The 70570-nt window shown below is 43.2% G+C and overlaps 6 protein-coding genes and 1 pseudogene across 12 annotated transcripts in view; 3 read left to right on the plus strand and 4 right to left on the minus strand.

The window, feature by feature from the left end:
- Nucleotides 1-16205: 16205 nt before the first annotated feature.
- On the plus strand, nt 16206-29051 carry LOC115532262 (NXPE family member 3-like). Of its 3 annotated transcripts, XM_030341923.1 has the most exons (6): nt 16206-16296; nt 23986-24214; nt 26619-27379; nt 27461-27531; nt 27637-27855; nt 27965-29051. In XM_030341923.1, the coding sequence occupies exons 2-6, from the start codon at nt 24065-24067 to the stop codon at nt 28507-28509; spliced, it is 1746 nt and encodes a 581-aa protein (XP_030197783.1). In that variant the 5' UTR covers nt 16206-16296; nt 23986-24064; the 3' UTR covers nt 28510-29051. The 3 variants fall into 3 exon arrangements, with proteins under 3 accessions (XP_030197783.1, XP_030197784.1, XP_030197785.1); XM_030341924.1 differs by lacking the exon at nt 16206-16296 and having other exon boundaries at nt 23983-24214; XM_030341925.1 differs by lacking the exon at nt 16206-16296 and having other exon boundaries at nt 26643-27379.
- LOC115532254 (zinc finger protein 862-like) lies at nt 17261-20483 on the minus strand. 2 transcript variants are annotated; one of them, XM_030341906.1, is made up of 6 exons: nt 19842-20483; nt 19501-19727; nt 18975-19342; nt 18470-18866; nt 18071-18379; nt 17261-17841 (listed from the first exon to the last, which is right to left on the minus strand). In XM_030341906.1, the coding sequence occupies exons 1-6, from the start codon at nt 20033-20035 to the stop codon at nt 17534-17536; spliced, it is 1803 nt and encodes a 600-aa protein (XP_030197766.1). In that variant the 5' UTR covers nt 20036-20483; the 3' UTR covers nt 17261-17533. The 2 variants fall into 2 exon arrangements, with proteins under 2 accessions (XP_030197766.1, XP_030197768.1); XM_030341908.1 differs by lacking the exon at nt 18071-18379.
- A 3741-nt stretch (nt 29052-32792) lies between the features above and the next one.
- On the plus strand, nt 32793-44536 carry LOC115532260 (NXPE family member 3-like). Of its 2 annotated transcripts, none has more exons than XM_030341919.1 (6): nt 32793-32892; nt 40077-40305; nt 41901-42637; nt 42718-42788; nt 42894-43112; nt 43222-44536. In XM_030341919.1, the coding sequence occupies exons 2-6, from the start codon at nt 40156-40158 to the stop codon at nt 43764-43766; spliced, it is 1722 nt and encodes a 573-aa protein (XP_030197779.1). In that variant the 5' UTR covers nt 32793-32892; nt 40077-40155; the 3' UTR covers nt 43767-44536. The 2 variants fall into 2 exon arrangements, with proteins under 2 accessions (XP_030197779.1, XP_030197778.1); XM_030341918.1 differs by having other exon boundaries at nt 32797-32892; nt 41865-42637; nt 43222-44535.
- On the minus strand, nt 33857-35110 carry LOC115532270 (zinc finger protein 862-like). The gene is made up of 3 exons (XM_030341936.1): nt 35060-35110; nt 34668-34951; nt 33857-34438 (listed from the first exon to the last, which is right to left on the minus strand). The coding sequence occupies exons 2-3, from the start codon at nt 34819-34821 to the stop codon at nt 34131-34133; spliced, it is 462 nt and encodes a 153-aa protein (XP_030197796.1). The 5' UTR covers nt 34822-34951; nt 35060-35110; the 3' UTR covers nt 33857-34130.
- LOC115532649 (zinc finger protein 862-like) lies at nt 35036-36569 on the minus strand. Its single transcript, XM_030342521.1, has 3 exons — nt 35928-36569; nt 35587-35813; nt 35036-35427 (listed from the first exon to the last, which is right to left on the minus strand). The coding sequence occupies exons 1-3, from the start codon at nt 36119-36121 to the stop codon at nt 35036-35038; spliced, it is 813 nt and encodes a 270-aa protein (XP_030198381.1). The 5' UTR covers nt 36122-36569.
- Nucleotides 44537-63671: 19135 nt separating the features above from the next.
- LOC115532271 (L-threonine dehydratase catabolic TdcB) overlaps nt 63672-70570 on the minus strand; it is a 59976-nt gene continuing 53077 nt past the window's right edge. The window contains exon 5 of one of the 3 annotated variants that reach the window (XM_030341939.1): nt 63672-63987. In XM_030341939.1, coding sequence (XP_030197799.1) covers nt 63925-63987 — 63 coding nt within the window. In that variant the 3' untranslated portion in view covers nt 63672-63924. Of the gene's footprint in view, nt 63988-66528; nt 66664-70570 lie in introns of those variants that run through there. The other 2 variants (XM_030341938.1, XM_030341941.1) reach the window with 2 other exon arrangements.
- Nucleotides 66134-70570, plus strand: part of LOC115532276 (mitochondrial tRNA-specific 2-thiouridylase 1-like) — an 8937-nt pseudogene continuing 4500 nt past the window's right edge.

A 70570-nucleotide genomic window follows, 5' to 3' on the forward strand; every position in this document is an offset into this window, starting at 1 on the left:
AACTAATCAATATGAAATGCCACTATGCATAACAAGAAAATTGGCTATGCAATGAGCGAAAAAGAAAACTGAATTAGAACTTCACAGCGCAAAAATAACCTGCCAACTAAACAGGAGACGGCAGCAAGAGTAACGCCTATAATGTCAATAAATTAATTCCTTTATTTTGTTAGCTAGGAAAACCAGTCTATCAACAGGATCCGGATCAGGTGCGGCTCTCTTTTTGTTAACGATGTTATCTGCCGTGGAGAACAAACGTTCGGAGCGCACAGACAGACATGACATGGTCACCCTAGACATGCCTGTCTAGGGTGACCAGATCAGAATCAGATCAGAATCAGAAATACTTTATTGATCCCCGGGGGGAAATTGTTGTTCCATTGTTGTTCCAGGTGCTCCATACAATATAAATATAATTACCCTACAAGCTAACTAAAGATTATAAATAACTAAATAAATAAATAAAATACAATAAAATAAAAATTAAACTAAGAAGTGGACATCTCTTAGTATAGTGGGTTATATTTACAATTCGATATTTACATTGCAAATAGCAATGAAAATTAAGAGTGAAAGAATAAATTATAGTTTGTTTATAGATTAAATTATAAATTATAAACAAATTAAAGATGACAAGACTATTAACTATTAATTAAGTCTATTAAGACTTAATTAATAGTTAATACAGGTAATATTACCACTTGTAGTTTTGCGTTGTATTCCATAAGAATAGACTATACTAATTCAGAGTAATAAGATGGAATGACTGTTCTTGTGCTACTGGCCCTCTACAGGGCCCCAATGGTGCCTTGGTTATTATCATTGTTACTCATATCCAATAACGGCTTTATTTACAGTAATTAGACAGTAATTAGGAGGTTATATTTGGTGAAATCTTAATTAATGTAGTTAGGGTAAAAGGTATTTTTACCCTAAAGGTATTAATATGTATCTAATAATGACTAAAAAGGGCCAGTATGTTACTAATGGGTAAGCACCTAGTTAATGGTGAATATGTGTATCTTAATATAAGGTGCTACCATAAATCTTGAAATCAAATAGGGAACTAAACAGGCTTTCCAACGGAATGAGATTTATTGCTAAAAAGTACTGCTACCACAGAGAAATAATCGACCAAACACAAATTTCCTTACGTTTGTGCAGAGTTTATATATATATATTGTTTTGTGCCTTAGTTATCAAGACAACTACCCAATGCCACAGTCAGCCTCACTTTAAACCGGACCTCCCTTCTCGCCCTCCTCAGAACCTGAGCTACAACACCGCGTCTATGCTTTTTCAGCCCCAGAACATCAGCCACCCTGCCTTAGCCCAGAAGGGGCCCCGCCCTCCGTACAAGAACCACACCATCTGCAGCCACCTGGAGCCCACCCCCGACGAAGCCCTGGAGGACCGCGCCCTCCTCGATGCCATCGCCTGGCCCAAGCCCCCCGCCCCCACGTCCCTCAACCAGACCAGTGACCCCGTCCACAGCCTGTTCGCCATTCTGCCCTCCAAGGGCGGGAGGGAGCGGCGTGTGGGGGACCAGCTTGAGGCCCTGGTCCAGATGCAGGACTTCCAGGGCCGTCCCAAGCGCTACGGGGGGGACTTCCTGGTGGCACGGCTGCACTCCCCGGAGCTGGGGGCAGGAGTGGCGGGCACGGTGGCGGACCACCTCAACGGCTCCTACTCTGCGCTGTTCCCCCTGCTGTGGGAGGGTCCGGCCCAGGTGACGATCACCATGGTGCACTCCAGCGAGGCGGTGGCCGTGCTGCAGCGGCTCCGGGAAAAGCGGGCCGACCGCTTCTTCTTCCAGAGTCTGTTTCGCTCGGGCAAGCTGTCTGAGACCACCGTGTGCAACATGTGCCTGCCGCACAATCGGCCGCAGGAGCCGCTGTGCAACTACACAGACCTCCACACCGGGGAGCCCTGGTACTGCTTGAAGCCCAAGCGGCTGAGCTGTGACACCAGGATCAACCATTTCAAGGGAGGCTACAAGAAGGACCTCGTCAGCCACAAAGAAGCGCTGCTCTTTCAGAGGTCAGGCGCTGAACCCTGCTTTATCCTTAATTTATAACTTTGGGAATGTTCTTTAACCTTGTTTGTTTTTATTACTCACAGCCGTGTTAACATCAAGGTTGTCATCCATGCGTCAGGACCTGATCGGATAGATGTGCTTCCAAAGAAGATAGGTACACAATCATTGCTACGCTTAATGGAGGAGGTTGCTTATGTGGTGGTGGTGCCCACTTGTATGTATTTCATCTTGTGACACTTGTTTCATTCTCATATCCTAGATGACCAAGCATTAAAAAACCGTAGCATCGAACCAGGGCCGGTCAAGTACAATCCTTCTGGGTATTACTACAAAGGCTCCTGGAGGTCATTCGATGGAACACCTGTTCGCCAGTTTGACGCCAAATTGATCACCCAGTGCCTGACTAGCAAGATGATCAACATGTACGGAGACTCCACGATGAGGCAGTGGTTTGAGTACCTCACAGCGTTTGTACCAGGTGAGCACCGACACCCTTCTCTCTGTGCCAACGATTCTGTGGCCATTCCTCATGTCCCATTGACCATTTCCAATGTGCTCGTTCATTCTGTCTCTCCTACAAACCAAAGAGTTCAACCTGCGCAGCCCATCAAAGGTAGGGCCCTTCATGGCGGTGGACGGTAAACACAACATCCTGTTGAAGTACCGCTGTCACGGCCCGCCCATCGGCTTCTCAACCGTCAGAGCCAGCGAGCTCCGCTATGTGGCCAACGAGCTGGACCGCTTGCCTGGAGGCCCCAACACCGTGGTGGTCCTCAGCCTCTGGGCCCACTTCAGCCCCTTCCCCGTGGAGGTCTACATACGCCGCATGCGGCACATCCGCCGGGCGCTTGAACGGCTCCTGGCCCGGGGCCCCGGCACCCTGGTGGTCATCCGCTCGGCTAACTTAAGGGCCCTGGACAAGGAGATGAGCCTGAACCACAGCGACTGGTTCTCGCTGCAGCTCGACAGGATTCTCAGGAACATGTTCATGGGCCTGGCTGTTGTGTTTGTGGACGCCTGGGAGATGACCCTAGCCCATCATAGCCCCCACAATATCCACCCGCACCCGGACATCATCAAGAACATGATCAGTCTCATCCTGACTCAGGTGTGTCCTGCAAAGAAGAAGAGCTAGTGGCAAAGAAAGAAGGAAAGTTGGAAGAGGCGTGCCGTCCTAGTGCTTGCAACATCGTTGGGTTATCCTGATTCTCTTGCCATCAACAAGTTACTTGTTACTCTTACTTTTTACAAAGGGGTATTTTTTTTTATACGAGGAGCTTTGCTTTATGTAAAGCCCCATGTGCTGGATTCAAATAGACCTGATTGTGGAGCAGGTAGGCGTTGAGCACAATCCTTAAGGATGCCTACAGGTAGGCTCAGGACATTGGAGATTGAACGCAGTATCATCGACACCCTCGCCACTATTATTCTTCACCCCAGTTGACAAACCGATTTGAGTCATCATGTGAAGGTGCCATTCCATTATCCACTTTCATCGTCATCCTGCCTCTACCAATTAGCTCATCCACATTATGAGTTCCCAGCAAGGGGAGGCCTTGCCCAACCGTTAAAAACGGTTTTCTTGGATCGCTGTCTCCCTTTGGTCTGCCGATGATAACCGGGCTTGTGTTTTGAATTGCTAGATCTTTAATACATACAAATACATATATATTTATATATTAGAGCTGCCAGTTAAACGCGTTATTAACGGCGTTAACGCAAACCAATTTTAACAGCGTTAATTTTTGTAACGCGCGATTAACGCAAATTATGATTTAAAAAAGAACTTTTTTTTGGCCTCAAAACATAGAAGAAGTAGCCTGACTACTATGTTCAAGGCATATCTTTTTATGTTCATCGTTAAATTGCATTATAGGCTTTGTCTTTGTACCGTCCTGTTTTGATCAGTATATGCCAATGTTGTTATCAATAAAAAAAACATTTGCACAAGGCAAGCCGATGCACTTCTCCATGTTGATAAGAGCATTTAAATGAGAAAAAAGAATAGGACGAAGAATTCAAGGGATATTTAGCATAGAAAAAAAGAAAAAGATTAATCGTGAGTTAACTATGGCATTAATGAGATTAATCGTGATTAAATATTTTAATCGCTTGAAAGCCCTAATATCTCTCTCCCTCTCCCTCTCCCTCTATCTATATCTATATCTATATCCCTCTCTCCCCTACCTGTGTCTATAGTGAACCGTGTCTTCCTGTTAGCCTGATCCTTTTGTCATTGCTTTGCTGCCACCTTGCGGACAGGTAAGACCGGACCTCTATATTTGAAACATGTAGTGCTGTTCTTTCTGTTTGAAAACATAGGTAAGGAGTGTCGTTGCCAACTGTACTTTTGGATTAGTTTAGGTTGGAGAAGGTAACTCCACGTATGGTCTACATAGCAGCTTTGCCTTCCTTTTTAGCTGTTTTGTATGGTTCTTTTCTTTGGCAATAGACGAGTTCCAAGACCCTGTTGCGTGTCTTGTGGTGTCGTACTTGTTTTGCATTTTATGTTCACCTGGGGCCCGTTTCAGAAAGCAGGTTTAGTGAAAACTCTGAGTTAGTTAACCCTGAGATGAGGGAAACTCTTGTTTTTCAGTTTCACAAAGCCAGTTCAGCTTTACTCTGAGTCAGTTACCCTGGTAACATACTCCGTGAACCTAACCTGCTCGCTGGCAGGTTTTCTTCAACTAACCCCGAGTTTCTCCTGCTCTTAAGTTGAAGCCTGCAGACTGAAGTCAGTGGCAGACATGGAGTGTCCTTTTATTGAAGAGCCAGTTGATGTCGAGGCGCAGATACTTGGATGTTTTATCATTCCCTGATGAGTAGCTACCTGTTTGAGCGTTTCCGTTTCTCTGCATCATCAATAATTAATATAAACAATATTCTCAGCCCTCACATCGCTCACATGACACATCGTGGACACGCTCAGTTCCAAGCAAATTCTTTGTATTACACTTCGTTTTTTTGCCAACGGTGATGCAGTGATGCAGAGCATGTGTCCAAGGAAACTGTCTGTCGGGCTCCCTTTAATGTGACACTTGCACTGAAACGGCTACTATGCACGTTTGTAGTGTTCCCAAGTCACAGACCCACCAGACTTCTCAAAGAAGAGTTCCACAGAATTGCAGGTATCAGTCTAAGCAGTAATTAATTCATGTCATAAAGCTTTGAGACTTGAAGCACTAATCAGTCAATTTGATATATTTTAGGGTTTCCAGGTGTGATTGGCTGCATAGATGGCACTCACATTCCTATCATAGCTCCTTCCATAAATGAAGGAGATTATGTGAATAGGAAATCTGTCCACAGCATTAATGTACAGGTAGGCCTAAATAGTAGCCTTTAACATTCCAAATGAAATATGCTTCACTATACAGCTAATTACTGTTCTCCACTGTGAAGATCATATGTGACGCAGCCCACATGATAAATAATGTGGAAGCGAAGTGGCCTGGGTCTGTGTATGACTCACGAATGTTTCGTGAGTCTACACTGAGATTTGCCCGTGGTGAGTTTATATATATAGTTTATATATCCAGTATATAGTTATATCCTATGATCAATATTTTGTTTCCTCCTATTATAACTGAAACAATAAAGTGTATCTTGTATTATCATAGGAGAGTTTGATGGTTATCTATTCGGAGACAGAGGGTACCCCTGTCAGGGCTATCTGCTGATCCCTTACCCTGACCCTGACCCCTGCCCACAGCAACACTACAACTTGGCTCACTGCAGGACACGAGCCAGAGTGGAGATGACCATCGGCATACTCAAGGCCCGGTTCCAGTGCCTTCGTAGGCTCAGGGTCACCCCGGAAAGGGCTTGTGACATTATAGTGGCATGTTTGGTTCTCCACAACATTGCCACTATTAGAGGAGAACAATGTCCTACTCTTTCCCCCAATGATCCAGATAATAATCCTGACCCCCCTGCTGATGCACGAGATGGAAGAGCTGTTAGAGACATGATATGCTTCAATCATTTCTAACTGACTCTGCCTTTTTTCTGTTGGCTATAATGGAGGTCAAAGTTTAAGATAACCAGAAAACACAAATTTGGAGACTTGTATGTATAAAAGGCATTTAGGTGTTGCTTTCATATAGACAATTTTAAATACTGGCAGTGTTGGGATTTTTCTTTGTTTAGCAGATTTCCCTAATTACTTAAATATATATCACATGTTCAATGCAGCCACTAAATGCTGTTAAATGAGGGCAGGCTAAACAACATCACAATTGCTTGTACTTAAATTATACCTTATTGATTTGAATTTTTATATTTCATTTTTAGTTGCAGCCAAGTCCGTTTGGGGCCTGTTGGGTTGCACCTGTGCGCACAAACACACATATGGAATATAATGGTTGAATAAGTGGAACATTCAAGAGAAAACATTTTCTTTTTCTCAAATAGGCTACTCTGACTCGGTCAGCTATTTTTTTTCCACGCGAGCTCCCGCTTTTTGGCTGCTGCCATAGTATTGCTTTTTAGTAAAAAGATATGCTCGCTTTCTGCATATGCAGTCATTAAGATTTGCAACTCCGCTGGGGAGAAGTAGGAGGATCGAGGCTTGTTAGTACTTGTTGCCATGGTGAATCATGTTATCTGTGTTCCATTGATGAGGGCTTTTTATATCCTCATGCACGAGCTTCACTCAGAAGCTGTGTTCGAAATCGTTCCCTATCATGGATGTAGTGCACTAAATAGGGCGCACGCCATTTTGTAGGGTGTTCGAATTCTCAGTGGTCCACTATATAGGGCACTATATAGTGGACTTCAAATAGGGTACATACGATGTTCCCTACATGTTACTCCCGTATACCACAATGCAATGCGGTTGTATTTTTCCAGGGGAGAAGAAGAAGCTGAATAACCGCGAAAACGAATGCATTTAATGTCTCCGGCTTGTGTTTAGAAATGTCAACAATTTATTTGGGATTTAACATAGAATATTTAACATTCAAAATTAATTTGAAAAAACTTGAACAAGGAAATGTAACATTCAACATCAATACAACCTCCAGTCCGGTTTGTTTAGATGATGTCGGCGCATCACGTCACACAAATACACGGCGCATTTACTGACGCAAATGACGTTTAGAAATGTTCAGCGTAGTGTCCGAATTCTCGTTCCCTATTCCCTATATAGTGCACTATATAATGTACACTATATAGGGAATAGGGAACGAGTGTATAGGGAACGATTTCGAACACAGCTAGAGTTACCTTGACTCAGAGTTGATTGAACTAAGCGTTATCACCTGTCTGAGTTTTACAGCTCAGAGTTGGTCAACCTAGAGTTAAGGTTTTAACTTAGAGTTTGTTGAACCTGCTTTCTGAAACGGGCCCCTGTTCTCTGATGGCTGAGTAAACACACTTTCACCATCATCTGTTGTTTCCAGTTCATTGTTATTCACCAACCACTTGCTCATCTACCTTCCATAACCCAGCCTTTTACATCCCTGACCTCCCCCACTATCCCCTTGACAGGTGGGTTGTAACAGTGTTGATGAAATATGTCAAACCCCCTCGGCCCCTGAGCTTGCTTTCGAGTCTAGAGGGGACTATGGTGTTAAATTCTGAACTATAATCCACAAACACCTTCTTCACACAGGGGTTCCTATTGTCAAGGTGATTTCTGTTATCCTGAACTGTTATTGATAGTTTACACTGATAATACCCTCTCTGATGAGAGGGCCTGCCAAGTCAGAAGGTTTATTCTTGTATTTTCTGAAAAAGCGCCTCTTGGGGCGGTATTAGTCAGAAGTGCTATGTAAAATGGCCAATAAAATTAAAAAATAATAATAAGGTCATATGTTTAAGCAGGAAAACCGGCATACATAGGTAAACAACTGTTACGTAGGTGGATTGGCTCATCATTATTATCGTATTCCGTTCAATGTTAACACCAGGTTGGTATAGGTAGTTATTTTGTATGAGGAATTTAATCCCTTTTCTTTTCCCCCCCCTCTGCTCAGTTACCCCCGCCCCTCCCTGTAGAGTATCCTGCAGGCCCAATGGTGACAACAGCTGACAGCAATTACAATCAAAAGGGGCGGGAGGATAAAGCCTGTGCTCTCCCACACCACTTGGCTCTAAGCCCACGGTTGATACTGGTTGTATCGTGTTTGGGCACTACGCCATTGATTTGGACACTACCGGTCGCATTTGTAGGCTTTCATGCCATTGTTTCTAGGCTCTTTAGCCTTCATTATGTTGTCTTGCTGGTCTTGCCCGGCAAGTTACATTTCCCTGGCGATAGTCATTTGCTTGTGTGGTACTAGTTTGTATTATCAAGCTGAGTGGGTTATTGTTATTGACCTATAGCAGAGGTGGGGGTAAGTCATTCATGTGCAAGTCACAGGCAAGTCTCAAGTCATAACCTTCAAGTCTCAAGCAAGTCCCAAGTCACTGTGGTGAGAATCAAGCAAGTCACAAGTCAAGTCATTGCTCAGGTCAAGCAAGTCACAAGTCAAGTCATACAAAAATCTGATGATCTAACCCAGTTTCCACATTTAAAAATCGGTAAAGAGAGTGGTTCATAAGTTGAGTTTTATTTCAACATTAACAATAACAATGTCTTAACAATAACAATAACTCAAACTATTCAAAACATTCCAAAACCATTATTTGCAAAGTTTGAAAATGTTTTTTATGATCATTACCTCCAACCTATGAACAGAATCAAATATAACCTCTAGGTAGCTGTATACGACAACAGTTCAAGTCAATCACTCAATCTCCCTACATGTAGAATATTATTTGGAACACATGGCATCAGACATGAAAAAAAATAATATTTTAAAAGTAATATCACATACACATACTGTAGGAAGGGGAAATAGTAATACACAAGAAAGCTGAAAGCTGGTAGCAATCCTGCTGCCTCGCAAAATACATCGACTTACAATGCATTGCATTTGCAAAAAAAATAATTTGACAGTACTTTTCACTGAGTTCTGAATGATGCGGTCACATTATCACCCCACCATGGCTGAACACACGTTCAACAGGTGCACTTGATGCAGGGACTGCTATAACTCGTACCTCCACCTTGACAAAAAGACACTTACAACCACTGAGTTAGAAGTAGCCTACTGACATGAAAATTAAACAAGTTAATCATCTGTGGAACGGGCAGGGCTCGAAAAACTCCTGCCAATGATTTTCAGAAACACCAAGTGGCATTGGACAGTAAGTACGTCAATCAAACGGTCGTACTGCACTCCCCCTCCCCCAGCGCGTGACCTCTTCGTGCACGTACTCAAAGCTCGTGACCCAGAGCAAGCTTCTGTTTGCTGTTATCCTGCGGTAGCTACTGGAGCTAGTTTACTAGCTAATCCACATTTGGACCTAGCGCTAGAATACAACCCTAAACTCCAACCTAGCTAGCCTGCCCTGGCCCACTCTCGCGCATCTGTGTTCGCGCTCTTGTGTGATTGCGCGTCCATGTACTTGGAATGGGTGGAGTCAGAGTCAGCGTTGAAGGAGAGGGGGTAGGACCATTTGAGTTGCGTCTTTTCAAAATCTGCTGGCGTATCGCAAATCACATATCCAACCTATAATCTAACTTTAGAAAAGTCATTTCGAGTCATCTGTCTCAAGTCTAATTCAAGTCTCAAGTCATGAAGACCAAGTCAAAGTCAAGTCGAGTCTTTTATCAGTGTTTGTCAAGCAAGTCTCAAGTCCTCAAATTTGCGACTCGAGTCTGACTCGAGTCAAGTCATGTGACTCGAGTCCCCCATGTCTGTTGTTTAGTGCTTGTTTGTCTTACTGTTGTTCCTGTTTTGTTCTCCCTTGCCCTTATCCCTTTCCAGTCAATAAATATTATTATTCACTTTACAAAACGTGTTTGCTTTGGATCCTTTCTACTACCGGGACCTGTGCTTTGGCACCTGCTGTACGGGCTGAGGTCACGCCATCCCTATTCAGTGTAGGCTGTGTACATTTATAGTTTAGTTAAATACATTTGTATGTGACATGGGGGCTCGTGCCTTTGGACGGTAGGTTTTAAATTCGTTTTCTATTTGTATTATTGTATTATGTTTTTTATTAATTGTGTCATGTTCTCTTTGGTCGCCGCATAGGTAAAGGGTGGATCGCCTGGTTGATTAGGGGAGGGGGGGGGGGCGACGCGCTGTGTACCCCGGTGGAGCGAGCAATGAAGCCGGTAAGCAGCTGAAGATGGAAGTGGCCCTCATCCCACTAGGGGAGTAGTTAGTGCTCTTTGGAAAGATCAGGATAACCAGGTGATCATAGTTAGTTGGTTAGGGACTAACTGTTTATTTATTTTGTTAGTTGTAGATGCGGTTGATTAGTTGTGGCTATGTCTAATTTTGATTTAGACGCGTTTGTGGCGGAGCCCACGTTAGAAAATGTTGAAAGCTGCAGAAAAGCAGACTTGCGCCTGATCGCCGGACATTATGACCTCTCTATTCCCAGTGCATTAGGGAAGGCTGAGTACAAGGCAGCTCTGCTGTCTGCGTTGATCAGACAGCAAATACTCAGCTTGCCTACGTCCCAGGGGCCTCATGTACTAAGACTTGCGTGGATTTCATACTGAAACTTGGCGTACGCCAAAACCCAGAAACTGTCTTACGCACAAAAATAAATTCAGATGTATCAAAGTGTGCGAACGCATGGATCCAAGCACGTTTCTTTTGTACATCTCAATCAACGTGGAATTGAGCGCATATGCCGAGCTGCCAAACTCCTCCCTGTCCACGCCCTCATTTAAATATGCAATTTCATTTAAATAGGCCTCTGGACCTGAGATTCACCTCTTAATCCGATCACCTGGCACCATGAACAGAGGCAAAAAACGAAACTTCACGGAGTCCGAGCTCGAGATTTTGCTCCACGAGATAGAAATGCGCAAGCATATGCTATTTGGAACCCTGTCAACAGGGATAAATGCAAAACAAAAGAGAAGTGAGTGGGAGCGTGTTTGCGAGGCCGTCAATGCAGTGGGGTCTCAGCAGCGCACACACTCTGAAATTAAAAAAAAGTGGTCAGACCTCAAGGTGGAGGTGAAGCGGAGGGTTTCTGCCCACCGCCGAAGCGTGACCGCAACAGGAGGGGGGACGGGAGTGGGGGAACTCTCCCCCTTCGATTTGAGAGTGGCCGCTTTGATCGGTGACAGCAGTGGCGTAGCCAGAAACTAGTGGTGTTCCTGTTTTTTTTTTCAAATTTATTAACTCCAAAATAATACATTAACCATGTATTTTAACAGAGAACAAATGCAACCGCTGCAAAACATAAAGGGACGCAGTGCCCAGAGATGAAGAACACATAGAACGTGTGCGCATACTCATGGAGCCATACTATTACGCATGGTTAACAAACCCATTTAATCAGTACCTGAACAACACCGCTGCTGGGTTAAGAATGTAACGTATTTGTTGCTATATTTGCGCTGCAACTGAATTCACAGGGCAAGGCGGCGTGGCTCGGCTTTGAATGCATTAATTATCTCATATTAATGCATTAATGCATATGAGGCCGGTCTGGACTCATATTAATCTCATATGATGATGATTCCGTCCCACACAGCTGGCATGGCTCGGCTCAGGGTGGACTGGCACACTCCTGACCGATCGGCCAGCTCCCGCTGGAAGGCCCCTGTTGCCAGGAACCCCAGCGTGGTCAGCACCTGTGTGGGCACGGACAACCCCTGGCTCCTGGCTGTGTGGCGCTCTAGGGCCGGCCGCAGCTCTGCGCACAGCTCCAGTAATACTGGCCTGGGGAAACGAAATCGGCTCATGAGCCAATCATCATCATTTGCGAGTAAGTTCTCGCGTTCCCTAAATATACGTTCCCTTCGGATTTGACCATTTGCGATGTCCTCTAACAACGCTAACGCAGCCATTTTTAAAACAATTTTCTTCATCCATTGCGCATGCTTTTATAGCCACCCATATAATTGCAAGGTGTGCTAATCGTTCATTAGTGTGTCTATGATGTGCAAATCACTCTGAGGAGTCATGGTTTTCACCTTTTTTCCCAGTTTCCCAGCGTCACCTCTAAGTGTCGCCAAAGGAACAATAGCTGTAGAAACGTGCGTACGACAGCTCTGGAGCTGGCGTGGGGACCACACATTTTTACGGTCATTTCACGTTTTGTACATCTGAACGTGAGCGTGGAAAAGGACGTACGCCACGTTTTTGTGCGTACGCAACCTTAGTACATGAGGCCCCAGGTGCTTCCGGAGGATGACGTCCCACTCTTCGGAGGAGCCGGTGACGGGGGTGAGGCTGGGGGCGACGCTGACAGTAAACATGGCAACGTGGGTCTCGACCCGAGGGGTGGAGCCATTTCCAGGACTGGTGGCACTGTCAAGCTTGGGGGTCCTGTGGTAGAGGACCCTGATAGTGATTGTTCGGTGGGTTCTGGAAGCGGTTCTGCTCCTCCGTCTAGTCCGACGTTACAGGCGTGCTTTAAGCTGCGTTTAGCCCGTCTTCGCCTAGAGGAGGCGGCGGCTATCCGTAGAGAGGTGAAGGAGGAAAGAGAGAGAGACAGGTCATTCCAGTTGTCGATGAAAAATCTAGAGGTAGAGTCAGCCTTTAGACTGCGCCAGCTGGAATTGCAGGGTAGTCACGCATTAGGTAACGTTTCATTGTCTTCCGACTCCAATGCCGCGTTCAATGTCAGTAAACATGTGTCGTTCCCATTTTCCGTGAGACTGAGGTAGAAACATATTTTACTGCCTTTGAGCGGATTGCCCGTGCCCTGCATTGGCCGGATGATAGGTGGGCTATTCTGTTGCAATGTAAGCTCACTGGTAAGGCTCAGGAGGCGTGCGCCGCTCTTTCAATCGAAGATAGTTTGGTTTACGAGAAAGTGAAAACCGCTGTCTTGCGTGTATATGAGCTTGTTCCCGAAGCGTACAGACAACGTTTTCGCAACTTAAAGAAAACCCAGACTCAGACATATGTCGATTTTTCTCGAGAGATGGGAATTATTTTTGATCGCTGGTGTTCAGCGTGTAAGGTCGATGAGTTAGCCTCCTTGCGTGAGTTAATTTTGATTGAACAATTTAAAGATTGCATGCCCGAACGCACCGTCATTAACTTAAACGAGCAAAAAGTGACTACACTTCAGCAAGCTGCAGTGCTTGCTGACGAATTGTCGTTGACGCATAAAAACATTGTTGTTGGTCCAGAGGCATATTCCAGAGGCGATTTTCCCTCACCTCGTGGGTCGGCGTCCAGGGTGGATGACCGACGGGCATTTCAGACACACCCGCTGCCATCTAAGGTGGCCGAGGTGTGTCGGTATTGCAAGAAACCTGGCCACGTCATGAGCCAATGTTTTTTGTTGAGGCGAAAGGAGGAGGCGAAAACTACGGCTCAGAGGACTAAAGGAGTGGGGTTGATTAAGACGGTGTCTTGTCATGACCAAAATGACTCTCTGAGGAGAGCGGATAAGTGCTTTAAGCTTTGTGTCCTTCTCTGGAGAGGTGTCTGATCAACGCCCAGTTAAGATAACACGGGGGGTTCTCAATCCTTTATCTTGTCTGATATATTGCCGTTGAACGATGTATCTGCCTGTAACTCGAGTGCTATTGTGAGGGGTATCGAAATGGGATTTGTGCCCGCGCCTTTGCATAAGGTGCATGTAAAATCAGGTCTAGTGACTGGTTTCTTCTCTGTGGCTGTTCGTCCAAGTTTCCCTGTTGACGGGGTTGATTTCATTATGGGGAATGATATTGCTGGTGGCAGAGTGTACCCAGTCCTAGAGGTTGTCAACACACCTGTGCCTGTATCTGTCTCTGAGGAATTGGTTAAAAGTCACCCAGATGTTTTTCCTGTGTGTGCTGTGAACAGGGCTCAGGGTTTGAAGAAGAAGGACCTGGAGCTGGGTGACTCTGTGTTTGGTGAGGCCTTAGCGGAGGATGTGTGGCCATCTAGTGGCGAGGGGTGTGATTCCACCAAAAAGTGTGTTCAGCGGAAGCTCGTAAATCCCAAGTTTGCTGACGTGCCGCTCCCATTGACACGTCAGGACCTGATTGCTGCTCAGCAGAGTGATTCCTCGTTAGCTAGTTGTTTTGCTGCTGTGAGCAGTGATGCTAGTGTGTCTGGTAGACAACAGTCCTTCTTGATGGAGGAAGGAGTGTTAATGCGCACCTGCGTTGCAAGGCCAGGTAGTGGGAAATTGAAAACCAGTGAGGATTGGAACACAGTCCACCAGATTGTGTTACCGTAGGCGTCATGCGTTGGAGTTAGCGCATGAGCATTTGTGGTCTGGTCATCTGGGGATTGCGAAGACGTATGACTTTTGTATGTGACAACAACCATGCTGTCAACATCAGTAGAAATATTGGGTTGAAAAATATGTGTTAAATAGAGCTGAGATAAAGGAGATCTCAGAAAAATGGGGGACGGAATAGCTAATCAGGCACAATATGGCCAAAGAGGGAACGTTCGATTCAGTACTGTGTGGGGAGATGGAAGTATTGATAAACTACAAGCATAAGAAAAAAGGAAAGAAGGCCCTAGTGAAAAGGGAAAGGGATAGTATAGTATTGCCATTGTTCAGAATAGATGGAGAGCTATGGAGGCAGAGAGAAAAGACAGCAAGGGAAATAGTTAGTGGGGTTGGTAAAGAGGTAGAATCACCACATTGCAAGGCAAATCCACCACCCTACAACACAGGTTTATCAGAAGAAGGAAACAGCAGGGATCCTGAGCCACTGAGAGGGACGACAGCATCCGGTCACATGGATTGGTAAGTAGTCGCAGAGCCAGCGGTCCAGCGGGGACCACCTTCCATTCCGATATAGCCCCAGCCTGACATTAGGTGCGTTTCCATCCCCCTGATTTTATGCAAACTTTAAAGTATCGAATCAGTAAACGGTGATGGAAACACCAAAATTCGCATTAAAATCCTCTAATTCGCAAAAAGGTTTATCCGCTCGCTTGAGGAGGTTTTTGAGAAATGTGAAAGAGTAAATTCGCAAAATGGGAGATGGAAACACACTTTACTAAGCAGCTGTGACGTAGTGATTTTTGAACACACAGGACTGACAGTCTTTCCGATTTCCGGAGAAAGACCGGCCATAGAAACCCTGCCGACATCAACGTGTAACGTCATTATCCTATTGTGCTCTCCCATACGTAAGGCACTCAACGTCCTCCTCGTAGTTCCCTTGCTACCGCTTTGTACATTGTGATTTCTCTATTTCTTTGTCTACGGATAGAAGTTAAAATAGCCAATGATAACTTCAATGAAAGAACAGTTATGACTTGCCCAAGGGAAACCAATTGCTGCTGAATTCCTCTCCTCATGTTTGTTGTTACTCTTCTCTATTGGCGGACTGACCACTCCGACTATTTCTGTATCCATTGTCAGAGTTGAGGTACTTTACTTTTTTTCAAATGTCCCGCCATTCCGACATGAGGTCATTAATAGAAATGTCATTACTATTATCATTGTACTTAAATTAATTAATGTGATTATTTCTTAGTTTCATGCGCTTTAGTGTCCTACACTGACATTCGCCATTGGTGATAGTCGACCCTCATTCGCTGTGGATCTTTGGCACAAGACATAGGCCCTTCACCAGTCTCTCCCAAAATCCCCACTGACCCAAATCACGCTTGGACGTTTCTGTTTCTAAATGTTGGGACTGATGGGCACTGAACTCTGGGGGTTATTTGAACATTCATTGTGAAGTGGTTTACTGTAAAAGGAGCGTCGGAAATCCCACCTGTCTTTGCGCACAGATGCCATTAATTAAGGGAATGCTGAGAGAATGCTGGATAGTCGAGAAAAAGAAGACTAAATATGCAAAGATGTTACGTGCAATCTAACAACTGCACGCAGGTCTCTGGCATATAAAATAAGACTATTGCTATTCTGTCGATCAATCAATTTCACCTGACCGGCTGTTCTGATCATCTCCGAGGTCCGGGACTATTGTTTAATGGTCTATGTTTTACGGATTTGCCTTCTATGGGCAAAAACTGACATTCAATAAGCTCCAATGCGACTGCATGAATAAGTCCCCAACGGAGAGTGGCACACCTGGTATGTGTTGAAGGGTGAGGTCGACGAGGTGATGTGGAGTAGGCGTGTTGATGCACACGCCTACTTAATCCTCCTGATGAATGTCGGATATCAAGTACAACTACTATAAGAACACGTAAGGCAGAGCGAGACGACAAAGAAGTAGGAAAGGAAGAAGAACGCAAGTGGCCGGCTCCCTCCAGCAGCAGATCAGCATCTGATGAATTTTTTCTTCTTCATGTAAGACTAAGGTAATCTCTATTTGATTTTATACTGTTATTGAAATATAAATGCATAGAGTCTCCAAGGTCTCCTTCTACTGTGCTTAACCAACCTTGTTGAAAACATACCAAAAGAACGATCTATAAATAAGTAGTCTGGCTGAACGGAAGTGGACAGCGTCTATTGCCTAGCGTCGGATTTGGCCGCGACTCCTCCCCTTCCGGTTGCTGGCATTCCCCCCGCTGAGACCTACTCTTACTAAGGATGAATCACAAAGAGTGACCTAAGAGTGACGCACCGTTGCTATGGTTTACGTCAATTCTCGTGCACAAGTTTATTAGCGGTCAGTTCGGTGATTGGTTGTTCAGACGAGCCCACTAAATCACAGAAAAACAAGGAAATAGCCTAGTCTAGAAATGAATTCCTATTAAGTAGTTATAGTGCAGTTAGCAGAATACACGCATGATGACAAGTTTGTGCCGACTAATGACGTTGTAGCCTGCACGTTCGAGAGAGAGAGAGAGAGAGGGAGAGAAAGCAAACAATAAAAATACGTACAATTGAAAAATTGAAAGAAAATAAATGTTATGAACTACGCAAATGTGTGTTCACTGATTTGTGCCAGGGTGTTTACCTAAAATGTGTATTCACAAAGTGATCCCTAAATCCCAGTCCACTCGGTTCCACACGGCCAAATTCATTGTCATGTTAATCGCCATCAACATCGTGGTCATCGTCCTCTTCATCGTCGTCGTCATCATTATCGTCTGGCTGTAGAATGTCCCTCCGCTTGCAGAGGTTGTGTAGAATGCACATACAGTGATGACTGTGCTTGCCCTCTCTGGGGTGAGGCGCAGGCCTTGACATTAAGCATTTTAAGCCACTTGCCCGAAGGACAAGTGGCTGTATTGTTTTACTTGCCCGATGGCAAAATGTACTTGCCCAAAATGGAAAACGTCGGCCTATTAAGAAAATGTATAAAACAGGTATTTGTTTGATTTTATAATAATTTATTATAATGTAAATACAAATACAAAACATAACAATTATGGTCTGCAAAGCTGTCAAACCACCTGTCAGCCCAACAGAAGAAAGGGCCTCAAAATGTATTTCATTCTCTGAACCGAGGAAACCTAGCATGGTGAGACCAGCTTGAACTCGCGGTCTTTACTTAAAATACATAACCGTTTGTGATGGAAAAAAAATACAAAAAGACAATGAACAGTGTAGATTAACTTTGGCAAAACGGAATTGTGGACTAGGGCTTCAAATTTCCGTTTCATTCTCTGAGCCCTGCCTATACTCCCAGGGGTTGAACCCTGGCCGACGCTGTCTTTGGCAGGTTGTCCACCACCTGTGAACTGCAGCTTCGGCATTAAACTTATCCAGTGGGGGGCCCTCCACTGACAGGAACATCAGTCTCTGCAGCTGAAGAGAGGAAAGACTCGACCTCCAGTCAGTCTTCACTCTCTTCATTGTAGAAAAGCCCCGCTCACACACTGCCGTGTTTACTGGCAGGATCAGGTACACCTCCATGAGGGGGGCCAAGCTCTTGAAGCGTTCTCGCCTTTCCTCTGAAACACAGAAATGAGAATTTCATAAAAATTAAAAGAAATGAACCATAGAAAATACTAAACAACTTGTCTCAAAACATTTGTCACACACCTGACTCCCACTTGTTTTTTAAAATAATATTTAAAGATGAACAGTGTTGAACTGCTCTATATGAAAAGTCTCCTAAGATAAATTATATGATTTGGCACTTTACTAATCTGTCACACATTCTACACTCTATATTCACACCTGACTGCAAGACACTCATGAAGAGCTCCCTCATCGGCACTGCTGCTCGTCCCTTGGCAAAGATCTTGTAGTGGTTGTACTCAGCTAAAACCTCATCGACTTCAATGCCAGCTTTTCTCAATAGCTCCTGATAGAACGTGGCCATCTCCCTCATCTCATCGACACCACACTGCCTGAACCTCTCATTTTCAACTGGGTCAGCACGGTTGCATGCTGGCCAGGACGATGGGTCAAAAGCCCTAAACTTTGCAACCATGCCTCCTTGCTGCAGATCCTTCAGCCTCTCTTCCAAATGATTGATGATCAAATCTGTTAACAGGAAATGTTAATGATAATCATTACTTATTTACTGTAAAGGTTCATTAATCAATCCAAATCACACACATCATTTTTTCTTACCAATCACCTCGATCCTCTCTGCTTCAAGCGTGTTGTGGGTTGGATTCTGGAACCTCACTCCTTTATACACGCCAGTCTCCTTTATGGCCTGGTTGACCTTGGCCATTTGGGGACCCATGTCTACCCTCAATGAAGTGAGTTCCCAGAAACAGGCCTCCTGGCTCTCAACTGCCTGACACACAGTCAGGTCATCTTTTTGAAACATTTTGCTCAAGGTGGCAAGGTGGTTAAAAACATCACACATGAAGTGGGGGAAGAGCAAATTATCGCATCTTTTCAGGTAGGAAAGGACCTGTTTGGCCCTGCCGAGAACTGCAGCTGAAGGCTTAGGGAACCTCTCCACAGACGCCATGTCTTCAAAATGTGCAATCAGTACAGGATAGCTGTCACACACAATCTGTAAAAGATATTATCATTACTGTATTGCACCATTTTCTATTGGTCAAATTATAAACAAGAGGATTAACTCAACAGGTTATGTTTAATAATTTACTAAAATTCTGACCTTGATTGCACGATGCACATAGGGAAGCCAGCGGGCGCCATGTAGATTTGATGGCTTCAACACCTTTTCTTCAAGTGCCTCTGCAATCATTCTGAGCTCTCTGACAGCCTTGGGGGAGTAGTGGTACTGATCGTACAGGTTTTTTAGCATTGTCTGCATTTGCTCCATCTTTTTGTGGGTTTTAATTGCCTTTACGATGCCAAGCTCTAATCTATGGGCAACACAGTGGATTGAGATGAGGGGGTGGTTGAGTTCCTTCTGCAGAAGCGCTGCAACGCCATTTCTGCAGCCCACATTCACAGCTGCCCCATCGCTGCCAAACCCAACTAATTTCTCCTTCCAATCAATAATGCCAGCTTCCTCAAAAGCTGAACAAAAAAGAAAAATGTAAATCATTAGATAAACATTATGCAAGGCAATTTTATTTGATTAGCATATTTCATATACAAAGGTATTTTATGAAACAGATAGCTTAAAAGGAGAAATTTCGATTCATCAGCAGTATTTCATTTAATCCCTATAGTACCTGCATGGATGGCATCCAGGATGCCATTTGCATTGCCATGTTTAACGTCTTGGATAGACAAGTAGGCATTGACTGGCCCATCCGTTGCTAGAAAGCGAACATAAATGAGTTCATTCTCTAATGTAGCGCTGTCTGTTGCCCCATCAATGAGAATTGAAAAGTATATGGCTTTTTTAATTTTATCCAGCAACTTTTCCCTCTCCACATCGTAAATGTCTACGATGAACCTGAAAATTGGACAGAAGTGTATTTTATTTTACATGGGATGACATTCTTTGTTTAGTAAATAAATGTTAAGCCAAGAAGGATTGGAAACGTTGGTAATAAGTGCTGTTGCATACCTAGCACAGGCTTTGTCAGACTGGTAACAGCCTGGAAGACTTCCTCCAGTCCTGTTGATCAGGCCATTAAGGGATGAAAAGTGGGTAAAGGGCACTTCTTGTTTTGCTACATAATATGCTGCATGCATAATGTTCGTCATTTTTAGACGCAGAGCGTCATCCATCTTTTGCAGTCCTTCGATGACAGCTGGCATGGGTGCTTCTGTTCCTCTGGCGGCAACGGCACAGTGCTCGTGCCTTTTGCTCTTGCCATGAGCCTCTAAAATATTGTGCCGGAAGGACTTTGTGCCAATATATAGAGAGGATGTACTGCAATAAGAACATCAACATGGTTAATAATTAAGCCTTGACAAAAAATAAGATTGAACTAAATGGTTACAGTTTTACACTGAAGTCTGTGACCCATCAGAATGTATGACAGTAAATGGGCAGTTGTTTTTTATATATAGAATATAATTCCTTTACTGTAATTGTAACAACCCAGTCACACAGTGAAGTATAAAATGTGTGATAACTACGTTGGTACACAGTAGCCGCGTTTACATGGACACATCTATGCCGCATAGATTTCTATGCGGCATAGAAAATGGTCATGTATACGCCTCATTCGGAATACAATTATCTGTTCGGCATAGATTCTATGCCGAATAGAATAGGTGGTGTAGTCCATTTTAAATCGCCATGTATACACTTATTCCGCATAGATTGGGGTTTAACTTAGAGCAGCCGCAGTAGTTCACTGAGCTCCGTCGGTACTTTTAAGCACACCGAACTTCACCGCTGTCAAGGAAAGTGGATTTATTGCCTGATTCACGTCTTTGTTATCACTCCGTAAAAGTAGTCCGGTAAGCGTGTCCGGTTGCTAAGCGACGGGACATGGGTGTTTATTAATGAGGTGTCCGCGCGCGTCCGAGATAACTGTAAATTAGTAGGCTACTACTAGTACTTTTGCAGGGTGAACGTTAAAATACTTCTTAACTTAGAGAGATGGCAGCTGCAGTAGTGCGCAATTGGACCTTCGAGGATTCCTGGTCACTAAATTCCCGTAAGACCACTCTCTCCCACCAGTCTTGGCTGCGGACTCGCATCCAAATTCCTCTTGTTTGCGGCGGAGCATAGGGTAAATATAAAGATCTGACGAGAAATTTACGTTGCTGCGCTGTCCTCCTCCTCCTTAATTGAAGGAGCAGGCAGAGAAAAGCTCTCTCCTGCTGTGCTTTCATTAAAATCAAATTTAAAATCCCCGATAGTGATAAGACACTCATTATGTCGCCGCCGGTCCAGAGACGTGTCAGGTGTGCGGGAGAGACATAACGGACACTTTTGTTACTGCCATGTATACAGTACATTCGGAACACATTTTAGGAACAGATCTATGCCGCATAGATTTCTATGCGGCATAGATCTGCCATGTAAACGCGGCTACTGTCGCTAAGTTCGCCTATGCCTATGGCGCCGGCCCTGCATTATCCCTTACTTATATGATATAGACCCTATAGTATAGTCTGTGGTATAAAGGCTGGGACGAATTTCAAATTATAAATATCTGTACACTTTATGTTGAAAGTATAGACCGTCGCGATTCCCATTGAAACGAATGGCGCGGTGATTCGGTCTTCAAAACGAGAGCTGATAAATTGTGAAATATGAATTAAACTGTAATCGGACAAGGCGGTTATGTGCTATAGACCCGCCTAGAGAATCTGTGGTATAAAGGCTGGGACGAATTTCGAATTATGATTATGTACAATGCATAACGTTAGCTCTCCGGCTCATTGCTGAGCGGACTAGAATACCTCCCGTTGCCAAGTCGTAGCTAAGGTGCGTCCTATTTACTGGAGGACTCATTTCTCTTTCATCACAATTGAACAGTGCGCAGGCAGACAGACAGACACTAATGTGACGTTACTCCCGATAAAACTCGCCCTAATTAAATAGGCTATTGTTAAAATAGGAAGGGGATAGTGAATTGTGTTTCTACTTACGTGTCTGCTTTTGTCGGAAACTCCCGGCAGGTAAAGCAAAACATCTCGTCCTTTTCCTTGTCATGACGGACCCACGGAAAATTCTCAATCCAACTTATTAAAAAGTTCCTTTGCCTTTTAGTTTCGTATCCCGACGGGCCCGGGGTCTCGTTTTCAGGTGTCTTTCTTTTATTTGCGTTACATTTACCCGGCACTTGGCCAGTTTTCGGAGGCTGAAGGAACATAACGTGACTTATTTGTAGCGGTTGTCGTACGCCGGAGCCCGGAGGTGACGGGGGAAATTATTGTTACGATTCTTCTTTTCTGTTTGGCCGAAAACCGCAGCACAGCGCTGTAGAAAGCTCCGCTTCCGCGATATAGGACGTTTATTTTGTCAATTTAGTGTATTTTCAAAGAAAAAAAATCACTTGCCCGAACGGGCAACTACACGTCACATTTTATATGCACGATCACAGAGTTTACCTGCCCCGGGCAAGCGGCAACCGTTAATGTCGAGGGCTGAGGCGTATTTAGCCGTGGAGGACATGAAACGTTTCATCTGCCCAATTCCTCTCTCCACAACATTTCGTGTATGTTTGTGTGCTCTAACGTATATGGAGGAAAACGGTAAACAATAAAAAAAAAAAAAAAAAAAAAACATTTTACCTTTTTTTTTTTTACCCCCCCACCCCCGTCAACAACCTGGCGCAGGGGGGCCCATCAGTACCTATAGTATAGGGGCCCAGGATTTGGTGCTACGGCCCTGGTTATACGCATAGGACTGAGCGTAATCTGTGCAATCACTTACATGTTATACTTTAACTGTGCTCCCGGTTGTGGATTGAGGTAGGGTGTCAAGAGCCACGTCTTGCAGGGATAGCCACTGTCACCCAGCAAGTGACACCCAACTCCTACATGGTGCCTCTCAAAAAGCTGCCTCAGACCGCTCTCCATTTAAATGCGCGAATCATGGGTAGCTCCAGGCCACTTTGCAACAACATCCAGCAGGCTATGTTAAAATTTGCATCAAAAACAACCTGCGTGTTGATGGAATGCACCTTCTTCCTATTGACAAACACTATTTTTACGTGCGTCTCGTCAATAGCACCGACAACACCTGGCATACCTGCAACTGCCATGAAGTTGGCTTTGATCCTCCTGTGTAATTGTTGAATGTCCAAAGGAAACCGGATAAACTGTTGGATGATATGTGGTCTAGAGTGCGCGTTGATAGTTTGGTTTATGGCACGGCTGACTGATGGTTGCGATATTCCTAAATCGTCGGCATTGCAAAGTTGCATTTTCCCTGTTGCTAAATAACGTAGTGTTGCCAAACATTTTATTTCGGGACTAATCGGATTATTCCTGTTTGTCGGGGATGTTATTGCATCCCGCACCAACTCCACAACAAGTTTAATACCCTCACGATTTAGCCTATATCTCTTCATTAACACAGTCTTCCATTGTCTCCAGCCATTTTACGATTCTTTGTGAATAGGTATTACTGAGTGGGGAGTCCTCTTGAGGACTTTTAAGCTCTCCTAGACTTAGGTGCTACTTTGAGGCCTAAAATACTTTGTGAATTGCTCTTAGTAATAAAAGTTAGGAGTCCAAAATGTAAGAGTGTCACGCCCATTATTTTTAGGAGTTACTCATAAATTCGCCAGTTAGGACCTACTTTAAGCCCTAAGATCCTTTGTGAATACGGCCCCTGATCTTTACAATCAGGATGAAACTTAACACTGAATTGTGCACAAAATAGTAATACTACGAAAGAGACCGAGGGGGGTAAGGGCTCTCAACCTGAATGTTGGAGAAGGCTACCTAGTTACGTTTCATGAGATCTTGAAATAAGATAAAGGACGGAACGTGCTTGGGTCGGGCTCATAACTGGGGGGTTTGTTTACCAGTGACAGAAATCCAAGGGGAGGCCAAGAGTTATATTGCTTTCATAGAAATTCTTGGATCACAAAACAATCCACTACTTCACCCAAAAACTCAAACATGGCAAATGCATTAAATATGATATTAAAATAATATTAAGATTATGAATTTGTCAATGCTACTCAACAAAAGAAACTTGGTCACAGAGCACGGTTGAATGTACCAATATTCAAATGATTCCCAACCTGAATTTGAAAGAAAAATGTTGTGCTAATGGGCCCTGATGTCATTGACAGGTAACAAAACCATCTAGCAGCACTTCCTGTTTATTTGGACACATAAACAGGCTCTAACCCTACAACCATCACAACCACCATGTTGACCGATAAACAAGAAGCGGCAGCTAACACTGGGCAACCGAAGGGGGACCCCGTGAGTCGACTTCTGTCCAGGCGTGCCCTCATCTTCTTTCTCCTCGCACTCTCTGGTCTCATCTTCCTGTTGCGCAACATTCTCACTCTGGAGGTTAGTGTTGCATTGGTCATATTGGGTGTGTTACCAAGTGACATTTAGCTTAATACTACAATTCCCTAGTGAATCAGTGGGCTTTTAGGTCGAATAATCCAATTTGCTTTCCTTAATTATATTTGTATTGCAACTTGCTGCTGGCCCTACTGAATATACATACAAAATACACCTTAATAAACGCCATTCTTTTAATTTATAGCACTTTTTAGGGCACTCAACGCGTTATGCAGAGTAGGCCTGACACTTTTGAGAAAAATTAAGTTGGAACAGATATCGAACCATAACCTTGGAAATAGTCTATCAACTAATCAATATGAAATGCCACTATGCATAACAAGAAAATTGGCTATGCAATGAGCGAAAAAGAAAACTGAATTAGAACTTCACAGCGCAAAAATAACCTGCCAACTAAACAGGAGACGGCAGCAAGAGTAACGCCTATAATGTCAATAAATTAATTCCTTTAATTTGTTAGCTAGGAAAACCAGTCTATCAACATGATCCGGATCAGGTGCGGCTCTCTTTTTGTTAACGATGTTATCTGCCGTGGAGAACAAACGTTCGGAGCGCACAGACAGACATGACATGGTCACCCTAGACATGCCTGTCTAGTAGGGATGGGCAAAATGATTCTTTTCCGGGAACTAGTTCTTTCAGTTCAGTTCACTATAACGATTCGTTTATTTGATTCGTTCGTTTTGATTCGTTCGTTACGTCAGATTACATCTTAAAAAAAAATAAAAAATAAAAAAACTTTTTTTTATAATTGGTCATGGGTCCGGATAGGACCGTCAAGACCGCAGTCCGCCGTTTGGAGATGCCTGCTATTTAGTATGGTGATCGTCCCACCAATATTTATACCACTTGCTTACTCTCTATATTTCATTCATGGTTTTACATTAATAATTTTATTTTATTTTACATTTAATTCTTCATTGTTCAGGCATTACAGAACTTGCATGGTCATAAATAAAAAATACGAACTGCAGTTTAATTTCTTTGTTTGTTCTTAAATTGACGTAGAATGGAGCAAAGACTCCTGGGATTGGGAAATGCGTTTATCCAATAAACAGATGGAGGTCAAGTCTATTTTCGAAAAAATGTAGGGGGATATATGAGTCGAATGGTATGACCCAAGATACGTCAGACAGAGAAAGCGCGCATATTCGACGGTACCGCCTTGTCATTGGTTTACCCAGGTGCCATTCCAACACCATTGCTACCTCTCATTGGCTGAATCTTTGAGAAAGTTGTAGACTCAATCAATGGAAGTCGCGGGGAGACGGAGCTCTGTTCGTTTGTATATTTTATTTACGTGACCATATGTTTGGTTTATGTTAAAAAAAAGAATCAAAGAACCAGTTCTTCTTGTTTTGGGGAACCAGTTCTTGTCGTTCACGTTCGGGATTCGTTCGTTGTAACGAATCAGTCGCGACCGACACATCCCTACTGTCTAGGGTGACCAGATCAGAATCAGATCAGAATCAGAAATTCTTTATTGATCCCCGGGGGGAAATTGTTGTTCCATTGTTGTTCCAGGTGCTCCATACAATATAAATATAAATACCATACAAGCTAACTAAAGATTATAAATAAATAAATAAATGCAATACAATACAATAAAATGAAAGTAAGAAGTGGACATCTCTTAGTATAGTGGGTTATATTTACAATTCGATATACATTGCAAATAGCAATGAAAATTAAGAATAAATTATAGTTTGTTTATAGATTAAATTATAAATTATAAACAAATTATAGATGACAAGACTATTAACTATTAATTAAGTCTATTAAGACTTAATTAATAGTTAATACAGGTAATATTACCACTTGTAGTTTTGCGTTGTATTCCATAAGAATAGACTATACTAATTCAAAGCAATAAGAGGGAATGACTGTTCTTGTGCTATTGGCCCTTTACAGGGCCCCAATGATGCCTTGGTTATTATCATTGTTACTCATATCCTATAACGGCTTTATTTACAGTAATTAGACAGTAATTAGGAGGTTATATTTGGTGAAATCTTAATTAATGTAGTAAGGGTAAAATAAGGTTAGATAGAATAAGGTATTAATATGTGTCTAATAATGACTAAAAAGGGCCAGTATGTTACTAATGGGTAAGCACCTAGTTAATGGTGAATATGTGTATCTTAATATAAAGTGCTACCATAAATCTTGAAATCAAATAGGGAACTAAACAGGCTTTCCAACGGAATGAGATTTATTGCCAAAAAGCATTAGTACCACAGAGAAATAATCAACCAAACAAATTTCCTTACTTTTTGTGCTGAGTTTATGTATATATATATTGTTTTGTGCCTTAGTTATCAAGACAACTATCCAATGCCACAGTCAGCCTCACTTTAAACCGGACCTCCCTTCTCGCCCTCCTCAGAACACCGCGTCTATGCATTTTCAGCCCCAGAACAGCAGCCACCCTGCCTTAGCCCAGAAGGGACCCCTCCCTCCGTACAAGAACCACACCATCTGCAGCCACCTGGAGCCCACCCCCGACGAAGCCCTGGAGGACCGCGCCCTCCTCGACGCCATCGTCTGGCCCAAGCCCCCCGCCCCCACGTCCCTCAACCAGACCAGTGACCCCGTCCACAGCCTGTTCGCCATTCTGCCCTCCAAGGGCGGGAGGGAGCGGCGTGTGGGGGACCAGCTTGAGGCCCTGGTCCAGATGCAGGACTTCCAGGGCCGTCCCAAGCACTACGGGGGGGACTTCCTGGTGGCACGGCTGCACTCCCCGAAGCTGGGGGCAGGAGTGGCGGGCACGGTGGTTGACCACCTCAACGGCTCCTACTCTGCGCTGTTCCCCCTGCTGTGGGAGGGTCCGGCCCAGGTGACGATCACCATGGTGCACTCCAGCGAGGCGGTGGCCGTGCTGCAGCGGCTCCGGGAGCAGCGGTCCGACCGCTTCTTCTTCCGGAGTCTGTTTCGCTCGGGCAAGCTGTCTGAGAACACCGTGTGCAACATGTGCCTGCCGCACAATCGGCCGCAGGAGCCGCTGTGCAACTACACAGACCTCCACACCGGGGAGCCCTGGTACTGCATGAAGCCCAAGCGGCTGAGCTGTGACACCAGGATCAACCATTTCAAGGGAGGCTACAAGAAGGACCTCGTCACCAACAAAGAAGCGCTGCTCTTTCAGAGGTCAGGCGCTGAACCCTGCTTTATCCTTCATTTATAACTTTGGAAATGTTCTTTATCCTTGTTTGTTTTTATTACTCACAGCCGTGTAAACATCAAAGTTGTCATCCATGCGTCAGGACCTGATCGGATAGATGTACTTCCAAAGAAGATAGGTACACAATCATTGCTACGCTTAATGGAGGAGGTTGCTTATGTGGTGGTGGTGCCCACTTGTATGTATTTCATCTTGTGACATTTGTGTCATTCTCATATCCTAGATGACCCAGAGTTACGAAACCGCAGCATCGAGCCAGGGCCGGTCCAGTACAATCCTTCTGGGTATTACTACAAAGGCTCCTGGAGGTTATTCGATGGAACACCTGTTCGCCAGTTTGACGCCAAATCGATCACCCAGTGCCTGACTGGCAAGGTGATGAATATGTACGGAGACTCCACGATGAGGCAGTGGTTTGAGTACCTCAGAGCGTTTGTACCAGGTGAGCACCGACACCCTTCTCTCTGTGCCAACGATTCTGTGGCCATTCCTCATGTCCCATTGATCATTTCCAATGTGCTCGTTCATTCTGTCTCTCCTACAAACCAAAGAGTTCAACCTGCGCAGCACATCGACGGCAGGGCCCTTCATGGCGGTGGACTGTCAACACAACATCCTGTTGAATTACCGCTGTCACAACGTACCCATCGGCTTCCCCACCATCATCGCCAGCGAGCTCCGCTACGTGGCCAACGAGCTGGACCGCTTGCCTGGAGGCCCCAACACCGTGGTGGCCCTCAGCCTCTGGGCCCACTTCAGCCCCTACCCCGTGGAGGTATACATACGCCGCATGCGGCACATCCGCCGGGCGCTGGAACGGCTCCTGGTCCGGGGCCCCGGCACCCTGGTGATCATCCGCTCACCTAACTTAAGGGCCCTGGACAAGGAGTACAGCCTGAACCACAGCGACTGGTTCTCGCTGCAGCTCGGCAGGGTTCTCAGGAACATGTTCATGGGCCTGGCTGTTGTGTTTGTGGACGCCTGGGAGATGACCTTAGCCCATCATAGCCCCCACAATATCCACCCGCCCCCGGACATCATCAAGAACACGATCAGTCTCATCCTGACTCAGGTGTGTCCTGCAAAGAAGAGCTAGTGGAAGAAAGGGAGAAAAGTTGGAAGAGGCGTGCCGTCCAAGTGCTTGGAACATCGTTGGGTTATCCTGATTCTCTTGCCATGAGCAAGTTACTTGTTACTCTTACTTTTTACAAAGGGGTATTTTTTTTTGATACGAGGAGCTTTGCATAAAGAGGCCTTTATGTAAAGCCCCTTGTACTGGATTCCAATAGACTTGATTGTGGAGCAACTAGGCCTGCCTCTACCAATCAGCTCATCCCCCTTATCAGTTCCCATCAAAGGGAAACGGTTGGGCAAGGCCTCCCTTTGATGGGAACTGATAAGGGGGATGAGCTGATTGGTAGAGGCAGGCCTACCTGCTCTCTCTAATCGCTCTCTCTCTCTTTGGTCTGCCGATGATAACCCTGCTTGTTCTGAATTACTAGCTTATTTGTTAACTTAAATATGTATATATATATATTAGAGCTGTCCGTTAAACGCGTTATTAACGGCGTTAACGCAAACCAAATTTAACGGCGTTAGAAATTTTATCGCGCGATTAACGCAATTATTTTATAAACAAAAAAATTTTTTTTTTTTTTTTTTCTTTGGCTCAAAACAAAGAAGCAGTAGCCTGACTGCTATGTTCAAATGACATTTGTTCAAAGCAGTCGTTTAATTGCACTATAGGCTCTTTTTTTGTATCGTCCTGTTTTGATCAGTGTATATGCCAATGTTGTTATCAATAAAAAATCATTGGCACAAGGCAAGCCGATGCACTTCACCATGTTGATAAGAGAATTAAAATGAGAAGAATTATGGGACAAATAAATCAAGGGATATTTAGCATAGAAAAAGAATTTGCGATTAATCGCGATTAGAGTTAACTATGACATTAATGCGATTAATCACGATTAAATATTTTAATCGCTTGACAGCTCTAATATATATATATATATATATTCCCCTCTCCCCCCTACCAGCGTCTATAGTGAACCGTGTGTTCCTGTTAGCCTGATCCTTTTGTCAATTCTTTGCTGCCACCTTGCAGGTCAGGAGTGTCACTTGAAACTGTACTTTTGGATTAGTTTAGGGTGGAGAAGGTAACTTCACGTATGGTCTACTTAGCAGCTCGAGCGCTTCGCCTTCCTTTGTTAGCTGCTAGTTTAGCTGTTTTGTTTGGTTATTTTCTTTGACAATACACGAGTTCCAAGACCCTGTTGCATGTCTTGCGGTGTCCTACTTTTGTGTTTTATGTTCACCTGGTCTCTGATGGCTGAGTAAACACACTTTCACCATTATCTGTTGTTTCCAGCTCATTGTTATTCACCAACCACTTGCTCATCTACCTTCCATAACCCAGCCTTTTACATCCCTGACCTCCCCCACTATCCCCTTGACAGGTGGGTTGTAACGGTGTTGATGAAATATGTCGAACCCCCTCGGCCCCTGAGCTTGCTTTCGAGTCTAGAGGGGACTATGGTGTTAAATTCTGAACTATAATCCACAAACACCTTCTTCACACAGGAGTTCCTCTTGTCAAGGTGATTTCTGTTTTCCTGAACTGTTATTGATAGTTTAAACTGACAATACCCTCTCTGATGACAGGGCCTGCCAAGTCAGAAGGTTTATTCTTGTTTTTTCTGAAAAAGCGCCTCTTGGGGCGGTATTAGTCAGAAGTGCTATGTAAAATGGTCAATAAAATTCAAAAATAATAATAAGTTCATATGTTTAAGCAGGAAAACCGGCATACATAGGTAAACAACCATGCTGTCAACATCAGTAGAAATATTGGGTTGAAAAATATGTGTTAAATAGAGCTGAGATAAAGGAGATCTCAGAAAAATGGGGGACGGAATAGCTAATCAGGCACAATATGGCCAAAAGAGGGAACGTTCGATTCAGTACTGTGTGGGGAGATGGAAGTAATGATAAAAAACTACAAGCATAAGAAAAAAGGAAAGAAGGCCCTAGTGAAAAGGGAAAGAGATAGTATAGTAAGGCCCGACCGATATTGATTTTTGAGTGCCGATGCCGATGCCGATTATTTTCAGAGAAAAATTACGATTACGATTTAATCGGCCGATTAAAAAAAAAAAAAAAAAAAAAAAAAAAAGCATATGAAACGTAGTTTTTGATACCTTAAATATACTTTAAACACTTTTGACGAATATGTGAATTGAATGCAGAACCTTTGAGTGTTTTAGAATACATTTACAGTCAAAAATGAGTGTAATGTAAAATGTAAAATAACAACTAACTCCTAATGTGCTGCGCTCGTTAGCAGTGACTAACACGTGCGTGCTGAGCAGTATGGTCTCACCGTTAGAGTCTACAGTATAACAAATTAACATGGCCTGGGACCTAAAGAAAAACAGGCACAACATGCTCAAACAACGCGTCCTGTGTACATTGGTGAGGTGAGCGCGCAGTTGCCTGAGCGAGCGTGCTTTCATGTTGTACGGTAAAATTCAATCTCCTCTTTTTTACTCCAGCTAAAGTTGTTAGTTAGCAAGGCGAGTAGGAGCGCAATCTGCAGGATACTAACCGCAATAACATTTAAAAATAAAAAAAAAAATCGGTTGTAATCGGCGTCTTTTTGGCCGATGCCGATTATTTTCAAAAAGGCTATAATCGGCCGATTAAATCGGCAGGCCGATAAATCGGTCGGGCCCTATAGTATAGTATTGCCATTGTTCAGAAAAGATGGAGAGCTATGGAGGCAGAGAGAAAAGACAGCAAGGGAAATGGTTAGTGGGGTTGGTAAAGGGGTAGAATCACCACATTGCAAGGCAAATCCACCACCCTACAACACAGGTTTATCAGAAGAAGGAAACAGCAGGGATCCTGAACCACTGAGAGGGACGACAGCATCCGGTCACATGGATTGGTAAGTAGTCGCAGAGCCAGCGGTCCAGCGGGGACCACCTTCCATTCCGATATAGCCCCAGCCTGACATTAGGTGCTTTTCCATCCCCCTGATTTTATGCGAACTTTAAAGTATCGAATCAGTAAACGGTGATGGAAACACCAAAATTCGCATTAAAATCCTCTAATTCGCAAAAAGGTTTATCCGCTCGCTTGAGGAGGTTTTTGAGAAATGTGAAAGAGAGTAAATTCGCAAAATGGGAGATGGAAACACACTTTACGAAGCAGCTGTGACGTAGTGATTTTTGAACACACAGGACTGACAGTCTTTCCAAATCCGGAGAACGACCGGCCATAGAAACCCTGCCGACATCAACGTGTAACGTCATTATCCTATTGTGCTCTCCCATACGTAAGGCACTCAACGTCCTCCTCGTAGTTCCCTTGCTACCGCTTTGTACATTGTGATTTCTCTATTTCTTTGTTTACGGATGGAAGTTAAAATAGCCAATGATAACTTCAATGAAAGAACAGTTATGACTTGCCCAAGGGAAACCAATTGCTGCTGAATTCCTCTCCTCATGTTTGTTGTTACTCTTCTCTATTGGCGGACTGACCACTCCGACAATTTCTGTATCCATTGTCAGAGTTGAGGTACTTTACTTTTTTTCAAATGTCCCGCCATTCCGACATGAGGTCATTAATAGAAATGTCATTACTATTATCATTGTACTTAAATTAATTAATGTGATTATTTCTTAGTTTCATGCGCTTTAGTGTCCTACACTGACATTCGCCATTGGGGATAGTCGACCCTCAATCGCTGTGGATCATTGGCACAAGACATAGGCCCTTCACCAGTCTCTCCCAAAATCCCGACTGACCCAAATCACGCTTGGACGTTTCTGTTTATAAATGTTGGGACTGATGGGCACTGAACTCTGGGGGTTATTTGAACATTCATTGTGAAGTGGTTTACTGTAAAAGGAGCGTCGGAAATCCCACCCGTCTTTGCGCACAGATGCCATTAATTAAGGGAATGCTGAGAGAATGCTGGATAGTCGAGAAAAAGAAGACTAAATATGCAAAGATGTTACGTGCAATCTAACAACTGCACGCAGGTCTCTGGCATATAAAATAAGACTATTGCTATTCTGTTGATCAATCAATTTCACCTGACCGGCTGTTCTGATCATCTCCGAGGTCCGGGACTATTGTTTAATAGTCTATGTTTTACGGATTTGCCTTCTATGGGCAAAAACTGACATTCAATAAGCTCCAATGCGACTGCATGAATAAGTCCCAAACGGAGAGCGGCACAGCTGGTATGTGTTGAAGGGTGAGGTCGACGAGGTGATGTGGAGTAGGCGTGTTGATGCACACGCCTACTTAATCCTCCTGATGAATGTCGGATATCCAGTACAACTACTATAAGAACACGTAAGGCAGAGCGAGACGACAAAGAAGTAGGAAAGGAAGAAGAACGCAAGTGGCCGGCTCCCTCCAGCAGCAGATCAGCATCTGATGAATTTTTTCTTCTTCATGTAAGACTAAGGTAATCTCTATTTGATTTTATACTGTTATTGAAATATAAATGCATAGAGTCTCCAAGGTCTCCTTCTACTGTGCTTAACCAACCTTGTTGAAAACATACCAAAAGAACGATCTATAAATAAGTAGTCTGGCTGAACGGAAGTGGACAGCGTCTATTGCCTAGCGTCGGATTTGGCCGCGACTCCTCCCCTTCCGGTTGCTGGCATTCCCCCCGCTGAGACCTACTCTTACTAAGGATGAATCACAAAGAGTGACCTAAGAGTGACGCACCGTTGCTATGGTTTACGTCAATTCTCGTGCACAAGTTTATTAGCGGTCAGTTCGGTGATTGGTTGTTCAGACGAGCCCACTAAATCACAGAAAAACAAGGAAATAGCCTAGGCTAGAAATGAATTCCTATTAAGTAGTTATAGTGCAGTTAGCAGAATACACGCATGATGACAAGTTTGTGCAGACTAATGACGTTGTAGCCTGCACGTTCGAGAGAGAGAGAGAGAGAGGGAGAGAAAGCAAACAATAAAAATACGTACAATTGAAAAATTGAAAGAAAATAAATGTTATGAACTACGCAAATGTGTGTTCACTGATTTGTGCCAGGGTGTTTACCTAAAATGTGTATTCACAAAGTGATCCCTAAATCCCAGTCCACTCGGTTCCACACGGCCAAATTCATTGTCATGTTAATCGCCATCAACATCGTGGTCATCGTCCTCTTCATCATCGCCGTCATCATTATCGTCTGGCTGTAGAATGTCCCTCCGCTTGCAGAGGTTGTGTAGAATGCACATACAGTGATGACTGTGCTTGCCCTCTCTGGGGTGAGGCGCAGGCCTTGACATTAAGCATTTTAAGCCACTTGCCCGAAGGACAAGTGGCTGTATTGTTTTACTTGCCCGATGGCAAAATGTACTTGCCCAAAATGGAAAACGTCGGCCTATTAAGAAAATGTATAAAACAGGTATTTGTTTGATTTTATAATAATTTATTATAATGTAAATACAAATACAAAACATAACAATTATGGTCTGCAAAGCTGTCAAACCACCTGTCAGCCCAACAGAAGAAAGGGCCTCAAAATGTATTTCATTCTCTGAACCGAGGAAACCTAGCATGGTGAGACCAGCTTGAACTCGCGGTCTTTACTTAAAATACATAACCGTTTGTGATGGAAAAAAAAATACAAAAAGACAATGAACAGTGTAGATTAACTTTGGCAAAACAGAATTGTGGACTAGGGCTTCAAATTTCCGTTTCATTCTCTGAGCCCTGCCTATACTCCCAGGGGTTGAACCCTGGCCGACGCTGTCTTTGGCAGGTTGTCCACCACCTGTGAACTGCAGCTTCGGCATTAAACTTATCCAGTGGAGGGCCCTCCACTGACAGGAACATCAGTCTCTGCAGCTGAAGAGAGGAAAGACTCGACCTCCAGTCAGTCTTCACTCTCTTCATTGTAGAAAAGCCCCGCTCACACACTGCCGTGTTTACTGGCAGGATCAGGTACACCTCCATGAGGGGGGCCAAGCTCTTGAAGCGTTCTCGCCTTTCCTCTGAAACACAGAAATGAGAATTTCATATAAATTAAAAGAAATTAACCATAGAAAATACTAAACAACTTGTCTCAAAACATTTGTCACACACCTGACTCCCACTTGTTTTTTAAAATAATATTTAAAGATGAACAGTGTTGAACTGCTCTATATGAAAAGTCTCCTAAGATAAATTATATGATTTGGCACTTTACTAATCTGTCACACATTCTACACTCTATATTCACACCTGACTGCAAGACACTCATGAAGAGCTCCCTCATCGGCACTGCTGCTCGTCCCTTGGCAAAGATCTTGTAGTGGTTGTACTCAGCTAAAACCTCATCAACTTCAATGCCAGCTTTTCTCAATAGCTCCTGATAGAACGTGGCCATCTCCCTCATCTCATCGACACCACACTGCCTGAACCTCTCATTTTCAGCCGAGAACTGCAGCTGAAGGCTTAGGGAACCTCTCCACAGACGCCATGTCTTCAAAATGTGCAATCAGTACAGGATAGCTGTCACACACAATCTGTAAAAGATATTATCATGACTGTATTGCACTATTTTCTATTGGTCAAATTATAAACAAGAGGATTAACTCAACAGGTTATGTTTAATAATTTACTAAAATTCTGACCTTGATTGCACGATGCACATAGGGAAGCCAGCGGGCGCCATGTAGATTTGACTGCTTCAACACCTTTTCTTCAAGTGCCTCTGCAATCATTCTGAGCTCTCTGACAGCCTTGGGGGAGTAGTGGTACTGATCGTACAGGTTTTTTAGCATTGTCTGCATTTGCTCCATCTTTTTGTGGGTTTTAATTGCCTTTACGATGCCAAGCTCTAATCTATGGGCAACACAGTGGATTGAGATGAGGGGGTGGTTGAGTTCCTTCTGCAGAAGCGCTGCAACGCCATTTCTGCAGCCCACATTCACAGCTGCCCCATCGCTGCCAAACCCAACTAATTTCTCCTTCCAATCAATAATGCCAGCTTCCTCAAAAGCTGAACAAAAAAAGAAAAATGTAAATCATTAGATAAACATTATGCAAGGCAATTTTATTTGATTAGCATATTTCATATACAAAGGTATTTTATGAAACAGATAGCTTAAAAGGAGAAATTTCGATTCATCAGCAGTATTTCATTTAATCCCTATAGTACCTGCATGGATGGCATCCAGGATGCCATTTGCATTGCCATGTTTAACGTCTTGGATAGACAAGTAGGCATTGACTGGCCCATCCGTTGCTAGAAAGCGAACATAAATGAGTTCATTCTCTAATGTAGCGCTGTCTGTTGCCCCATCAATGAGAATTGAAAAGTATATGGCTTTTTTAATTTTATCCAGCAACTTTTCCCTCTCCACATCGTAAATGTCTACGATGAACCTGAAAATTGGACAGAAGTGTATTTTATTTTACATGGGATGACATTCTTTGTTTAGTAAATAAATGTTAAGCCAAGAAGGATTGGAAACGTTGGTAATAAGTGCTGTTGCATACCTAGCACAGGCTTTGTCAGACTGGTAACAGCCTGGAAGACTTCCTCCAGTCCTGTTGATCAGGCCATTAAGGGATGAAAAGTGGGTAAAGGGCACTTCTTGTTTTGCTACATAATATGCTGCATGCATAATGTTCGTCATTTTTAGACGCAGAGCGTCATCCATCTTTTGCAGTCCTTCGATGACAGCTGGCATGGGTGCTTCTGTTCCTCTGGCGGCAACGGCACAGTGCTCGTGCCTTTTGCTCTTGCCATGAGCCTCTAAAATATTGTGCCGGAAGGACTTTGTGCCAATATATAGAGAGGATGTACTGCAATAAGAACATCAACATGGTTAATAATTAAGCCTTGACAAAAAATAAGATTGAACTAAATGGTTACAGTTTTACACTGAAGTCTGTGACCCATCAGAATGTATGACAGTAAATGGGCAGTTGTTTTTTATATATAGAATATAATTCCTTTACTGTAATTGTAACAACCCAGTCACACAGTGAAGTATAAAATGTGTGATAACTACGTTGGTACACAGTAGCCGCGTTTACATGGACACATCTATGCCGCATAGATTTCTATGCGGCATAGAAAATGGTCATGTATACGCCTCATTCGGAATACAATTATCTGTTCGGCATAGATTCTATGCCGAATAGAATAGGTGGTGTAGTCCATTTTAAATCGCCATGTATACACTTATTCCGCATAGATTGGGGTTTAACTTAGAGCAGCCGCAGTAGTTCACTGAGCTCCGTCGGTACTTTTAAGCACACCGAACTTCACCGCTGTCAAGGAAAGTGGATTTATTGCCTGATTCACGTCTTTGTTATCACTCCGTAAAAGTAGTCCGGTAAGCGTGTCCGGTTGCTAAGCGACGGGACATGGGTGTTTATTAATGAGGTGTCCGCGCGCGTCCGAGGTAACTGTAAATTAGTAGGCTACTACTAGTACTTTTGCAGGGTGAACGTTAAAATACTTCTTAACTTAGAGAGATGGCAGCTGCAGTAGTGCGCAATTGGACCTTCGAGGATTCCTGGTCACTAAATTCCCGTAAGACCACTCTCTCCCACCAGTCTTGGCTGCGGACTCGCATCCAAATTCCTCTTGTTTGCGGCGGAGCATAGGGTAAATATAAAGATCTGACGAGAAATTTACGTTGCTGCGCTGTCCTCCTCCTCCTTAATTGAAGGAGCAGGCAGAGAAAAGCTCTCTCCTGCTGTGCTTTCATTAAAATCAAATTTAAAATCCCCGATAGTGATAAGACACTCATTATGTCGCCGCCGGTCCAGAGACGTGTCAGGTGTGTGGGAGAGACATAACGGACACTTTTGTTACTGCCATGTATACAGTACATTCGGAACACATTTTAGGAACAGATCTATGCCGCATAGATTTCTATGCGGCATAGATCTGCCATGTAAACGCGGCTACTGTCGCTAAGTTCGCCTATGCCTATGGCGCCGGCCCTGCATTATCCCTTACTTATATGATATAGACCCTATAGTATAGTCTGTGGTATAAAGGCTGGGACGAATTTCAAATTATAAATATCTGTACACTTTATGTTGAAAGTATAGACCGTCGCGATTCCCATTGAAACGAATGGCGCGGTGATTCGGTCTTCAAAACGAGAGCTGATAAATTGTGAAATATGAATTAAACTGTAATCGGACAAGGCGGTTATGTGCTATAGACCCGCCTAGAGAATCTGTGGTATAAAGGCTGGGACGAATTTCGAATTATGATTATGTACAATGCATAACGTTAGCTCTCCGGCTCATTGCTGAGCGGACTAGAATACCTCCCGTTGCCAAGTCGTAGCTAAGGTGCGTCCTATTTACTGGAGGACTCATTTCTCTTTCATCACAATTGAACAGTGCGCAGGCAGACAGACAGACACTAATGTGACGTTACTCCCGATAAAACTCGCCCTAATTAAATAGGCTATTGTTAAAATAGGAAGGGGATAGTGAATTGTGTTTCTACTTACGTGTCTGCTTTTGTCGGAAACTCCCGGCAGGTAAAGCAAAACATCTCGTCCTTTTCCTTGTCATGACGGACCCACGGAAAATTCTCAATCCAACTTATTAAAAAGTTCCTTTGCCTTTTAGTTTCGTATCCCGACGGGCCCGGGGTCTCGTTTTCAGGTGTCTTTCTTTTATTTGCGTTACATTTACCCGGCACTTGGCCAGTTTTCGGAGGCTGAAGGAACATAACGTGACTTATTTGTAGCGGTTGTCGTACGCCGGAGCCCGGAGGTGACGGGGGAAATTATTGTTACGATTCTTCTTTTCTGTTTGGCCGAAAACCGCAGCACAGCGCTGTAGAAAGCTCCGCTTCCGCGATATAGGACGTTTATTTTGTCAATTTAGTGTATTTTCAAAGAAAAAAAATCACTTGCCCGAACGGGCAACTACACGTCACATTTTATATGCACGATCACAGAGTTTACCTGCCCCGGGCAAGCGGCAACCGTTAATGTCGAGGGCTGAGGCGTATTTAGCCGTGGAGGACATGAAACCGACGTTTCATCTGCCCAATTCCTCTCTCCACAACATTTCGTGTATGTTTGTGTGCTCTAACGTATATGGAGGAAAACGGTAAACAATAAAAAAAAACAAAAAAAAAAAAACATTTTACCTTTTTTTTTTTTACCCCCCCACCCCCGTCAACAACCTGGCGCAGGGGGGCCCATCAGTACCTATAGTATAGGGGCCCAGGATTTGGTGCTACGGCCCTGGTTATACGCATAGGACTGAGCGTAATCTGTGCAATCACTTACATGTTATACTTTAACTGTGCTCCCGGTTGTGGATTGAGGTAGGGTGTCAAGAGCCACGTCTTGCAGGGATAGCCACTGTCACCCAGCAAGTGACACCCAACTCCTACATGGTGCCTCTCAAAAAGCTGCCTCAGACCGCTCTCCATTTAAATGCGCGAATCATGGGTAGCTCCAGGCCACTTTGCAACAACATCCAGCAGGCTATGTTAAAATTTGCATCAAAAACAACCTGCGTGTTGATGGAATGCACCTTCTTCCTATTGACAAACACTATTTTTACGTGCGTCTCGTCAATAGCACCGACAACACCTGGCATACCTGCAACTGCCATGAAGTTGGCTTTGATCCTCCTGTGTAATTGTTGAATGTCCAAAGGAAACCGGATAAACTGTTGGATGATATGTGGTCTAGAGTGCGCGTTGATAGTTTGGTTTATGGCACAGCTGACTGATGGTTGCGATATTCCTAAATCGTCGGCATTGCAAAGTTGCATTTTCCCTGTTGCTAAATAACGTAGTGTTGCCAAACATTTTATTTCGGGACTAATCGGATTATTCCTGTTTGTCGGGGATGTTATTGCATCCCGCACCAACTCCACAACAAGTTTAATACCCTCACGATTTAGCCTATATCTCTTCATTAACACAGTCTTCCATTGTCTCCAGCCATTTTACGATTCTTTGTGAATAGGTATTACTGAGTGGGGAGTCCTCTTGAGGACTTTTAAGCTCTCCTAGACTTAGGTGCTACTTTGAGGCCTAAAATACTTTGTGAATTGCTCTTAGTAATAAAAGTTAGGAGTCCAAAATGTAAGAGTGTCACGCCCATTATTTTTAGGAGTTACTCATAAATTCGCCAGTTAGGACCTACTTTAAGCCCTAAGATCCTTTGTGAATACGGCCCCTGATCTTTACAATCAGGATGAAACTTAACACTGAATTGTGCACAAAATAGTAATACTACGAAAGAGACCGAGGGGGGTAAGGGCTCTCAACCTGAATGTTGGAGAAGGCTACCTAGTTACGTTTCATGAGATCTTGAAATAAGATAAAGGACGGAACGTGCTTGGGTCGGGCTCATAACTGGGGGGTTTGTTTACCAGTGACAGAAATCCAAGGGGAGGGCAAGAGTTATATTGCTTTCATAGAAATTCTTGGATCACAAAACAATCCACTACTTCACCCAAAAACTCAAACATGGCAAATGCATTAAATATGATATTAAAATAATATTAAGATTATGAATTTGTCAATGCTACTCAACAAAAGAAACTTGGTCACAGAGCACGGTTGAATGTACCAATATTCAAATGATTCCCAACCTGAATTTGAAAGAAAAATGTTGTGCTAATGGGCCCTGATGTCATTGACAGGTAACAAAACCATCTAGCAGCACTTCCTGTTTATTTGGACACATAAACAGGCTCTAACCCTACAACCATCACAACCACCATGTTGACCGATAAACACGAAGCGGCAGCTAACACTGGGCAACCGAAGGGGGACCCCGTGAGTCGACTTCTGTCCAGGCGTGCCCTCATCTTCTTTCTCCTCGCACTCTCTGGTCTCATCTTCCTGTTGCGCAACATTCTCACTCTGGAGGTTAGTGTTGCATTGGTCATATTGGGTGTGTTACCAAGTGACATTTAGCTTAATACTACAATTCCCTAGTGAATCAGTGGGCTTTTAGGTCGAATAATCCAATTTGCTTTCCTTAATTATATTTGTATTGCAACTTGCTGCTGGCCCTACTGAATATACATACAAAATACACCTTAATAAACGCCATTCTTTTAATTTATAGCACTTTTTAGGGCACTCAACGCGTTATGCAGAGTAGGCCTGACACTTTTGAGAAAAATTAAGTTGGAACAGATATCGAACCATAACCTTGGAAATAGTCTATCAACTAATCAATATGAAATGCCACTATGCATAACAAGAAAATTGGCTATGCAATGAGCGAAAAAGAAAACTGAATTAGAACTTCACAGCGCAAAAATAACCTGCCAACTAAACAGGAGACGGCAGCAAGAGTAACGCCTATAATGTCAATAAATTAATTCCTTTAATTTGTTAGCTAGGAAAACCAGTCTATCAACATGATCCGGATCAGGTGCGGCTCTCTTTTTGTTAACGATGTTATCTGCCGTGGAGAACAAACGTTCGGAGCGCACAGACAGACATGACATGGTCACCCTAGACATGCCTGTCTAGGGTGACCAGATCAGAATCAGATCAGAATCAGAAATTCTTTATTGATCCCCGGGGGGAAATTGTTGTTCCATTGTTGTTCCAGGTGCTCCATACAATATAAATATAAATACCATACAAGCTAACTAAAGATTATAAATAAATAAATAAATGCAATACAATACAATAAAATGAAAGTAAGAAGTGGACATCTCTTAGTATAGTGGGTTATATTTACAATTCGATATACATTGCAAATAGCAATGAAAATTAAGAATAAATTATAGTTTGTTTATAGATTAAATTATAAATTATAAACAAATTATAGATGACAAGACTATTAACTATTAATTAAGTCTATTAAGACTTAATTAATAGTTAATACAGGTAATATTACCACTTGTAGTTTTGCGTTGTATTCCATAAGAATAGACTATACTAATTCAAAGCAATAAGAGGGAATGACTGTTCTTGTGCTATTGGCCCTTTACAGGGCCCCAATGATGCCTTGGTTATTATCATTGTTACTCATATCCAATAACGGCTTTATTTACAGTAATTAGACAGTAATTAGGAGGTTATATTTGGTGAAATCTTAATTAATGTAGTAAGGGTAAAATAAGGTTAGATAGAATAAGGTATTAATATGTGTCTAATAATGACTAAAAAGGGCCAGTATGTTACTAATGGGTAAGCACCTAGTTAATGGTGAATATGTGTATCTTAATATAAAGTGCTACCATAAATCTTGAAATCAAATAGGGAACTAAACAGGCTTTCCAACGGAATGAGATTTATTGCCAAAAAGCATTAGTACCACAGAGAAATAATCAACCAAACAAATTTCCTTACTTTTTGTGCTGAGTTTATGTATATATATATTGTTTTGTGCCTTAGTTATCAAGACAACTATCCAATGCCACAGTCAGCCTCACTTTAAACCGGACCTCCCTTCTCGCCCTCCTCAGAACCTGAGCTACAACACCGCGTCTATGCATTTTCAGCCCCAGAACAGCAGCCACCCTGCCTTAGCCCAGAAGGGACCCCTCGCTCCGTACAAGAACCACACCATCTGCAGCCACCTGGAGCCCACCCCCGACGAAGCCCTGGAGGACCGCGCCCTCCTCGACGCCATCGTCTGGCCCAAGCCCCCCGCCCCCACGTCCCTCAACCAGACCAGTGACCCCGTCCACAGCCTGTTCACCATTCTGCCCTCCAAGGGCGGGAGAGAGCGGTGTGTGGGGGACCAGCTTGAGGCCCTGGTCCAGATGCAGGACTTCCAGGGCCGTCCCAAGCACTACGGGGGGGACTTCCTGGTGGCACGGCTGCACTCCCCGAAGCTGGGGGCAGGAGTGGCGGGCACGGTGGTTGACCACCTCAACGGCTCCTACTCTGCGCTGTTCCCCCTGCTGTGGGAGGGTCCGGCCCAGGTAACTATCACCATGGTGCACTCCAGCGAGGCGGTGGCCGTGCTGCAGCGGCTCCGGGAGCAGCGGTCCGACCGCTTCTTCTTCCGGAGTCTGTTTCGCTCGGGCAAGCTGTCTGAGAACACCGTGTGCAACATGTGCCTGCCGCACAATCGGCCGCAGGAGCCGCTGTGCAACTACACAGACCTCCACACCGGGGAGCCCTGGTACTGCTTGAAGCCCAAGCGGCTGAGCTGTGACACCAGGATCAACCATTTCAAGGGAGGCTACAAGAAGGACCTCGTCACCAACAAAGAAGCGCTGCTCTTTCAGAGGTCAGGCGCTGAACCCTGCTTTATCCTTCATTTATAACTTTGGAAATGTTCTTTATCCTTGTTTTTTTTATTACTCACAGCCGTGTAAACATCAAAGTTGTCATCCATGCGTCAGGACCTGATCGGATAGATGTACTTCCAAAGAAGATAGGTACACAATCATTGCTACGCTTAATGGAGGAGGTTGCTTATGTGGTGGTGGTGCCCACTTGTATGTATTTCATCTTGTGACATTTGTGTCATTCTCATATCCTAGATGACCCAGAGTTACGAAACCGCAGCATCGAGCCAGGGCCGGTCCAGTACAATCCTTCTGGGTATTACTACAAAGGCTCCTGGAGGTTATTCGATGGAACACCTGTTCGCCAGTTTGACGCCAAATCGATCACCCAGTGCCTGACTGGCAAGGTGATGAATATGTACGGAGACTCCACGATGAGGCAGTGGTTTGAGTACCTCAGAGCGTTTGTACCAGGTGAGCACCGACACCCTTCTCTCTGTGCCAACGATTCTGTGGCCATTCCTCATGTCCCATTGATCATTTCCAATGCGCTCGTTCATTCCGTCTCTCCTACAAACCAAAGAGTTCAACCTGCGCAGCACATCGTGGACAGGGCCCTTCATGGCGGTGGACTGTAAACACAACATCCTGTTGAAGTACCGCAGTCACAACGTACCCATCGGCTTCCCCACCATCATCGCCAGCGAGCTCCGCTACGTGGCCAACGAGCTGGACCGCTTGCCTGGAGGCCCCAACACCGTGGTGGCCCTCAGCCTCTGGGCCCACTTCAGCCCCTACCCCGTGGAGGTATACATACGCCGCATGCGGCACATCCGCCGGGCGCTGGAACGGCTCCTGGCCCGGGGCCCCGGCACCCTGGTGGTCATCCGCTCGGCTAATTTAAGGGCCCTGAATAAGGAGATTAGCCTGAACCACAGCGACTGGTTCTCGCTGCATCTCGACAGGGTTCTCAGGAACATGTTCATGGGCCTGGCTGTTGTGTTTGTGGACGCCTGGGAGATGACCTTAGCCCATCATAGCCCCCACAATCTACACCCGCCCCCGGACATCGTCAAGAACATGATCAATCTCGTCCTGACTCAGGTGTGTCCTGCAAAGAAGAGCTAGTGGAAGAAAGGGAGAAAAGTTGGAAGAGGTGTGCCGTCCAAGTGCTTGGAACATCGCTGGTCTATCATGATTCTCTTGCCATGAACAAATTAAATCTGTTTTGTTTGGTTATTTTCTTTGGCAATACATGAGTCCCAAGAACCTGTTTCACGTTTTGTGCTGTCTTACTTTATTTATTTATTTATTTTCAATAAATTATGGTTCAGTAAACCCACTTTCCCCATCATCTGTTATTCCAGGTCATTATAATTCCTCAACCTCTCGCTCATCTGCCGTCCATAACCCAGCCATTTTTCATCTGTGACAGCCCTCACTACCCCTAGACAAGGTGGTTGCAACAGAGAGTGTGGATGAAATTTTTCACTTATTGGGCCAATGGTGTCGCTCTTGCAATCGTCCAAAATGCAAACTTTGAAAAGCATATCTCCTGACACTTTTGACTTAGTCATGAAACTTGGCTCCTCATGATAAACATTAAATAGTTTGTGAATAAAGCAGGGATCGACATTCACTTTTTGAGGCACTTTTCCTTTGGAAAAGGATTTAGATTTCACTTATCCAGGCACAAAGGTCACATGTCCGGGTAAAAACAAATCATTTTACAAAAATTAACTTTTTTTCATGTTGTCTGCAAACGTGGACTTCAGACGAACAAACCTTTTAAAGCCTCCAAACGACAACATATAACAAATAGATCAACATATAAATTATTCTGTTATGATTTTTTAAAGGGTTACCTAGCTTTACTTACCACGCAAAAGGAGAACATTGCAATAACAAAATGATTTAAATTAAAAATATATAATATTTGTTCGGGTTACATTAAACATTTTACAACAATTAACAATTGTACTCCTCAGTTTGAAACGTTAACTGATGATATTAACTACTCTGGTCTACTGTTGCATACAGTGTTTGCCACACATTGACGGGACTATGGCGTATGCCATAGTATAATTTCGGCCGCTATAGTTTCAACAAAAATAAATTAAAATATAAGACAAACTCAACATATCCGTGTTACTTTGTTTGGGTTAAACCCAGAAGTCTGTATTGAGGGCAGCTGCGGCTGGTTCAGACTACACGATTTCAGCCTGATTTTCCCCTGATTCATCTGTCACACTCAAATTTGCGAGTAGTACATGATTTTGAAAAGTCGGCAACGAGAAGAGGTCTTGTAATGTGACATGTTTGCGATCTGCAAATTTTTCGTCTGCGACGTTCGAAAACCACACGACGAAAATTGGAGGGAACCCCGCCACCAGTTGTGCAAGGGAATCCTGCAAACAGCTGGAGCTCACGGGCGGTGTTTACTAACTAGTAAAGAACTAACTAAAGTCAATACTAGCAGTGATGCACCGTTGGCGGCAATACCCGCGGATAATCCACGGGTTGTGTGGAATGCGTGAAGAAAAAAGCAATACTGGGACGAATTGCGGGCGGGTCGCGGTTGAAATAAATAAATAAAATAAATAAGATGCAGGTTAACATATTGAAAAGACAAACGGCAAACTGACAAATTTGACATTTTTCTATAGTCTCCCTGCTTCTGAAATGCACGTACGATTTGATAATGGTTCACAAATCTCCTCTTTTTCACTCGTGCGGTAGCGTTAGCTGTTCTTCTCAGTGCTTTCCCTGCCACTTGGACAAGTTATTGTTTGAACTGTTAACGGTTATTACTTGGATCGACTCCTGATTGATCGATCAAAGGGTTGGGCGCTGGATGGACGTACCGTGGGGAAAAAATGCTTGGGTTGTTTCAAATCTGTAAAATAGAGGAGTAGTGACACATAACGTGTACACACACTAGGGTTGCCGCGGTATACGGTATTACCGGTGTTACCGGTGTTGAGGCAAACACTGTTTACTCGGTGTTGCACACCGGCAACACCGAGTAATATTATTTATTTATTTTTGTAATTATAACCCATGCTATTTCACTCTCTCTGCTAATATATGTATATGTCATTTTATATGAATGTATATATTATAATAATATATATAATGTAGTGTGTATGGTGTATATCTATAGTATAATATATATTCCCAGTATATTGTAGCGACCAGTGTTCACGTGCTACAATGTATTCCTGACGGCCGCTAACTGAAACGGTTGCCTGGAGACCGTGTTTTGTTGACGCTCCCAAAAAGTGGTTCTCTGCTTGACGCGTAAGAAGAGCGAACATAGACTTGAAGAGCGAACATAGACTTGAAGAACGAACATAGACTTGAAGAGCGAACATAGACTTGAAGAGCGAACATAGACTTGAAGAGCGAACATAGACTTGAAGAGTGAACATAGACTTGAAGAGTGAACATATAGACTTCAGTCAGTGGCATGTGCTCATTATACCACTATGAAGGGGGTCGCCGGCCCTCCGCTGCGCGTCGGGGCCGGACAACACCCCTTAACAGTGGTATAATGACCACATACCACAGCCTGGCGTGATCTATTGCTTAATTATATATAGAACGTTATAAGACGACGAGAATTGGCGCGCTGCCAGCCGCTGTCACCGAGTTGACGGAGAAGATGGCGGTTGACCTATAGTTTCAAAGTTAATACCGTTTATACCGGTAATACCGGTGTTGACACGAGCGTATTACTCGGTGTGAAAATGTCCACACCGCGGCAACCCTAACACACACATAATTTTCTTTGCTTGGAACTAATTGGACTAATTTTCAGTTGGGGCGAGTCAACTTCTCTTCCACACACCTTACCAAAAAATGCAGTTCTCCCGGATAAGCGAACAAGCCTTAAAGGGGTAGTCTGGAATTATGGACATTGGACCTAATTTCCAAGTTATTTATCATTGGAGACCGTTTTCAACACGTTTGATTCAGTCCTTCTGGTTGCAGAGATCGCTGGTGCTAGGCTAGCGCAAGTTGATGGTTTCTGCTATCCTGCCAATAAAAACAGTTTTAACCACTTCACAGTACACCTGAGGCAAATCAATTATAACGCCAGACTATCAATATCAATGTCTGTGTTGACAGAATAATGTTCAGTGTTTCCCCCAGCACTGTATGGTTAAGGCGGCCGCCTTAACAACAATAGGGCCGTCATGCTGTCATTAGCTGTTACGTCTTTCTGACCAATCGCAGTTCAAGGCCCACCTGGGCTGTATACCACTTCAGGAGGGGCCGCTCAGTTACTCCCCTCTAGACAAAATCGACTATGTTGCGACGTTCACAGTTTGTGTCTGTTCACAGAGTGTTGCGTCGGTGTTGAGTGAATGAGAGGTTGCGCTCGCACAGCTCAGGCTGCCGGACGGCGGTACTTATAAACGCAATATTGTTATCCCGCAGTAATCAGCCCGACAGCCCCGAAACGTTAACAGCCCACCGGGAATTCTCCCGACTCTCCCGATTACCACTCCGCCACCGCACGTGTGTGTGTGTGTGTGTGTGTGTGTGTGTGTGTGTGTGTGTGTGTGTGTGTGTGTGTGTGTGTGTGTGTGTGTGTGTGTGTGTGTGTGTGTGTGTGTGTGTGTGTGTGTGTGTGTTACGGGTGAACATAATAGTGTATTATGCTTGGTTGTGCTGCTCTGCCTCCATGTCCCATAGTAGGAGGAGACTGGGCGTTACCTTCGGAAGCACTGATTGATGAAAGGCCGGCCCTCCCAAGTATAAAAGCCTGCCTACTTCAAGATGGCTCTCTCTCTCTCTCAGCCTCGACATGGCAGACGCTGGCCGGTCGCACGCTTTTGTTTTGGTTAAATTAGAAGTCGTTTGTTAAACTGGTCTGTATTAATGTGATCTTTGTTGATCTTTGATCTAGGAGCGGTTGCGTTTTTTCTTCTGTTTTAGTGGCAACCGTCTCGCATTTTTTCTGTTAACACTATTCTTTCCCAAAAATCTGTTTCATTTTTCGTTATTATGTTAACTGCTCACACGTTTGATGTGGGCCCGTAACATAAATGGGGGCTCGTCCGGGATTGAATATGTTTTGCGTGTTTATCCCAGGGATTGCTGGGATAAATTGTCTTTTTTGGGGAAACGTTTTTACTGCGTCCGCGCATTTGTTTACCCTTTTGACGCGTTATGGGGATTGCGTTTTTGACCCAGTATTTCGATTTTTCCCAGTGTGCCAGGCTACCAGCCCTGTCTGTCATTTTTCTCGCTTTTTGTGAATTTTTTACCTGTCTAATCTGCTGCTTCTTTCGCTGTTTTTTCGCCATGTTCGATTTAGACGAGTTTCTTAAATCTCCAACTCCCGACGCCTTCTCTCCCGCGACGCGGGATGATCTGGTCAAAGTTGCAGGTCATTATAGAATAGAGGTTCGGGGTAGGCCATCTAAAGCAGAGCTTTTAGATAGTCTTATGGAAGCTTTGGGCCGTCTCGGTATATTTACAGACGTAACACCCCCGGCTGCCCCTGATCCTCCAATCACACCTACGCTCACCAAAGCGGCATTCGAGCTCCGTCGATTGGAGTTGCGAGAAAAGGAGATTGAATGGGAGCGAGAAAGAACACTACTCGAAGCAGACAGACAGATGGTACAAGAGCGTGAGAAGAGAGACCACAAGCTTAGAATGCGAGATATGGAACTCGCCCAAGCCATTCGATTAAAAGAATTGGATTTAAAAGCTCGTGAATCTGGCATTTCAAGCCAGCCTTTTGATGTCACTCGTAATATAAGACTTGTCCCACCTTTTAACGAAAAGAATGTGCATAAGTTCTTTGCTCATTTTGAGAGAGTTGCTACGGTTTTGAAATGGCCACCAGATGTGTGGTCCATGACGTTGCAGTGCGTTTTTTGTGGGTAAAGCGCAGCAGGCTTACTCGTCCCTGTCGTTAGAGGATGCCGCTGATTATGAAAAAGTAAAACAATCAGTTTTGCGAGTTTATTCACTTGTTCCTGAAGCGTACAGACAGAAGTTTCGCAACTACCAAAAGTCTGAGTCGCTCACGCACGTCGAGTTCATGCGGGAGAAAGAGTTATTGTTTGATCGTTGGCTTAGCTCTCAGAAGATAACAACATTTGAGGACCTTCGTGATATAATGATTCTGGAGGACTTTAAAAACTGTCTCCCGAAAAGTGTTGCCACGTTCGTCAGTGAGCACAAAGACTTGACAGCATCCAGCGCAGCGGTGCTGGCTGCTGATTACGTGCTGGCGCATAGGGGCGCGAGCTCTGGTCCTGTGAACTTTCAGCAGAACCGCAACTATAATTTAAGAGGTATGTCCCGGTCTGTGGATATTGTAAAAAACGTGGCCACCCGATTCCCGACTGTTATTTGCTAAAAAGTAAAAACAAGTCTAACCCCACAGCTTCATCTAGGACTGAATCTGGTTTGGGTCTATGTATTTCGACACTTCCTTTGACGTCTCGGAAAGACGAGAGTATTTCTCAGGCTTTTGCACCATTTATTATGGACGGTTTTGTCACTATGCTCGAAGAGCCTAATGCACGCATTCCTATTAAAATACTTCGCGACACGGCTGCGTCGCAGAGTTTCATCTTAGAGAATGTCCTGCCTTTCAGTGAAAAGTCCCACGTTGGTGCGAGTGTCTTAGTCCAGGGTTTTGATATGGGATTTGTGAATGTGCCCCTACATGAGATTTCACTCTCTTCTGACTTGGTCACCGGCACTGTAAAAGTGGGCGTACGCCCCTCTCTCCCTATTGCGAACGTATAGTTCTTGCTTGGGAATGATTTGGCAGGTGGGAAGGTATTTCCTAACCCTGTTGTAACCCATAACCCTGTTGTGACTACGGCTGCTCAAAGTGTATGTCCTGACGATGTGGCTGTGAAATACCCAGAGGTTTTTCACGCCACTGTTGTTACGCGCGCCATGGCGCAAACAGCCAAAGAGACCCCTGTTCGTGAACGCAGGGATGAGTTTTCCGATCTCTATGATACCTTTATTGCTCATCCCATGTCGTCTGCTAGTGGTAAAACGTCTGTGAAGTCGGCTCCACTATCTACGATTCCTTGCGTTCCTAAATTGTCTCCCAGTCGCGAACAACTCATGTGCGAACAAAAAAACGATCTCTCTCTCTCTACTCTATTGGCGGAGGCTGTCTCGGAGAAAGACATTGAATCTGTGCCTCAGGGTTATTTTATTCGTGAGGGGGTCTTGTTGCGCAAATGGAGGCCGCTTGTGGCTTCTGCTGCGGATGAGTGGCGTGTGCTGAATCAGATTGTCATCCCGATGCCGTATCGAGATGGAATCTTACGCCTTGCTCATGATCACCATTTCGCAGGTCATTTAGGTATCAATAAAACATCCGGTCGCATTTTGCGCCATTTCTTTTGGCCCAGTCTCAAGAGCGACGTTGCGAGACACTGCAAAACATGTCACGTATGCCAGGTTACGGGAAAGCCTAATCAGCTGATTCCTCCAGCTCCGCTGCAGCCGATACCCGTCACGTCGGAACCGTTTGAACGAGTCATCCTCGACTGTGTGGGTCTGTTGCCGCGGACTAAGTCCGGAAAGGAGTATTTGCTTACAATTATGTGCACGCTGACACGTTTTCCAGAGGCTATACCGCTCCGAAGAATCACAGCAGCTGCTGTCATTACGGTTCTCGTGGGGTTTTTCTCCCTTTTTGGCCTCCCGAAAATAGTGCAGACAGATCAGGGCACTAATTTTATGTCCAACGTGTTTAAACAGGCTATGGGACAGCTAGGCATTAAACACACAACGTCCAGCTGTTATCATCCGCAGACACAAGGCGCACTCGAGCGTTTCCACCAAACGTTAAAATCAATGCTTCGCGCATTTTGTCTCGAGTTTGAGCGTGACTGGGATGAAGGTATTCCGTTTGCCTTGTTCGCTGTGCGTGAAGTAGTGCAGGAGTCCTTGGGGTTTAGTCCCTCCGAGCTTGTCTTCGGGCATACGGTACGCGGCCCGTTAAAAATGCTCAGTGACTCCATGTTGACCGAAAATACATCATCTCCTCCCCGCAGTCTGTCTGACTATGTGACTAAAATTCGTTTAAGGCTCCGTCGAGCTTGCGAGCTGGCTAAAGAAAACCTTGGCGTTACTCAGAAACGAATGAAACAGCGTTACGACCAAAAGGCTGTCCGCCGGGTATTTAAACCTGGTGATAAAGTGATGGTGTTTCTTCCAATTCTCGGCTCCGCGCTTCAACCACGCTATACCGGTCCCTATCTCGTAGAAAGACGTGTTGGAGATGTTAACTACGTCATAGCTACCCCTGACCGGAGAAAGCGATCTCGTTTATGTCACATTAATATGCTTAAACGCTAGTGTGAGCGGGATCACTCTGACATTACACCTCCCGCCTGCATTAAAAGCTCGCCCGCCGTAGTGAGGCGTGCGATCGATCCAGCAGTGGCGCTGTCCAGCACGGCAGGTGCTGAAGTTGCCACCGCTCTATCCGTCACCTGTCGGCCTGCCGCCTCTACTTCAACAACCCCGCAGCGTGAACCTGCTGCTCCTCCGCTTGACGACGAGGGGGTTCGTTCTGCCGCTGAGGTGGTCGTGGGAAGATTCACTCTCAAAAATGATGTGTTAAAAAATTACAATTTTTTTGTGTTATCACAATTTTAACACAATTTGTGTTATTTTGTGTTGTTAATGTGTTATATTACTGGAATATACTGCCCAACACAAAATGTGTTAAATTATTGGCCAATCCCTGGTGTCCTGGATGAGCCGTTACCCTGAGAAGAGAAGTTATTTTTCTCAGCACTTCATTTTATCTTGGCGCGCACTTGAAGAAGTTGGAAGCTGGCACTGGCACACAGTGGATGTAAATGTCTGAATAAAAGGTAAGGTAGACCCATGTCTTCAGATGTATTTGTTATGTTTATTTTAAAGACTGTTGCAACTTGCCATATTGTAAAGGTTAAACGATAATAAACTAAAATAAAGTCCAGCATCGATTGTTAGCCAAGTAGCTCTAGCAGCTAGGTTATTGATAAGCAATCGTTATGCTAGACTAGTCCATGTTAAGTCAACCCTGACCTTACATTAACACACTTTGAAAAACACTGCCATACATGTAGAAACTAAAATATTCTAACGTTACGTCAACTCGTATTACTATGTGGGTAAATCCGCATTTTGGGCAAAGTTTTAGCTATGGACAGCTAACGTTAGCAAGCTGACCACATTGGTATGTATTTTAAGATAGCTAATTCAGCTAGCGAATTCGGTGGAAAGCAGCTAGAATGCTAACGCTAGACGCTATGATTGCTAACATTACAGGCGGGAAACGTTGCTTTGTTCGTGGGAACTGGTATGAAAGGTATGACAAGGTATGAAATGCTAGGGCTCAGGATGTCAAAACTACAAACTACTATCTACGTTACACATTACGATAAGTTACAACAATATCTAACGTACTAACTACTATAAATCATGATAACCACCGTTATTGATTTAATTCACTTAACGTTAGTTGCATAGATAACGGTGACCGTTTTATTCCGAACAATCGGTGGTTACAAGCTTTAAGTGACAGTCATAACAGACATAGAACCTAAGGTCAGGTAACGTGAGTGTAGTCCTGTTTTTTATATGCCGTTATATCGTTATTTCGGCTATTTTATCACCGATTTGATCGCAAATTGCGTTATTTCCTCCCGCCCCGAGGGTCTCTAGCCCCTATTACAGCCTTTGAAAGACGGGATATTTCGGGGGAGGCGATCGCTCCCTGTTTACATCTGGAACGTTTGCGCGACACTTCCAAAAGGCGGACCTTTATTATTATTTTCTCAAAAGGAGGACAAATGAGTGTCCGGCTTAAGGCTGCGTCTGTAGCCGGACAGGGCATTTAAAAGCCGGACTGTCCGGCCTAAAGCCGGACGAATGGCCACCCTAGCTCCAGGACATAACATTAGAACATGTTCTGTATAATCTACAAGTTAGCGATGTTGAATTAACTCAATGCATTTACCGCGCTGCCAAGGGAAAACACATTTGTATTCCGAACGTGACACTAACGTTAGTGAACACGGTTTGATGAAACGTTATTGCATGCAGTTAGACCCAGTGTTGAACTACATCTATGCATAACTTTATGATTAGCTATCGTTTATAGTTTATAGAGTGTGTAGTTTGCTTTTTTGGGGTGCAGGATAAGCAATAATGTGACGCATTAATGAAACGGTAATCAATGCTGGCATTTTGATAATAGCCTAAAGTAACATTTAGTTTCTGACCAGTTCGCTAGTCACCAAGATTGTGTGTTCTTATTTTGGAAATGCTGAATAATTTAAAATTTAAACAGTATGGAAGTTGAAATAAGTTATGTGTTCACAATATGGTGTGATATCAAATTTGAAATAATCTATTTTGTTGCAGCTACAAGGAGACATGGCGATGCCGAAATCGCTTGTTACCATATTTCTGGATGACAAGGAAATCAGCAAAAAAATATTTCAGCTGGAGTCTGTCGAAGAGATAGTAGATGACTGCAAATCGAATGCAACACTACTCCTTAACAGTGAACTCCTTGAATGTGACAGAATTCTCAAATTCTCCCCTGAATTTAATGAATTCATTGATATAGACTGCCATGACTTTGTTCAACACATGGACAAGTTCCAGGTGTTTTTCAAGACACGTGAAGCATCAATGTTGGTATGTATCTTTGCAATGATAATTCTTTAATATAACGAATGAAACAAAGAAACAAGAAAAGTACCACTATGATTTGTATATTCTAAATAACTACTACCGCCTTAGCATAGACACAATGACCAATATATACAAGGGATGTTTGATAATAATAATTTGTCTCTTGTAACATTTTAAGACTGAACACTCGGATGCAGTTGAAATAGTCCCAACAAATCAAATCAGGGTATGTACACCATCTAATGTGATAACATAATATAACAAATTAAACAAAGAAACAAGAAAAGTACCACTATGATTTGAATATTCTAAATAACTACTACCGCTTTAGTATAGACACAATGACCAATACAAGTGATGTTTGATAATAATAATTGTCTCTTGTAACATTTTAAGACTGAACAGTCGGATGCAGTTGAAACAAATCAAATCAGGGTATGTACACCAACTAATGTGATAACATGAAAAATACTAATTGGAAATATATATTTATGGGGCTTGCAACTTTGCAAACAAAAGTGTACTAGAATGTACAGTATAGAACAAGAATGGCTGGACAGGACAAAACATGTGATGTGAAGGTCAACACTCAAGTGAACATCTTAGCTATGTAGTAAATAAGCATTACTTGTCATAATTGTGTGACTGGTCTTTGGGAACTACTTCATTCATCCAGTAGTCAAAAAATGCATGCAGTGAATACTTTCTGTACTAATGAACACTGAAAGCATCAGAAATGGTTCATGTATTATGTGGATTTTATTTGTTTGTTTTCTTCCCATCAACAGGATCCCATTGGTGTTGAAACTCTGAGAGCAGTTCTTGTGAGGAAAGGTGCAAGTGTTCTAGCAGATTATGAGGCCTCTGGAACACTCTCAGAGTCTTCAAGGAAACTCCTTGTTAAAATCGCTGTCAGTGAGTTGATTGAGAGGAAGGGATTGTAAGTTAATACACCATTTTACAATTCACTTTAGCTTATAGGTACTTAAAGCGCTTCTTTTAAAATGTTTCAATATTACCGGTAATACGTCACTTCTATTGTACATTGAAAATATCAATACAATGTATATCAGTACTTTGGAAAGTAGTGACATAGTTATAGACTGAAAGAAAGCCTGTTTAAAAAGTCTGTAAGATAGCTGTATACTCTTTTAACTTTTAACTTCACTGATTTGAATTATTTGTTTTAATCGACAGTTATCCACAAAGTGAAGACAAATCCAAGTTGGCCAGATCTATGGTAGCACTTTTCCCGTCACTCAAAATCAAGATGGGAGAGGAGAATGAGGGATGTGTAAGTAGTGCTCATTCATTGTTATAACAACTGTTATGCCAGCCGCCAGATACCTTGTCTTAGCTGAATTACTGAAGCTAAGCAGGTGTGGTCCTGGTTAGTACTTGGATGAGAGAGCTCCTTGGAAAACTAGGTTGCCGCTGGAAGTGGTGTTTGTGGGTGGCAAGTAGGTGGCACTCTTCCCTCTGGCCAAAATGATAGATCCCAATGCCCCAGTGCAGTTACGGGGACACTGCACTGTAGGAGATGCCGTCCTTCGGATGAGACGTTAAACCGAGGTCCTGACTCATTGTGCTCATTAAAGATCCCATGGCAAAGAGTAGGGGATTCCCCGGTGTCCTGGCTAAATTCCCAACCTGGCTCATTCAATGTGGCCCCCTAATCATTCCCCACTGTAATTGGCTCGTTCACTCCCTCACTCCACCTCAAGCTGGTGTGTGGTGAGCGTTCTGGTGCATAATGGCTGCCGTGCATCACCCAGGTGGGTGCTACACATTGGTGGTGGTTGCTAGTGAGGTCCCCCCTTCCATGTGACGCACTTTGAGTGTCAAGAAAAGCGCTATATAAATGTAATGTGGTGTTATTGTAACAGGGAAAGTTAAAGTACTATAATTCTGATATGAGTTTTATAACTTAATTTAATTTATTTTAAAAGATTTGAAATTATACAATTAAAGCATATTTACTGCTATTGTACAATATAGATCATTCATACATACTGGTTCAGTGTGGTGAGTTGGTAATCTACTTTAGAGTGAGTGACTCAACTGACAGAAAAAAATTGAAAGCTAGACATAATGACCACTATATCTGCATAGAGATTAAGCATTTAGGGTTTCCTATTATTTGTACACACTTGTATGTATTCTACATACTTTTGAGAATGGAAAACTATTTAAGTTCCTTTTCTTTTCCAGGAACATTTCTATGACCCCATATCCCACAGTGGATTCCTTGAGATCCGACTCCGAAATCTAAGGAGGAATCTTCAAGATGATCAACGCCGTTATCAGCGCAAGCGTGTCAAGTCCACTGATAACCCTAGAGCGTCCATTAGGGTGGAAATGCCTGCAGAAGGGGATGATTCAGTCAACGAATGGATGACGGTTATAAAAAGAATGAGACCGTGTCAGGAAAACCTCAGCACCATCAAAGAAGCCATGGACAAAACCTATGCTAGCCAAAGGTTGTGGATTGCTGCTAGACATCCAACGTTGGAGGATTTTTTTGCAGAGTTTCCACGCTTTGTGGACATGCCATACATGGTGAGTGCATATTGTGTTGGGACAATGAAAATAATGAAAGTTGGATGAGTTGTCTTTAATCCCTCTGATATCATTCTAATTATTCAAATTACCTATTTGTAATAACAATTGTAAAATGAAGATGAAAATAATGAAAGTTGGATGAATTGTCTTTAACCCATCTGATATTATTATAATTATTCAAATGACCGTATTTTGTCCATTTATGTAGTTTGACACAGAATTTGGAAAGATTTTTCCTGGAAAAGCTGACATGTTCATCCGAAAATGGGAGGGAACCATCATCCCAAAGATACTAAAAATGTCCACAAGTGAACCTGCAGCTGCCTTGACACCAGTTCCTGAGGATGATGGTTGGAGGAATTATCTCTGTTAAGCTTTTGTGCTACAGTGAATGAATGCATTTGATTTTAACAAGAAAGTAAGAGTTTACTAAATTGTGTTTGTTTTTATAGTTTCATGTTACAGAGCTCTTCATAAGCTTGTCCATCTGCTGCCCCCCACTGCATCAGGCAGGGGCAAAGGGAACACCAAATGCAGTGTGAAGTCAGCTTTGGGCTACCTTTTGGATATAAAGCCGGTAGGCCCCTCATATAGTAAATTTTTATTTTGTTTGCTTACAGTACGGAACGCCTATATTGTATGTTTTGCGTATGTTTTATGGTGCAATGTTATATCTGGTATAATGTAAAATGAGTATTGTCAATTTGTAAATGGCTTGAAACCCTGCATATGTCTAATGACTTGTTTATGTTCTTGTTCTTTCTTTAAAATAACAGACTGGAACCAGCATTTCCAGTGTGCTGAACAATCCTCCTGATAGACCAGTAGAACATCGCCAGCCCCACTTGGTGTGCATTGGAGATCCCTCCGCCTCCGCCCAATACATCATTGTTGCAGAAAACGACAAACTTGCCATTCCTCTTAAGGATAACGGTTTGACCTGTGCCATTGACAAACTTTTCAAAATGATTTGGGTGTGTAATTTTGCATATCCTGTCCAGCTCACTTCTGTCTTTCATTTCTTTGAGAGTCTTTATGAAGTGCCCCTCTCTGGTGGGAAGAGAGCTAAAGTTGTGGAGCTCATTGCAAAGCTCCAAACTATGATGTAGCCAGTTTTACAAACATGTACTGTTGTCCCAGGTGTAAAATTAAAGTGAAAGATGTAAGAAAACTAATCAATCATCTTAGACATGTGCATGCATTATCTGATGGACAGGATTACACAATTATTTGCGGTCAAAACCTTTGCCAACGGACATACCATAACTTTAATTCATATGCCAGACATCTCAGGAGAGACCATCCTGATACTCAAAGCTTAAATACCAATTTCACTGAGACTTTGCCGGACTTGTCACCACCATCATGCTCTAATGCTGATGATTGTTCTGAAACTGATATGGACATTTCAGAAGACAGAACTTATAACTATGAAAAGTGCGCGGCAGAATTTGCTGCTAAAATGTACTCATCTTCCAACTGCACTCTTGCTGATGTTCAAAGAAACATGACACGCTCTAAAGAGTTACTCGGCAGGGTATTGGATAGGTTGCAAGAAAAGACTGTATCTGTACTTAATAGTCATGATATGCTTTGTAATGATCCAGATGTCCAAAGTTTGATGGAGGAATTTGAAAGTGGGAGGAATATGTTTGATGGATTAGATACCACCTACAAAATGAACAAATATTTTTCAGAAAATCTGTCTCTGGTAAAGCCAAAAGAAGTTTTCTTGGGATATCGAAGTGACACAGAACGAAAACAGGGTGTATTAAAACAAGCTCTAATAGCAGATACATTTCAGTACATATCAATTATTGATACCCTCAGGTTTCTATTTGAAAATGAACAAATGCAGGAGCTTTGTTGTCAAACCAATAAAAGTAGTGATGCTAAAATGTCTGATTACTGTGATGGTATTTGATTCAGAGATAATGAATCCTACAACAAATTTCCAAAAGCTTTACAAATACAACTTTATTCTGATGATTTAGAAACAACAAACCCTCTTGGGTCCAAAACCAAGGTGCATAAATTGGGTGCTGTGTATTTTTGCCTCAGGAACATACCTGCTCGTTTTAACTCTTCTCTTGAAAATATTCATTTATGTTTACTTTTCAATTCCATAGACAGGGAGGTTTATGGGTTTAACTCAATATTCAAACCTTTGTTAGAGGATTTAAACATTCTTGAAACAAGAGGGGTGGAAGTACAGATACATGGGAAAAACTCTTTATTACATGGTACATTATGCTTATTTACCGCAGATAATTTGGCCTGTCATTCAGTTGGGGGTTTCTTTGAAAGTTTTTCAGCCAATAGGTTCTGCCATATATGCCTGGTGCATAAACAAAATGCCCAACATATATTTAATGATGATCTCGTAGAATTACGTAATAGAGACAATTACAGTCAACATGTTGAACTTAACAATCCTCCTTTAACCGGCATTAAAGAAGACTCTTGTCTTAACTCTTTGAATTTTTTTCTTAACAGCCGGATAGCTGGCTTCGACTATGGTTTAAACAATATGAAAAGCAAACCTAGTGCCATTATTCATTTAAGAACATCAGAGAATCCCATTAGGCAAAATGCAAGTCAGATGTGGTGTTTGTTGCTTTTTTTACCTTTCCTTATTGGGGATTTTATTGATGAGGGAAACAAACATTGGCAATTATTTATTTTACTTAGGCAGATTTGTGATATAGTATTTGCACCTGTTGCAACAAAAGGATTAGCGATGTTGTTGAAGCAGTTAGTCATTGATCACCACACTTTGTTCAAGAGTCTATATGACAGGCCTCTGATACCGAAGCACCATTTCATGACGCATTATTGGCGAATGATGGTGTATTTTGGACCACTTGGTAAACTTTGGTGCATGCGCTTTGAAGGTAAGCATGCTCCACTAAAACGGCAGGCCCAGGTTGTGTGTAATTTTATTAATGTCTCAAAAACATTAGCCTTCAAGCATCAGGTACAGGCAATGTTTAACTGGAAATTGGGTAGTCCTCTTAAAGATAAAATGACTGTGGCAAACAGTTTTCCAGTCTTACTTGGTTCATTAAAAGAAGATGTCTGCTTAATTGATAACCTAAAGGCTATTGGTCGTGATGTTGGACAATGCAGCTCTGTTCATGTTGCACACTCTGTGACTGTGTTTGGTCAGAGATATCAAACAACTTGTATATTACCCCTTAACCGCAATGAAAATGGGGAGCTGGTTTTTGGAGAAGTAATGCACATTTTACCAGAAAGTGAAAATCTAAATGTTCTGTTTTTCTTAAGAATACTTGTTCCAAAGTTCTTCCATAACCATTTCCATGCAATTGCAGTCCAGAGAACAGAGGACTTTAAACTAATTAGTATAAGAGATTTAATTGATTTTAGACCAATGCATTTGATATTTTTTAACAATGATATTTTTGTAAACCCTCGCTATGAACTTGTGTAATGTTTATGTGTACAATATTTTTAATAAATAATACATAATTTCACATTAGGCTGTCAGGAATTCATCTTTATTGCACTCATTACTTGATTTAAATAATTTCATAATTGTCTTATCTGCTAAGATCAATACAAATACTAAAAATATAAATAAAACGACAACATGCACTTAGTTCATTATAGGCTGTGATTGAATTGACATTGTTGTTTATTATTGCTACTATCCTTATTATAGTCTGACCAACATCTTAATTTGCTCCTTGTTAAATTTAAGTATTAAATTGTCTTGTATTTGTATAGCTTTGGACAAAAGCGTAACCATAACCACATTGACACAAATTGTGTCAACTATAACACAGAGGTGTGTTAAAATATCAACACAGTAACTGTGTTACATGGGTTTAACACATAATATAACACAAAATGTGTTGTCCTTACCTAAACACATTGATGTGTTAAAAATGTGTTGTTTCCAACACATCCTTTTTGAGAGTGTTGAGGAACTCTGAAATCCTCGAGGATCTGGATCATTTCTTTTCACATTTACCGAATTCAGAACGTGATGATTTAATTTCTCTTTTTTCTTCAAACATTAATTTGTTTTCGGATGTTCCAGGTCGTACCACAATCATTGCTCACGACATTGATGTTGGGGAAAGCAGGCCAATTAAGCAACACCCGTACCGCGCCAACCCACTAAAACGCCTCCAGCTTCAAAAAGAAGTTAAGTTCATGGTAGACCATGATATTGCTGAGCCGAGTTTCAGCCCGTGGAGTTCGCCTTGCCTTCTCGTGCCAAAACCAGACGGCACTTCGAGGTTCTGCACGGACTTTCGAAAAGTCAACGCTGTGACCAAGCCCGATAGTTTTCAGCCCGTGGGCGTTATTCGATAGCCTGGTAATGTGTATAGGCTTACGTACGGTAGGAATATTCATACTGGTTTAAATAATAAATGTTATAGTATTTCCCATCTTTGCTGAGCAAGAGTTTTGTTCGAAAGTTCAGTGATTGAAACAAATAAAAGCCTGGGCTATTGAAGTTTTACGGTAGGCCTACCACTGTCATGCACCTACCCGATGTCAAGTGGACCGGGTTGAATTCACTGCAGTCTCTCATTTATATCCATCATACCAAATATATTTTATTACTGTTCTTCTCAACACTCTCTGACTCACTAAAAGGCTAGCAGCACAAAATCAAGGGATATTTAGAATAGAAAAAAAATTGCGATTAATCGCGAGTTAACAGACATTAATGACATTAATCGCGATTACATATTTTAATAACTTGACAGCATTAATTATTATGCATTAATAAAGAAAAAAACACGTAGGAAAAAAACAAACTTCCATCAGGTACAAAAAATAAGTAAGGGATAATGTATAGAACGCCGGTCATTATCGAGAAAATAAGCCCGACAGGGCGAACGGGACACCGACGCGCAGCGGAGGTGTCTTGCTTCACCATGAAGGGGCTTATTTTTCGAGGAAACTGCAGCTGCCATGCTGCAAGTATCAGTTGCACTGACTACTGCAAGTGTGAAGGGGGTGAGGTCTAATCCTGCAACCCATTCACAATACATGTACATACCCAAAAAGACCAAGAAGATGAGACTGAAGGGAATGAGGAAACAAAAGATGAAGATGGTGAAGGGTATTGAGTGGGATTGTGTGGTTCTTGTTGTAAAGGTGTGTGTGTGTGTGTGTGTGTGTGTGTGTGTGTGTGTGTGTGTGTGTGTGTGTGTGTGTGTGTGTGTGTGTGTGTGTGTACTACATATAGTTATTTTACAGCGTGTGTGTGTGTGTGTGTGTGTGCATGCTGTTTGCAGTTCTTGTATATAGTTATTGTTTGTGTCCTGTAAGCATGCTGTGTAATATATAGTTCTTTCATTTGCTGTATATAGGTCTTGTATATAGTTATTATGTGTTTGCCTGTGTGCATGCTGTATACAATTCTGTCTTTTGCTGTATATAATTATTTTTGGTTTGTGTGTGTGTGCATGCTGTATATAGTTATTTTGCATCTTTGTATGAGATTCTATGAGATATGGCCTCATCTGCATATTTAAATATTAAAATACCAAAAACATGCAATCATTTTTTTTCTCATCTTAACATAAGTAATCAACTAAGAAAGTTTCATGGTGATATCTATTATTTCATTTTTTTACCCTAATATAATAATAATAATAATAATAATAATATACCCTTTATGCTAATTATGCGACCAAGTTCAATTCAATCCATTTGGTCTATAGATGACATTTCTTTCTAGAATTCTATGCGGAATAGAAGAGGTGGTGTAGTCCGCTATAAACACTTATTCCGATTAGTTTGGGGTTTAACTTGGAGCAGCTGCAGTAGTTCGCAATTGGTCCACTCCGTCTGTACTTTAATGCACACCGAACTTTACCGCTGTCAAAGAAATTGGATTTATTGCCTGATTCACGTCTTTGTTATTATCACTCCGTAGTAGTTACAATAGTCCGGTAACTTATCAACCCCAGTGTGTCCGGTTGCTAAGCGACGGGTGACATCGGTGGGTTCATGTGTTAGCATCGTCGCTCTCGCTCTGTGTGTGTGTGTGTGGGTGTTGGTGTGTGTGTGGGAATGACAGGGAGAACGAGTGCTATGCAGAGATGAATGGACGGAACGATTTTTAGATTTCCAAATCGCGTTATAAAAAAAAAAAGACAGAATAAATTCGTGGCGCTCGATGTTGATTCTGTGGCGCCGCGCCACACAATGGTCTATGTATGGGAAACACTGAGTACTCAACATTTCTGGGTTCAAGAAATTACGACTAGACTATATAGTTTATACTATGGTTTAAAGGGGACATATTATGAAAACAACACTTTTCCTGGGATTTGGGGTGTTGTTTTGGGTCTCTGGTAGCCTAGCACCGCCCACCTACCTACTTCCGCTCAATTTTCATTTCACTTCATTTGTCAGTCTGGGTCTAAGGTATATTCATGGCTTCCTTCGAAGCCATGAGCAGTCCAGGCGGTCCAGCGAGCAGAGGGAGTGGCTGAGAACGATGACTTTAAAGTCAGCTCTCGTCTCATCTTCACGCACGGTGTTTGGTTTGTTTACAGCCTGCACGACGTGATTCCCGGCCAAACGTTAGCGATTGGTTATGGCAGATCCAGAGTGGCACTGGGCAGATCCAATAGTTTTAAACTTCAACAGACACCCGCCTTCAAGTGAGTTAACGTTTGTAAATTGAGTAGGTCCAGACTCTCTGTACAAATGAAATGAAGCACAAGAGTCTGGTAGGACCAGGCTAGGTCTAAAACTTTGAAAAAAGTCTGCATATGATTTTCTGAGTGAGATATGCATTTCTGAATGCACCCCGCCTACAGTTACCAAACGAGCGAGTCAGTTTTGGCGCCCCCTCCTACATAGGAAGGGGGCACGGTTGAATATTAACTCCCATTTCCCCACTCCCCTCCAATCAGAGCATCGCTACGATTTTTGTGGGCAAGCGGACGAGCAGCTCCGGCGGGGGGAACTCAGCGGCAGCCCGGCAGCTCAGCTCCGGGAGTACAATCCCTTTCTCTGCCGGACTGCCGCCGAGCTCCCCCAACCGGAGCTGCCGGACTGCCGCCTAAGCTTCGGCGGCAGTCCGGAGGAGGAGACATGGAGGAGAAGGGATTGTACTCCCGGAGTCCGGCGGGGGTAGCTCGGCAGCAGTCCGGCAGCTCAGCTCCCGGAGTACAATCCCTTTCTGCTCCATGTCGCGGTTCAATATGGACTTCAGAGAGTCAAGGCCAAAGATCCTTTCCTCCAATTCTTCTCAACCATAGCCGAGATATCTCCAACTACGAGTCTTTACTTGTTGTGGAAGTACCAGAGACGTCAGAAGCAGTCTTTATTATTCATAATATCATCCAAGGCGCACATAGCTTTTGGCCGTGATGATATAATATTATATAAATATCCATATATAATATTATTATTATTATATTATATAGATATAGAGCTCCAGGAGTCCGCAAACGGCAACAATCCCTTCTCCTCCATGCTGTGGTTCAGTCTGACAGCTCAATTGGTCAATGGGCAGCAGCTCATTTGCATTAAAGTTACAGACACAAGAAACAGCGCATTCTGAAGTGGACTGAAACAGATGGGAATAGTGGTAGGCAAGATTTTTTTTCCTAAAAGCTATTTCCAGCAAACAGCTTCAAAAACATGCTTTCTGGAACTCAAATACTATGTTTATTTATTGGGAAAACACAATAATATGTCCCCTTTAATACATCAGAATATAAGCCTATTATATGGTTTATCAGATTAGAAACGGTTTATAAGCCTAATATGTGGTTTATTACATTATAAATGGTTTATTGCATTAGAAAATGGTTCATAAGCCTGATATGTGGTTTATTACATCATAAATGGGGTATTGCATTAGAAATGGTTCATAAGCCTGATACATCAGCTGTCTTTTTGAGTGGCCTACCTGTCTTCTGCATGTTCTCCAGTTTGATGTGTATGTTGCAGGGCACCGGGGGCGGAGGCAGGGAGGTCTGACACCAGCAGACCATGGGCGTGTGCACCACCCCCAGCGGGCTCCCCCTCACCGTGCCCGGGCCTCCATCAGCAGGCTCAGGGTGACGGAGTCAGCGGTCACATCCCCCATCTACCCATTCAGTCACAAACACAGAGCACACACTTTGTTGTATACAGGAAATGGGTTAACCTACACATGTTTGCGCACTAATTGTATGTACGTCCTTGCACTTAATAATAATAATAATATTACTAATAATTAATAATACTGGGAATTGTGTAGCATCTTATCCTAGCTATCTTTGTTGTATACGGGGAACGGGTCAACCAACAATTGTTAATTCTTGGCACTTGTTTGTTCGAACATCCTTACTAGAATGTAAATGTGATTCTATAGAGCAATGTGTTTTTGTTAATATTAATTTTTGCGATACGACAGTAGATTAATTCGGTTTTGAATAAATGCAGAAGATAGAGGTTTAATGACCCAAGGAACCCTCTGATACTGATTGAATTTGAACACTTTGTGATTTAAAAAAATAGTTTTTTTTACAGTCGTTGTGTAACTATTATAGATAAGCGAAGTTGTCGAAAATGAAAAGATCCACACACACCGTAGCGTTAATCTATCGGGAAAGGTAGTCTGACGTCAAGAAAGTAACGCCACCTGCGGGCGCAGCAGAGCGGGAAGATGACCTGTGTCTTGCGGAGAATGGCGTAAAATTATCGGATTTTACTTTTTTTTCTCGAAATGTGAGACTCATTTCAGTAACATTGATAGAATGACGAAGATTAATATGTTGACGATTACATAATACGAATGACTATGTTTAAAACAAAACAAATTTGGTTTTTGGTCCAGTGGAACTTTCAAGAAGATAACGGTTTAAGTGCTGACCCGCCATTCCCGTACAAGTTCGCGAAGATGTGTCAAACTTTTGTTTGGGGAATCACATGTATATCAGTGAGACATGTGTATCTACCAACCGTATTATGTATGCAGGTTATTGTTCGTTTTGTTTGGTTTCTGGCAGCTTCTCTACGTCCACTCAGGACAGTCCCGACTCTCTTCCAGCGCAGATTCACTGAGAATGGCAGAACTATGGAGGGGGGCTCGTTCCTCGTTCCCGGTCGGACTCATTGTAGGGGTGCACAGCTGTCATGTCGGCGCCCATCGGCAGCGCTTTAGTGCCCTGACTCCTGTGTTGTATAAGTTAAAATATCAATATTGGAGATATAACATTTGTAAATAATGGGTGTTATTAGACATGTGGTTTCTGCGATGTCCGGGGGCGTGGACAGCTCTGTAGCCGCCTCGCTCGCACGCTCGCACGCACGCACGCACACGCAAACACACACACACACACACACACACACACACACACACACACACACCAGGCCCCCAGGATAGGCTTATACTTCCGCAATCCACCCGTGCTCAGAGGCCAAGCCTGGTATTGCAGCTGTTTTAGCTGGGAGTGGACGGGGGTCCGTCATTTCATGTGGCCCAGAAGTAGATATCGCCGTCCACTCCAATACAAGTGGGGAACAGGATTGTGTCTCCGCAAAAAATGTCTGGATATCAATCAAAGGCTCATAATTATCTTTCTACCCTGTTAGTTTTTTCTTTTCATAACGCCTCCTCAAGCGTTTTATTAGCAGTTGATGTTGGGTGGGCAGCTGAAAGGAGCCGTACTGAAACAAACGGCTCCTTGCTATGGACCTATTTTGAAGTGCACGGCTCCATTAACTTCCGAATTAAATTAAATTCCGAATTAACTTCCATTAACTCAATGTGACAATGTGGTATTGGCATATATATTCCAGAATTTGGAAAAGGATATGGATATAGAGTGGGTGACTTTATCAGTATACTCAATCGAGATGGCCACAATAATAACCGCTCTTAGATGGGTTGTAGATACTAAGTTTTATAACAAATAATTCAATACGTGAAGATTTGGTGATAGAGGTAAAGCATCTTCTTTTAAATATTATAAGCCTTGGTTTAGTTATTCAGTTCTGTTGGATTCCAGCCCACCATGGAATATATGGCAATGAAATTGCTGATAAACTAGCTAAAAGATACTAACCTAATTAGAAGAATTTAACCTTAAGTATATATATTTTTTATTTTTATTTATTCATTTCTTTTGTTAGTTTGTTTTATTTTGTTTATTTTGTTTTGTGTTAGTTTGGTTTTTTCTTTGAATTTATTTGTATGATTTAAAGTATGATTTGCCAACGTCCTTGTCCTTGTCAACGTCCTTGTCACAAACTCCTGTGTAGTAGTCCAGTAGGTCGAGGTATATGGGGAAAAACTATGATCCGCCACTAAACTAGAAGAAGAAGATCTCTGCATCCGGTACGTCACGGACTAGGTCACGTGTCCTGGCCACATACCGCGGAAGCAAATCGCTCCTGTATGTTACCATGCGCCACTGAGCAGTTTGCATAGGAATGAATGGGCGGCCATTTTCCAGTCCGTGGTCCATCCTTTATTATGTCCATGACACACACACACACACACACACACACACACACACACACACACACACACACACACACACACACACACACACACACACACACACACACACACACACACCGATATTACGTTTGTCATTGGTATCGAAGAATACTTTGTCTTTGGTGTCTTCAGGTTATCATGTCAGTGGTGTGTTCATGAAGAACTGGGACTCTTTGGATGAGAAAGGCGTCTGCACGACAAGGACTGCGAGGACGCCTATCGGTCCTGTCAGGTCCTCGGCATCCCGTTCCATCAGGTCTCCTACGTCAAAGAGTACTGGAACGAAGTGTTTAGGTACTTAGGTCACCTTGGCAAATTCTTAAATCACACACAATGCATATTATGTTGTCTTTTATGTTTTTTTAACGCGTTGTAAATGTGTATCTCATTTCACGGCCAGTGATCTGCTGAGCGAATACGAGAAGGGCCGGACCCCAAACCCCGACATTCTGTGCAACAAGCACATCAAGTTCAAGCATTTTTGCAAACATGCTCTTAAAGGTTGTATAGGTGATTTGCTTTTTTGGCCATTTTTGCAAAATTACTTGAAATCCTTATCATAACCCGCTTACAGCCACTGAGTTAGAAGTACTGACATGAAAATTAAAAAAGTCAATCATCTGTGGAACGGGCAGGGCTCGAAAAACTCCAGCCAATCATTTCCATTGCCACCGAGTTGCATTGGACAGTAAGTACGTCAATCAAACGGTCGTACTGCACTCCCCCTCCCCCGCGCCCCGCGCGCGACCCCTTCGTGCAGTACTCGTGACCCAGAGCTCGTGACCCAGAGCAAGCTCCTGTTTGTTGTTATCCTGCGGTAGCTACTGGAACTAGTTAATCCACATTTGGACCTAGCAGTAGAAGACAATTTCCATGGCAGACAAGACGCCACCATCCCCACCACCACCACCACCACCAGCAAAGAGAAGGAAAACTCTTTTTCAGAGAGTAATTGATAATAAAAACGCTGAAAGAGAAAAACTGAAATCAAGAATAATCCTAGGCGCTGCATTCGAACGTTGGCGGCAACTGAAGGACGAGAAGGGTCTAAAAACCGATGCTTGTGTGGCGGTTGACCTAGTTTAAAAGTTTATACCGTTTATACTCGGTAATACCGGTGTGGAGACGAGTGTATTACTCGGTGTAATCGGTGACTCGGTGTAAATGTCCACACCGCGGCAACCCTAGTGAAAACCAGGACTTCCAATACAATTATATGAAACAAACATACATTTTCTAAAAATAGTAATGATTTATGTGACCGTTTAATGTTTATAACATCTGGTCCAACCATTGCAGCGAGAACGTATTCTCAGCAGGGGGTGCTGGGAAAAAAAAAAACTCAGCCTGCACTAGACTCGCAACTCGTTACATTGATAAAAAAAAGATGTATAGCAGCGCAGCTCAATTACACCAGTGCATGCGCGGACAGTTGAAAATCGATCGTTCACATCCAGCTGCTCACAGAACAAGTTTAGCGCACCACCGCTACCCTCACACTTTTTCATATAACCTTTTTTCAGCACTAGGTCATATGAGCATTAAATAAATGCTGCGTCTCAAAATGCCTTGGACAGCAGCGAGGATGACTCGCTTTGCCACGGGCCGAAACAGTTCGGAGCGACCACAGCCAGAGCGAACACAGCGGGGCAGAGGAGTGTCAGGAATAGTCTTTGGTGTACACATCAGTACGGCCTATTTGCACTACTGTTTAGTGGCAATGCAGTGTTTTATTCGATGCCTTTTTATTATCGTATATTATTTCAATGAATACAATTTATTTATTCATAAAAAACGGATCTGGTCTTCAAATCTTTTTTCCAAATATAGGTCGTCTTACAATGGGGTTTGTGTTTATATTCGGACCAATACGGTACAGCGGGCGCTCACATGACGTTAAGCATTTCCTGGTGCATAATCTGACGCTTCAGAACCTAAAATCCCGTTTCTCCCCCTTGACACGACAACACATAACCGGCGTTTTCAGAAATCTCCACTTTGGCCGGAGTTTTTAGAAATGATCGTTTTCTGTGATAAGACAGGGCCTCGGACAGGGGGTGTTGCAGCACCCCCAGCACTCCTACTTCCCGCGGTACTGGGTGCAACTTACAGCTGAATGTAGTGCCATGTTGTTAAACGAAAACCTACGCTAGCCTGGCTCGCTCTCGCGCATCTCTGTTCGCGCTCGTGCATGATTGCGCGTCCAGGTACTTGGAATGGGTGGAGTCAGAGTCAGCGTTGAAGGAGAGGGGGTAGGACCATTTGAGTTGTGTATTTTCAAAATCTGCTGGCGTTTCGCAAATCACCTACCCAACCTTTAACACTTTAGGTAGGTGTCAAATATGTGCGTTTTATATGATCAACTTATCAGATGATCTTTTCATCTGAAAGTCTGCACCATGTACCTATTCAATGTTCAGCTCCTGAGACGATACATTAGTCGGTATGCAGTTTGATCATAAGGTACATTTCACATTTATTTAAAAACTGTCTTAAAGTCCTTAATCCTTTGTATTTAAACAAAGTACTTAAGGGATACTTTAGTGTGGTGTATCGTTTGTTTAGATGATGACGCCATGGCAACGGGTCACTACGCCAGGACGTCCCAAGAGGACGAGGAAGTGTTCCGGCAGAAGAACGTAGCTCCACTCACCGGCCGCTTCAAGGACCGCTTCGAGGTCCGCAACCGTACGTCTCCGCCCATCACCTCCGCCCACACCATGACATCATCATCATCATCATCGGGCTGCACCCATGACATCATCTCAACCTGTCCCTCTACACCAGGGGTCACCAACCTTTTTTAACCTGAGAGCTACTTCATGGGCACTGAGTCATACGAAGGGCACCCAGTTCTATACACTCTTCTAAAATAACAAATTTGATCAGTTTGCCTTTAGTTATATATTACTATTAATTATTAATGATACTCATCTATGTGAAGACATGTTAATTAATTAAGTCATGTTAATGATTTCTCATAATAATTACCAACAATGACTTAAAAAAGGTGGGAAAGAGTTGTTCAAGAATGAGTAGTTCTATTTTTAGAACAGGCCTGCGGGCGCCTCATGTGGTCCTTGCGGGCGCCATGGTGCCCGCAAGGACCCGCGGGCACTGTGTGGGTGACCCCTGCTCTACGCTCACAATGACATCACCATGACATCATTCTCAGCCCTTTCGTTCTACACTAATAATGAGATCATCTCTACGTCTCCTCTACCAGCGGTGAGGTTACACCAGGGTGCCGACCCCTTTAAAGACCAGACCTTCTTCCTCAGCCAGATCTCCCAGGAGGCCCTGCGGCACACTATGTTCCCGCTGGCCGGACTCACCAAGGACTTTGTGAAAAAGATGGCGGCTCAGGCGGGGCTTCACCACGTGCTGACAAAGAAAGAGGTGACGACAAACATGGCCGACTGACGTAGAAAACTCAGTCAAAAGTGAACTGATAGTGGACCAATGAATAGATTCAGGATTATAAAACATCTAAGCTTTAAGCCTGGATAAATGTTTACGGCATCAGCGTTGGCAGGGCTCACGTTATAAAAAATATTTATATTGATAAACGATACAAGACAATCCTGTTTATTCAAGAAGAGAGAGCAACTATTCAGAATCGAGTAGATACTTCTGAGAACGTTAAAAACCATGAACACCGACACAAAATATGGTATAGGAACGGAACTGTTGTGGACCATACACTGGGCTCACTGTCTAAACAGCGGTCTAGGCGGACATATGGAGGTTCTGAGTTTGACTCCCAATATCCACAACCCAACTGCACCCCTACCTGCCTAAATAAATTACGTGTGTCTGAAAGACGGTCAGTCATCGTGGATGACAGCGTGAAGGTGCTTGTAAAATATGATGAACTGTTTGCTGTTTGTTTCCAGAGCATGGGAATCTGCTTCATTGGCGAGAGGAACTTTGAAGACTTTATCCTGGAGGTGAGGAAGTAGAATATACCATATGAGTGAATGATACACATACCATTATAGGACTTAATAATTACTCCCATTGTAGGGCCTAATGATATGCAAGACATTATATATAGTTGCCCTATATTCTTTGTCTGTTTTTTATTTATTTTATTTTGAATTCCTGTTACTATCTGGTAGTGTCCACTGTGACACCCTCTAACTTCTTAACCTCTACAAATATTCATTATAATGTCGCAACC

Source organism: Gadus morhua, chromosome 19, assembly GCF_902167405.1.
Source record: "Gadus morhua chromosome 19, gadMor3.0, whole genome shotgun sequence".
NCBI classification, from domain to species: domain Eukaryota; kingdom Metazoa; phylum Chordata; class Actinopteri; order Gadiformes; family Gadidae; genus Gadus; species Gadus morhua.

Coding starts and splice junctions, on each gene's coding strand:
- LOC115532649 (XM_030342521.1), bottom strand. CDS start 36,121: ATGCCAGCTGTCATCGAAGGACTGCAAAAGATGGATGACGCTCTGCGT. Junction 35,814..35,927: donor TCTGACAAAGCCTGTGCTAG/GTATGCAACAGC, acceptor TCCAATTTTCAG/GTTCATCGTAGACATTTACG. Junction 35,428..35,586: donor CCTGGATGCCATCCATGCAG/GTACTATAGGGA, acceptor TTTTTTGTTCAG/CTTTTGAGGAAGCTGGCATT.
- LOC115532270 (XM_030341936.1), bottom strand. CDS start 34,821: ATGAGGGAGATGGCCACGTTCTATCAGGAGCTATTGAGAAAAGCTGGC. Junction 34,439..34,667: donor CATGAGTGTCTTGCAGTCAG/GTGTGAATATAG, acceptor TCTGTGTTTCAG/AGGAAAGGCGAGAACGCTTC.
- LOC115532262 (XM_030341923.1), top strand. CDS start 24,065: ATGTTGACCGATAAACAAGAAGCGGCAGCTAACACTGGGCAACCGAAG. Junction 24,215..26,618: donor GCAACATTCTCACTCTGGAG/GTTAGTGTTGCA, acceptor CGCCCTCCTCAG/AACACCGCGTCTATGCATTT. Junction 27,532..27,636: donor TGTACTTCCAAAGAAGATAG/GTACACAATCAT, acceptor CTCATATCCTAG/ATGACCCAGAGTTACGAAAC.
- LOC115532260 (XM_030341918.1), top strand. CDS start 40,156: ATGTTGACCGATAAACACGAAGCGGCAGCTAACACTGGGCAACCGAAG. Junction 42,638..42,717: donor GAAGCGCTGCTCTTTCAGAG/GTCAGGCGCTGA, acceptor TATTACTCACAG/CCGTGTAAACATCAAAGTTG. Junction 42,789..42,893: donor TGTACTTCCAAAGAAGATAG/GTACACAATCAT, acceptor CTCATATCCTAG/ATGACCCAGAGTTACGAAAC.
- LOC115532254 (XM_030341906.1), bottom strand. CDS start 20,035: ATGCCAGCTGTCATCGAAGGACTGCAAAAGATGGATGACGCTCTGCGT. Junction 19,728..19,841: donor TCTGACAAAGCCTGTGCTAG/GTATGCAACAGC, acceptor TCCAATTTTCAG/GTTCATCGTAGACATTTACG. Junction 19,343..19,500: donor CCTGGATGCCATCCATGCAG/GTACTATAGGGA, acceptor TTTTTTGTTCAG/CTTTTGAGGAAGCTGGCATT.